The sequence below is a fragment of the Homo sapiens genome, chromosome 5 (genome assembly GCF_000001405.40).
Source record: "Homo sapiens chromosome 5, GRCh38.p14 Primary Assembly".
Classification (NCBI taxonomy): Eukaryota; Metazoa; Chordata; class Mammalia; order Primates; family Hominidae; genus Homo; species Homo sapiens.
In genome coordinates, this window is record NC_000005.10 from 104,182,579 (window position 1) to 104,254,667 (window position 72,089).

At 35.3% G+C, this 72,089-nt stretch overlaps 1 annotated feature.

Moving 5' to 3' along the window:
• Positions 7,370-7,664: an enhancer, noted in NCBI's record as "tiled region #14586; HepG2 Activating non-DNase unmatched - State 24:Quies, and K562 Activating DNase unmatched - State 8:EnhW". NCBI's record gives its function as "activates a minimal TATA promoter and a strong SV40 promoter by Sharpr-MPRA in HepG2 and K562 cells {active_cell/tissue: HepG2 | K562}" and the evidence as "EXISTENCE:reporter gene assay evidence [ECO:0000049][PMID:27701403]".

The following is a 72,089-nucleotide window of genomic DNA, read 5'->3' on the forward strand; positions in this document are numbered from 1 at the left end:
AAACTTGTGTGTGTCTATGTCCTAAATTTTCCTGGCATGAGATGATGAACACTGCATATATACCCCAGACAACATAGCCGTTTCAATACCTGTACTTTTGTGTCTGATTTTTTTTTTTTTTTACTTAGTCTAACCATTTCAAGTGTTTATATTGAAACACTTTCAGTAGTTCATTACTATTTGTGACCAAATAATATTACATGTATGGATATACCACATTATTTAATCCATTCATCAGTTGATACACACTGGTATTGTTTCCACTTTTTGGTAATTGGGAATAAGGTTACTATGAAGATTCTTGTACAAATTTTTATGTAGATGTGTATTTTCATTTCTCTTGGGAATATACCTAGGTATATAATTGCTGGGTGAGATAGTAACACTATGTTCAACATTGTAGGAACTGCAAAACCCTTTTCCACAGTGACAGTACCATTTTACATTTTCACCAGCAGTGTATGAGGGTTACAGCCTCTCCACATTATGGCTATATTAGCTCACTAGGGTTGTCATAACAAAGAATCACAAATTGTGTGGCTTAAAAAATTTATTTTCTCACAGTAATGCCCACTAGAAGTCCATGATCAAGATGTTTGCAAGGTTTGTTCCATCCAAGGGCTCTAAGAGAATCTGTTTTATGCCACTCTCATAACTTCTGGTGTTTTTTGTCTTGTAAATAATATCATTTGTATCTCTGTCTTCATCATTACATGGAATTCTTGTTGTGTTCTTGTCTATTTCTGTGTTCAAATTTCCCTTCTTAATAAAGAAAACAGTTATACTGGATTAAGTCCCCCAGTGGTGACCTCATCTTAACTTGACTGCATCTACAAAAACCTGGTTTGCAGATAAGGTCACATTCTGAGGTACTGAGGTTTAGGACTTCAATATATCTTTTTTGGGGAGACAAAATCCAATCTGTAACACTCATCCACATTGTTATTGTCTTTTTGGTAGTAATCATCCTAATGGCTATGAAGTGGTATTTCATTGCGGTTTTCATTTGCATGTTGTTAATGACTAATTATGTTAACCTTCTTTTTATGAGCTACTAGACATTTTATCTTTTTGGAGATATTTATATTCAGATGCTTTTCCCATTTTCAATTTACTTATTTGTTCATTATGCGTGGTAAAAGTTATTTATTTATATATTCTGAATACAGAATATATAAATGTGAGAAGTACACACCCAATTTCTGAGGTTACTATGAAAATATATGATTTGAAAATATCTTCTTTCATTTTGTGTTTTGTTTTTTCTTTCCTGACAATGTCCTTAGAAGCACCAAAACTTAATTTTGATAAAATCTGCCTTATATATTGTTGCTTATGCTATTTGTTTTAGATCTCTAAGAAATCATCCCCTTTTCCAAGTTCATTAGGTTTACCTTTATGTTTTTTTCTAAGTGTTTTATTATTTTAGTACTTCAAGTGTTTGATCCATTTTTAGTTCATTTTTGGATATGATATGAAGCAGGGGTACAACTGCCTTGTTTATGTATAGATATCTTGTTTTCCCAGAGCCATTTGTTGAAAACTCTTTTTTTCTCCACTGGAGAAATTCACATAAAATTTAAAGAAAGTTTGTGACAGTAAAACAAATAATAATATGTGAATTATATGATGTAAAAGAAGGGACATATTAAGAGACTACATTGAGACACTACTAAAAAAGTTTTTCCCACCATGTCTGTCAATCATTTCCACCACTGGAGTAATGACTACTTCCATATATAAACCAAGTGTTTCTGAACCCACATTTTATCAACTGTTCTACATGTTTGCCTCATTCTTGATTTTTAGGTACTATACTAATTTTACTTCGAGTCCTCTCTAACACTGGAATGCACTGGAGGTCTTGGCACATACATTTTTTGCATGTTGACTCAGTAAACATACCATATATATGACTCTAATACTGATTACACGTAGTAATCAGCATGATTATAAAATACCTATAATAAAATTCGGAGAAAAGGAAAGTAAAATTTATCAAAATATTTGTCCTCCCTGGAGGTGTATTTTCTCTTTATAATGTTTCTCTCTATTTTATAGAACTATAGACTAAGATACAGAATATGGTAGCAGAGACTTTAATATATAAAGTTTGTATCATGTATTCTAATTTTCTGTAATAGTCTATATTGTTTACCAACCAGTAGAAATGTTAGAATTTCATTCAAGATGCTGAGGAATGAGCATAAGAATCTGTATATGGACAATATGAATCAGAAGATGAATATTTTGTACCTGAGAAAAGAATGTATTAGTATAATGAGAACTAACTAAATAAATATATTAAAGGAAAGTGTAGGCCAGTAGGAAAGAGCAAAAGAAAAAGAGAATAATGCAGAAACTTTATCAATAAATGGAATCAGTACTACAGTGGACTGAGACAATTGCAGTCAAAGTGTTGGGAAGCAATAACTTGAGCAAATGTCACTTTTTCTTTCCAAGAAATTGTTGTATCTTACCTTGTGCACATGGAGTCATAATAATAAGTGTCAAAACTGTAAAGGTCTGACATTTTATCCTATCTACAAGTTTACAAGTTAGCCTAAAGAAGTTCTGTAGATATTGGCAGAAGACATGATGCTTCTGAGATGAAGACCTTTACTACTCATGACACATCAAGAAGTATAATCTTCAAAATCATATCATTTCCACAGTGATGATGAGCCCAGGAAGATTCCATGAATGCAATGAGCTTCTATCACAGATGAGGAACCCCATATATAAAGAACTCCCGATTTAATAAGGAAATATAAGAAAACCTGCCCAATCTTTGTCCCAGAGGAAGACATTATCTTTATTATCCTGGACAGCAAATAATTCTACCTTCTGCCCTAGTGGGAGAGAGTATCATTCAAGGTTGCTCATGAAACAAGTATTATTGAAAAGAAGATAGAGAACTAGTCTGTCACAAGACTTGTTTAAATGTGAGAAATCCATGTAGAGTGGTTTCCAAAAATCGGTCACAGAGAAAGAAAGCAACAAAGCATTTAGGTTTCTCAAAGCATCATCTTAAGCAATGATTTGGATGGAACTTGTTGCAGACCACTAAGTGACATTGTTACAGTGCATAGCTAGTTCAGTATGAGCAGTGCATAAGAGGGTTTTCCACCCCCCAACACACACCAAGAGTAATGGTCAGGCGATTAACTGTCTCTCTAAAGTAATAATTGGTCACAGCAGTGCCAGGAAAGGCAGTCTCCTAATAGAAAAAAAAAAAAACACCTAAAACTGGTGATCAGCAGCTTCCCAGTAAGATCTCAGGAGTTGGGAGAGTGGCAAGCAGTAACACAAGACCCTAGAAATATGCCAACATATAAAACCCCAAGTCAAAAGTTCAAGCCGTGCACTTGTCTTTCAAGTCACCTACTTGGCCCTCTTCCAAGTGTACTTTCCTTTCTTTCATTTCTGTTCTAAAGCTTTTTAGTAAATTTTCACTCCTGCTCTGATACTTGCCTCAGTCTCTCCATTAGCCTTTTGCCCTTCTGTCATATTCTTTCTTCTGAGGAGGCAAGAATTGAGGTCACTGCAGTCCTCTATGGATACAAATTTGCCAGCACTAATATTAGTAAATGAGGAGTGTAAGGAAAATAGATGTGCTGTAGTCAAAAATAGGCGGAGGCAGACATCTGGTGCAGCATGACTCAGCGGGTTTGGAGTGCAGGTGCACAACTCTACACATTATGCAACCACGCCACGTGAGGCGCATTAGGTAATCACCCATGTGAGCTTGTGCTTGGCTCGGAACCACTGTTGTCTGTAAAAGTTATAAATACCCCGCTGACACTGTACATATGGCTTGTGCCCAGGCTCACTTGTGCCCAGAGAGAGAGTAAAGCCATGTTGAAATTGTCTACTATTCCTTAAGTATTTTTCTAGCTACCCAGCACTCACCCACTGACTCCCCTCAGACCTTAGTTAGAACCTGACAATTAGCATCACAAACAGGATCCTGAGCTGTGCTGCTTGGATGGGATCCAGTAGAAACCTGGGCAGTGGTAGATGGATCCTCTGCAAGCGTGGAGAAGCTGCTGAAGCAGCTGGAAGTGCAGAGCACCAAGAAGGAGCTAGCTTTTGCCAGCAGAGTTGGACGGGCATTTTTCACTGTGCTATGAGAAGTACACACCCAGTTTCTGAGGGATGTAGTGCAGGTAAGGGCTCTCCAGGTGCAGGCAGGGCACCTGGAGGCCTGGCTGCACAGCTCAGAAAAAGAGTTAGAAGCTGCTATGAATGGGGACCTTCAGGCACAGGTTGGGTGCCTGGAGGCCTGGCTACAGAGCTTGGAATCGCTGCTATGGTGGCTCGGTCCCACAGATGGGATCAAGGGTTCTATGCTGTAAAGAAGGGAAAGATTTCCCACCCACAGAGGGCCCCCCATGGGAGAAAAGGGGTTCCCAATGAGTGACATGTTCGCAGATGTGGATAGATTTGATTTTCGCCAGCGTTGACTGAGAGGAAATTGGTAAGCAGCCCAATGAACTACTCTTAACTTTGTTGAAACAGTTGTCTCCAGAGCAGCAATTCCAGAAAATGCCCAAGGGGAAGAAGGACATTGCTGAGTGACCCAGTCCCACCTGGGTGCTCCAGCCCAAAGACTATGTGCTGCAGCCAGGTGGGGGTGTAAAGTTTTTTCTGTTTGATTAGAAAACTGGCCTAGGTGCCCACCTTGTGGAGACACCGGATGACTGGAGACCACATGTAGACTTGTCAATTGAAGTCCCTGCACCTGGATAATTTCTGGGCATGGCTGCATAGACAGTTATGAAGACCAGTTAGTGAAAGTTAAACCTGTATCTTTGCCCCTTGGCATCGGCCGCTTGGCTCCTTGCTTATGTACTGTGTATGTCTCTCCCATACCTGAATACATTTTGAGGGTGGATGTTTTACACAGCTTGGCAGCTATGCCATCTGTCATGGACTTGATGGACCACTTCACGACAGAATTGGGACAGTACCACTATGTGGTGGATTTGACCAATGCATTCTCAATTAACATTGCCCTAGAGAGCCAAGAAAAGTTTGCCTTCATGGGAAGGTGACCATGGACTTTCACAGTGTTGCTGCAGGGCTATATGCATGGCCCCACCATATGCCATGGTCTTGTTGATAATATTATGTTAACCTCTAATTCTCTTGCAGATTTAGAAGCAGCAGCACTCCTCTTGCCTGAGATTGGGATAGTGTGGCTGAGACCGCCTTCCTGGCAGCCAAGCAGGCTATTCAGTAGGCACAAGCTTTGTGGGTATTAGACCAGGGGCACCTGTTTGAGCTGGGTGTGCATGTGACCACAAATGGTTTCAGTGGGGCCTGTGGTAGCATACGGAGCACTTGAGAATGCCAGTAGGCTTTTGATCCCAACTATGGAAGGGAGGTGAGCTCCAATATTCCTTGATAGAGAAACAGCTAACATCTGTATATGCCACCCTTCAGGCTTGTGAGAGTGTGACAGGATGGGCTACAGCCATTGTACAGATGACTTACCTGATAGTGGGATGGGTACATTCACGGGTAATGACACCCCTGACTAGGACAGCACAGACATTCATTTTAGCAAAGTAGGATGCCTACTGAGAACAGTGGAGTACATTAAGAATGAGTCTTTTAGCAGGAGAGTTTCAAGAGGTCTTGGGACCTGTAGCCCTAATTCAAGATAAAGCCATGGGGCCTGAGGCACCCCTAGACCTTGAGCCATCACCATTTAGGGAAGTGCATCCCCTCATTCACAATGAGGCATGGCACACAGATGGGTCTAGTCAAGGTGCTACTGCTGCTTGGACTGCTCTTGCTGTCCAACCTAATACTGACACCATATGGTTTGAAACTAGGCGTGGACAAAGTAGCCAGTGGGCTGAACCCAGAGCAATGTGCATGGTGATCACCAAGGAGGCGATACCCATAGTAATCTGCACCAATAGCTGGGCAATTTATTGAGGTTTAATCTTGTGGTTAACTACCTGGAAGTTACAGAAGTGGCTAGTCACCAGCCCATGTGGGGCCAAGTCATGTGGCAAGACCTATAAGAGGGAGGATGACCTTCTCTGACCAGGTATGGGGATGAATGGTAACCTGCTGTTGCCTGCCCCCATGCCTCTAAAGGTAGAGAAATAAAAACCGGCTTAATGTATAAAGCAACATTGGGGTAACATCACCATGGGGTGGTTGTCTGCCATAACTTGGAGTTGTTGCTCCCTGTACTACTGCTGTGGCCTCTGGGTCCAGGGTTCTTCCCTGTGGGCCTGTCTCTCCACTAGAAGAACTCCCTCAGCCAAGGGGATGGAATGTAAAGCCTGTGTATCTGGCCTGTGTGCCCAGAGCTAATGTGTCAAGCCTGTGTATCTGGAGTCTGTGCCCAGAGCTTATGTGTCAAGCCTGTGTATCTGGCCTGTGTGCCCAGAGCTTATGTGTCAGGCTTATGTATCAAGCCTATGTGTGTCAGGCCTGTGTGCCCAAAGCATATGTGCAAGGCTTATGTGTCAAGCCTGTGTGCACAAAACCTATGTATAAGGCTTATATGTCAGACCCATGTGTCTAAGGCCTATGTCTCTCTTGGCCTAGGGGGTGGAGTATAAGGAAAATGGATGGCCTGTGGTCAAGAATAGGCCAAGGCAGACATCCAGTATAGCATGACTCAGTGGGTTTGGAGTGCAGGCACACAACTCCGCACATTATGTAACCATGCCACATGAGCTTGTGCTTGGCTCAGAGCCACTGTTGTCTGTAAAAGGTATAACTACCCTGCTGATGCTGTACATACGGCTTGCACCCAGGCTCGCTCATGCCCAGAGAGAGAGTAAAGCCACGTTGAAACTGTCTATGATTCCTTGAGTGTTTTTCCAGCTACCTGCCACTCACCCACTAACTGCCCTTGGTGCTCAGTTAGAACCTGATAAGAAGCAACATAGGGATTATGAATAAAGAATATTAAAGTTTTCTTCTATGCTAGGGAGTTCTTGAATTTTTCACAGCTGTTTAATCTCCCACTGGCATCAATTATACATGTTGTAAATAATAAATATAAGCTTTGGACATCCATATTCCTTTTCCTGCCCTGTTGGATATCATTGTTACACGGCAGTAGATTGGAGATGGAGCAGGATGGAAAGTCATCCATATGATAGTCATATCTAAAACTAACATTGCATTTACTCTGTACCTGAAACAGTTCTAAATGATTTCTGTCAATTATGACATTTAATTTTCTCAACAACCCTGACTGATTACTGTTATTGCCATTTTACAGAAGAGAAACCTGAGGCACAGAAGACCTAATTAATTTTCCTAAGGTCACAGAGCTAGTCAAGGGCAGTACAGGATTTCATCCTAGACAAGTTTTTATCATTGTGCTACAAAGCAAGAGCTGTCCTTTGAAGTTGTTTATGTATTTTTCCCCACATAACTTTTATCTGAAACTTTTGAACTATGATTTCAAGCTAAACCTATTTAGGTTGTGGCAAAAATACACGTGCTGGTCTGAAACTGAGCTCAGTTGAACATTATAGCAACAACTGGCTGAAAGGAAGGCTGTACATTTGGGACAGGATATGAGTCACTGATGGTTATCGGTATCCAAATTACTTGGGTTTCAAAATTTTTCTAAGTAGATTTAATTTGGTTTCTACATTTTTATGCTTTTCTTCTTAAACTATCCTTTACATTTTTTAAATTTACATTATCCCCCAAAAGCTTTAGTAAAACTTAACTTATAAAACTCTATTTATAATATTTAAAGCTAATTTAGTCTAATTTCATGATCCAAACAGTAAAAAATGGCTCATGCAAAGTACTTTTTGGATGTCTCACATTCTTTCAAAATGTATCTTTCATATAACTTTGCTTTTCTCTTCACAGCCAGGTTGTATATTACATCAAATTGTTGTTTTAATTACCAGGTTTTTACTAGTTGAAAATTGACTGTTATTAAAAAACCATAGTATATTACATGTAAGGTTGATATTTTGGGGAGACTAGGAAATGATAATAAAAACAAAGTAAATTTAGTATTCAGATTTGGAATAAGGTGCACATGCAAATATATTTACACATTTTGGAAATAATTTAGAATAATCTTGTGGAGAATTACCCCAGACTATTTGAAATATGATTAAATGTGGCATAGGTCCACAGTTATCTGAACAGTTATTGTGCAGGATCATTAACAGTTGGTGACTTGATTTTAAACTGTTAATTTGAAAATGACCTTCAAGCTAGGTATGATTGATATGGGTGACATTAATCCATTAATGTTCGCAGTGTGACATTTATCCAAGTTACTGTAATCAAAAGACAGCCAACTATTAGAAAGTAAAAGGGAGTGTTTTTGTAAGTACACGGAAATGTCTTTCTCTGTGTAGAAATTTCTTGTTGAAGTATTTTGACTAGAACCAATTCAATAAATACAAGTTGTCTGATATTACAAAGATTGATTTTAAATAAACATGTTGACACCTCTATGCAAATAAACTAGAAAATCTAGAAGAAATGGATAAATTCCTCGACACATACGCTCTCCCAAGACTAAACCAGGAAAAAGTTGAATCTCTGAATAGACCAATAACAGGCTCTGAAATTGAGGCAATAATTAATAGCTTACCAACCAAAAAAAGTCCAAGACCAGATGGATTCACAGCCGAATTCTACCAGAGGTACAAGGAGGAGCTGGTACCATTCCTTCTGAAACTATTCCAATCAATAGAAAAAGAGGGAATCCTCCCTAACTCATTTTATGAGGCCAGCATCATCCTGATACCAAAGCCTGGCAGAGACACAACAAAAAAAGAGAATTTTAGACCAATATCCCTGATGAACATCGATGCAAAAATCCTCAATAAAATACTGGCAAACTGAATCCAGCAGCACATCAAAAAGCTTATCCATCATGATCAAGTGGGCTTCATTCCTGGGATGCAAGACTGGTTCAACATATGCAAATCAATAAACGTAATCTAGCATATAAACAGAACCAACGACAAAAACCACATGATTATCTCAATAGATGCAGAAAAGGCCTTTGACAAAATTCAACAACGCTTCAGGCTAAAAACTCAATAAATTAGGTGTTGATGGGATGTATCTCAAAACAATAAGAACTATCTATGACAAACCCACAGCCAATATCATACTGAATGGGCAAAAACTGGAAGCATTCCCTTTGAAAACTGGCATAAGACAGGGATGCCCTCTTTCACCACTCCTATTCAACATAGTGTTAGAAGTTCTGGCCAGGGCAATCAGGCAGGAGAAGGAAATAAAGAGTATTCAATTAGGAAAAGAGGAAGTCAAATTGTCCCTGTGTGCAGATGACATGATTGTATATCTAGAAAACCCCATTGTCTCAGCCCAAAATCTCCTTAAACTGATAAGCAACTTCAGCAAAGTCTCAGGATACAAGATCAATGTGCAAAAATCAAAAGCGTTCTTATACACCAATAACAGACAAACAGGGAGCCAAATCAAGAGTGAACTCCCATTCACAACTGCTTCAAAGAGAATAAAATACTTAGGAATCCAACTTACAAGGGATGTGAAGGACCTCTTCAAGGAGAACTACAAACCACTGCTCAATGAAATAAAAGAGGATACAAATAAATGGAAGAACATTCCATGCTCATGGGTAGGAAGAATCAATATCGTGAAAATGGCCGTACTGCCCAAGGTAATTTATAGATTCAATGCCATCCCCATCAAGCTACCAATGACTTTCTTCACAGAATTGGAAAAAACTACTTTAAAGTTCATATGGAACCAAAAAAGAGCCTGCATTGCCAAGTCAATCCTAAGCCAAAAGAACAAAGCTGGAGGCATCACACTACCTGACTTCAAACTATACTACAAGGCTACAGTAACCAAAACAGCATGGTACTGGTACCAAAACAGAGATATAGACCAATGGAACAGAACAGAGCCCTCAGAAATAATGCCGCATATCTATAACTATCTGATCTTTGACAAACCTGACAAAAACAAGAAATGGGGAAAGGATTCCCTATTTAATAAATAGTGTTGGGAAAACTGGCTAGCCATATGTAGAAAGCTGAAACTGGATCCCTTCCTTATCCCTTATACAAAAATTAATTCAAGATGGATTAAAGACTTAAACGTTAGACCTAAAACCATAAAAACCCTAGAAGAAAACCTAGGCAATACCATTCAGGACATAGGCATGGGCAAGAACTTCATGTCTAAAACAGCAAAAGCAATGGCAACAAAAGACAAAATTGACAAATGGGATCTAATTAAACTAAAGAGCTTCTGTACAGCAAAAGAAACTACCATCAGAGTGAACAGGCAACCTATAGAACAGGAGAAAATTTTTGCAATCTTCTCATCTGACAAAGGGCTAATATCCAGAATCTACAATGAACTCCAACAAATTTACAAGAAAAAAACAAACCCATCAAAAAGTGGGTGAAGGATATGAACAGACACTTCTCAAAAGAAGACATTTATGCAGCCAAAAGACACATGAAAAAATGCTCATCATCACTGGCCGTCAGAGAAATGCAAATCAAAACCACAATGATAATCCATCTCACACCAGTTGGAATGGCAATCATTAAAAAGTCAGGAAACAGCAGGTGCTGGAGAGGATGTGGAGAAATAGGAACACTTTTACACTGTTGGTGGGACTGTAAACTAGTTCAACCACTGTGGAAGTCAGTGTGGCGATTCCTCAGGGATCTAGAACTAGAAATACCATTTGACCCAGCCATCCCATTACTGGGTATATACCCAAAGGATTATAAATCATGCTGCTATAAAGACACATGCACACGTGTGTTTATTGCGGCACTATTCACAATAGCAAAGACTTGGAACCAACCCAAATGTCCAACAATGATAGACTGGATTAAGAAAATGTGTCACATATACACCATGGAATACTATGCAGCCATAAAAAATGATGAGTTAATGTCCTTTGTAGGGACATGGATGAAGCTGGAAACCATCATTCTCAGCAAACTATTGCAAGGACAAAAAACCAAACACCATATGTTCTCACTCATAGGGGGGAATTGAACAATGAGAACACATGGACACAGGAAGGGGAACATCACACACTGGGGCCTGTTGTGGGGTGGGGGGAGAGGGGAGGGATAGCATTAGGAGCTATACCTAATGCTAAATGACGAGTTACTGGGTGCAGCACACCAACATGGCACATGCATACATATGTAACAAACCTGCACGTTGTGCACATGTACCCTAAAACTTAAAGTATAGTAAAAAAAAAAATCATGAATAAATAAACATGTTGGCTAGCTCCCCCAAATTGCACTCTCTTGTATTCCTAATGAAATATTCATGAAATTATTAAAAAGATATTTTCAAACTCTAATTCTACTAAAAATTAGCAATGATACTTGACAATCTTTCAGTCACTAGGAACAATTTAGTGATTTTTACAATGCAAGCACAGGTAGCACTCTATAATTGAACATCATTATAGAGAAATGTTTAAACATATGGTTATAAAATAAAATTTAAATAATTTGTAAAGGAAAGTAAATTAACATATTTTGGTTATTAAAACAATAAGTGCAAAATTCCAAAATATGTATTCTAGAGAGTGAGTAAAAGCAAGAGAAATTTCATCCTATACAAAAGGGCATAGTAGTTCTGAAATTTATTGAGAATATTTTTAGTAAAATCTAATAAGATAACTTTATACACAATCTTTTTAGAATTAAATACAAGTTGTATACTTTCTTAATAAAGCAAATAAAAATTTAGATTATGCACTTGAGCCAGAAAATAGGGAATCTATAAGGATTCATTAGAAAAAATGTAAAACAATAGATCTAAGGTAAAATTAAACTTATTGCTTATGGTAATTGAAAATGAAGGAAGCTTTCCAATTAAAAAAACTTTTTAAAATAATTAAAGATTATCAAATTTTATGCTATTTACAACATGCACAAATAAAATACAAGTGACACAGAAATGTAAAAATAAAAATGTACCAACAAATATCAAAATATGTCAAGAAAATGTAACAAAACAAAAGGGGAAGTGATATTAAAGTACTGTCAGAGAATAATATAAAGAAACAACAGTATTGATTATTGGAAAATTACACACATATACATATATGTCTTTGTGTGCATGTTGAATTAATAAAGCTTGTTTTCAAAATTGATTTAAGAAATTAAAGTCAAAACTAATACAATACGAAGTAAAAAATTATAATATATATTTTCTGATCAAAGGACAATAACACCAGGAATTCACAAGTTTGGATATGAAAACCAAACACTTAAAGTTGTATAGAAATTAAAAAGCAAAGTCAAGAAAAGTAATTAGTATTGTATTAAGTAAAAAGTAAAAATTATTTAGAAATTAATGACAAAAGAACAATAAACATCACAGTTAATTGGTTGCATTTTCTAAAAACAAGAAAAAAATCACAAAGAAGAACACACACAAACACACATGCATGTTTACTTAATTTACATATGTGCATATTTACTTATTGGCTAGGCCTATGAAAAAAGGTAAACTCATGGAATGTGATTGGCTTACATGAGTCAAAAACAAAAGAAAACCTCTAAAACCCTCAAAGAAAATAGACAAAAATAATGAACTCACAATTCATTACAATTTTTAAGTTTTAGATAATATTTATGAAATATTCTTCATACTCTGTTGTGTTTGAAGAAATGTGAAGTTAAAGTAAGAATATCACATCATTTTCTGCATATTTAAATGTTATAAAAATAAATTTATTTTTAAGACAGGTCTTGCTCTGTCGCTTAGGCTGGACTGCAGTGATGAAATCTTGGCTCATTGTAGCAGCTTGAACACCTGGACTCAAGGGATCCTCCCACCTCAGCCCCGCTCCCCTACTGATTCCAGATTAGCTGGGTTTACAGGCGCATGCCAGTGTGCCAGACTAATGTAATTTTTTTTCCTTTATAGAGATGGGGTCTCACTATGTTTCTCAGGCTTGTCTCAAAATTCTGGCCTCAAGCAATCTTCCCACCTTGGCCTCCCAAAGTGCTGAGATTGCAGGCATGAGTCACCATGCTTGCCCTAAAAACAACGTATTCGATATATGCATTATAATGCTAAGAGTGGAACTTCACATTCAGGAAAATAGTTTGGCTATATTTATTAAGCTTTAAAATATGTACATGAGGATATATATTATATATCATAAATGCAATATTATGATAGAGTGATCAATTCTCAAAAAAGGGAGAAACAGAGGTAAAGACTATGTAAATATGTTTCTTTCATATGAGTTATAATTATGAAATATTAAAACTATGCTTAAAGATAAGGCAAATGAATAAATACATCATGCCACATCTAAATGATAGAATCTTATGCAGTCATCAAAATGGTAATTTTGGAGAGTAAGTGGGGCTAATGTAGTAAGAAACTTAGTATGTACAATATAAATGCCATTTTCCCACATTTTTAACAAATATATGAGCATAGAAATAAACAGTAGAAAAAGACATAACAGAATATTGGTGGTCATTTTAATTTAATGTGTGATTTTATGTCCTATGTATCTTTTATAACTGTATAACTATTATATATATTTTCATAATTTCATGTACATAATTTTATGTTCGATAAACATAAAACATAGGGTGAATGTCACATTTCAATGTAATCTGTTGTGAATGTAATGTCAAGTTGTTCCTATATCTCTGTCCATCAGTTTGATAAAGAATATTTTGTGCATAAATATAAATATTTCTCTCCACAGGGTACTTTATGTTGCCTTTGGAAATATATGCTCTTTCTTGATACTGTTTCCTGCTTGTTTTTATATAATCTGCTTTGTCAGAGTGCTACTACTTCTAAATGCTGAGAAAAACAGTAAAACAATATCTTAATTTTCCTAATATATAGGAATAGGGAGTCAAAATAAACAGCTGTGGCTTGTCTTACACCTAAAATTTACAAATTAATTTGACATGTGGAAACTAAAAGCTAAAAAACTTGCCACCCGATTTTTAAAAGTCTACTTATAGAATAATTTTCCCCAAACTATTTATATTATAAAATGAAAAATCAAACAAATTAAGGGGAATATATAACTCTTTCCTGAATGTGAGTAGCATATTAGTGCATAGTTTAATTATGTTTAATATACAGTTTCTATCATTTCCCCAGCATACAATAGGTAAAGGATATTTTTTACTCTGCTGCTTTGAAAAACTACTGTTGAAAGATTTATTCTGCACATAACAAAGCAAAAGGACAAGAGTACTTGAAGGACTTCCTAATTCTCTCTGTTGAGGTATGGCTGGGCAAGGTGATGTCACATGCCCATAAACAATCATAATCAACAATGTTTACAAAATAAATTAAGAAAAGAAAAGCTGCCACAATTTTTATTATAACTGATATGCCTTACCTTATTCTTTTTGAGAAACTAATGGGCTTATTTACTCCATGGAACAACATAATCGAAATTTTCAGAGAAGAATAAATCTCATGACATGAACTGTACTCTTTAGCATATGGTTCAAAAGACTGAAGGTGAGGATTTTGCTTTTTTCATTTTAAGTTATTAGGCCGAAAGTGAGAGGAGATACACAGGGGCAGGTTGGGGATGGTGATCATTTTTAAAATAAGAGTTTTAATGTCATTGTTTCGTGCTAGTTTTAGGCTTTGCTCTATTTTAGAAACTAGAAATCAGGGTTAATGAGAGGGTTATACTGTGTGACAAATGGAGGGATTGCAGGTGTTAAAGTTTATTGCAGAATTATTGCAATGTCCTATATAAAAAAGAGCTCTCAGTTTTACTTAAAAGATCAAGCTTATAATCACCCACGTTTGACATCTGATTGTTCCTGGTCTCCTGCCATGTGAAATTTGGTGAGATAACAGACTGCCATTCTGAGATTTTAGGAGCTTTAATCTTCTTATCTACAAATACAAAGGTTATATGCTTCACAGTTATTACCATATATAAAATAGGGACAAGATGCAAATTAATTTTCTTTCTTCTATCTCTCCTTCATTCCTCCTTTCTTCTATTCCTGTACATCATTTTGGTGGCCAGTCAAGTGACTACTAGACCTGAGATATATAGATAATAAAGTAAAGCCCACCTGGAAGAGATTTATAATAGAATGAAAAGTCCCTACTATGTATTTAAGCTGTACTAAAATGCATACATATATGTGGATGGCAACCCTGAGGAATCATCCCCTTATGCATTAGTGGCATTCTCCAACCTTTGGAACTGAGTCAAGCATGGTTTTCAGAGGATCTAAGAACTCCTAACAGTGTTTTAGATATGGTTGACTGGTTCACAGGCTTACAAAATAATTTGTAAACAATTAGAACTTTGTGAAACTTGCACTTTGAAACATTCTTTTAGAAAAATATAGTCTCACACAAAGATAGGGAGTTTAGATTTCTGAAAATAAAGGGGGAAAATAAACTGGTTTCTGCTCATTGTTGTTGTCACCAGGCCTTTGGAAGTTTGAATGTTAATTCAGAAGATGAAACAAAGTTTCCAGGTCAGGATTATTGAACCTGGTATCCAACAACAAGAATTTGTAATTATTAGAAAGTCTTTGAGAGAAGTACTAGAGATTAAATAGAAAAAAAAAAAACAGTGATAGAAAACTTTTGTTAAGTATCTGATGGCCAAGCGCTTTATATCTGCATGCTTAGATTTGGACTCCAAGGCTCAGATGAGTGTGTGTGTGTGTGTGTGTGTGTGTGTGTACACAGTCATGAATCACTTAATGGGGATACTTCTGAGAAATGCATTGTTTGGCAATTTTGTCACTGTGCAAATATCATAGGGTGTACTTACACAAACCTACATGGGATAGCCTGCTACACACCTAGGCTATATGGATTGCACCTATGCTACAAACCTGTACAGCATGTTACTACACTTAATACTGTAGGCCACTGTGTATCTAAACATACAAAAGGTACACTAAAAATACAGTAGAATATATAAAAAATGATATACCTGTATAGGCACTTACCATGAGTAGAACTTCCAGGACTGAAAGTTGCTCTGGGTGACACAGTGAGTGAGTGGTGAGTGAATGTGAAGGCCTAGGACATTACTGTCCACTGTTATAAACTGTACAATTAGGCTGCACTAAATTTATAAAAAATATTTTTCTTGCTGGGCGCAGTGGCTCACGCCTGTAATCCCAGCACTTTGGGATGCCAAGGTGGGTGGATTTCCTGAGGTCAGGAGTTCAAGACCAGCCTGGCCAACATGATGAAACCCCCTCTTTACTAAAAATACAAAAATTTGCTGGACGTGGTGGCGGGCACCCGTAATCCAAGCTACTTGGGAGGCTGAGGCAGGAGAATCACTTGAACCCAGGAGGCGGAGGTTGCAGTGAGCTGAGATCACGCCATTGCACTCCAGCTTGGGCAACAGAGTGAGGCTCCATCTCAAAAACAAAAACAAAAAAATTATTTTTCTTTCTTCAATAATAAATTAACCGTAGCTTACTATAACTTACTATGTAATTATTTTACTTTGTAACCTTTTAATTTTTTTAACTTTTTGACTTTTTTTGTAAAAACATTTAGCTTAAAATACACATTGCACAGCCGTACAACAATATTTGTTCTTTATTTCTTATTCCATAATTTTTTTTCTATTTAAGAAATTTTATTTATTATTTTTACTTATTACACTTCTTTGTTAAACTCAAAGACACAAACATACACATTAGCCTAGGCCTACGCAGGTTTGGGATCATGAATATTACTGTCTTCCCTCTCCACATCTTGTCCCAAAGGAACAAAGGACAATAACAGGCATGGAGTTGTAATCTCCTCTGGTAGCAGTTCTTTCTTCTGGCATACCTCATGAAGGTCCTGCCTGAGTCTCCTCTTGAGGAGGTGTCATTGTTTTCAGAAATGTGTCAACAGGGATTTGTTTGGCTTGTACTTTTGTTATTATTTTTTCCACTATAGATTTCTTGTAAGCAAATAATACAGCATTAACATTTTACTCTATTAATAAACCTTTCAGTGTTGGGGGTCCACGTTTTCAAACTGTTTAAGGAGCGCATTGATGTCTGCAACAGCTTCTGCTAAGCCATTCACTGTGAATTTTCTTAGGGGTTCTTTTCCTTCTCTTGCGGTTCCTTTTCTCTCATCTCTTCTTCAGCTGTGTATTCCTGTTCCAGTTCCAACTACCCACTTGTCAATTCCTAAGGAACAACCTCTAGGAGGTCCTCAGTGTCATTCTCATCCACACCCCGGTTAAAGTTGCTTGCCTCTCAACCACAGTTGTGTTGATTTTTGCAACCTCCTAATCTTTGACAAACCTTTGAATTCACAGGGGAGCCTCTTAAGTATCCTTTTACGGATGCCACTCATTCACTCCTTGGTGACATCACCCCAAGTCCAAACAGGGTTCTTGATGTAATCATAGATGTTGTAATCCTTTTAAAATTGTGTCAGTTTATTTTCATCATCTCCCTCAGCTGCAGTAATAAACTGGGCAAAGTTTCTCCTCAGGTCGTAGCTCATGAATGCTGCTATAACTCCTTTACTATTGTTTGGATTAAAGAGGTGGTGTTAGGGACTGGGCTGGGTGTGGTGGCTCATGCCTGTAATCCCAGCCGAGAGGTGTGGATCACCTGATGTCAGGAGTTTGAGACCAGGCTGGGCAACATGGCGAAACCCCATCTCTACTAAAAATACAAAAAAATTAGCCTGGCTTGGTGGCGGGCCCCTGTGATCCCAGCTACGTGGGAGGCAGAGGCTGAAGAGTCGCTTGAACCAGGGAAGTGAAGGTTGCAGTGAGCCAAGATCGTGCCATTGCACTCCAGCCTGGGTGAGAAGAGCAAAACTCTGTCTCTAAACAAAGCAAAACAAACAAACAAAAAACCCACCACCAGCAACAAAAAACAAAGAGGTGGTGTTAGGAAGGAGAGAAAACACATCGATTTTGAGGTGAAGATCATCAGTAAAAGAAGAATGTGCAGTAATGTTACCAATAATAAACAAACTCTTCAAAGGAAAATTATTCCCTTAATAGCACTTCTCCATTTCACTGACACAACAATTCAGCAATATCAGTAGAATGTTTAATAATATTGGAAGAGCGGTTGGGTCATTCATGACTCCTTATTGCTCCTGTCATACACAGGACGACTGTGCTTACTAATACTTGAAGGCTCTGGGTTCTCACTGTGCCAGGTCATAAAGGGTTTCAATTCACAGCCTGCAATATGGCCCCAAAGCAAGACTGTTACCCTGTCCTTAATAGTCTTGAAACTTGGCTTTGACTTAGTCTTCTGATGCATGAAAGTACATTAAGAACCTGTTCCCAGAATAGGGAGTTTCATCCATATCGAAGATTCACTCTGGCAAGTAATTTTTTTCCGCAATCAGCTTATCTGGAGTTTCCAAAATTCATCTGCTGCCCTCTCACATCAGCTCTCGCAGACTCACCACTCATTTTTACTTTGTATAATGGATAAGATTCTTGAATCATTTAACCACCCAGAGCTAGTAGGAAATTTATCACTGTAGTTGGGTCCAGTTTTTCCTTTCAACATTGCAAACAAACATTTTTCTTTGGCTCTGATTATCATGGTACTAAGAGAGATATGCTTCTTTGTCTGGCCTTCAATCCAGGTTATTAGAAGTTTTCACTGGAAGTTTATCCATATCTGATAGGCCCTGCTTGAATTTTTGTTAGTCACGTTCTCTTCAATGACGCATGTCCTTTGACAGCTTCAGTCACTTTTTGTTCCTCAAGGTGGTAGCTATGGTGGAATGACACATGTTCAGAATGACACATTAGCCATCACTGATTTTCTACCTTTGTAATTTTTAATCACTTCCAATTTTGTTTTCAGGTTCAGCACTTAATGCAACCTCTTACTGGCAACATTGGCAATGGATTTTGTATACTTATGGGCCATGATGAACAAAATAACACAAGATTATCAAGCACAGGAGAAAATGGTGCACTCAGGAGACAAGTTAGACATGAGATGCATGAGTCTGCTGCCCGTGTAATACAGTATAATATTTTACAGTTAATATTTTTTAAATCAGTAGAAGGAATACATTCTAAAGTGATGAGAAAAAGTATAGCATAATATACAAACCAGTAACATAGTCATTTATTATCAAGTATTATGTACTGTATGTGATTGTACATGCTATACTTTTATATGATTGTCAGCACAGTATGATTGTTTACACCGGCATCAACACAAACATGAGAATAATGTTTTGAGCTATGATGTTACAATGGCTATAATGTCACTAGGCAATAGGAATTGTTAGCTCCATTATAATCTCATGGGTCTACCATCACATATTGGATCCATCTTTGACTGAAATGTCATTACATGGTACATAACTATATATATTTACAAAGCTACTCATTCAAGAGGTAGCAAAAAAAAAATATGAGAACATGCTGTTATTCCTTCCCTTCATCAATACTTTTCTTACCAGTGGTCTTATATTTTTCTAATATCAATTTGTTTATAAGTCAGGAAAGAGAGAGAGGGTAAAAAATGGAAAATAAGAAATAACAGAGGTAAATTCTCTGTGATCTTGTAATCAGAATGACAATGATGTTTAAGTCTAGGGGTAAAGAGCAATGTACAAGAAATCCCTTCATCCCCTCAACATGGCCGTATTGCCAAACTGAAGCTGTTAAATAATTTTGAAGTGAAAACTTTTATCTATTGCCAGGGGAAACGACAAAAAAGGAAAATGATGAAAAATGTGTTGATGTGTTTTTTTTGTTTTGATTTGTTTTTGGTACTCTCTCTTTATGAGTAAGGCTATTCTAGGAAAGGAGATATATTTCATATATATCTTAAATTCAGTTTCATACAGAAGTTCAAATATTTGAAAATCAGTGACCTAGGGCAGAAAAATAATTCTCAATTTTCTACGACCATTGTCAACCAAATTTTTCATTGCAAAGAGTAGATATAAGTTTTTCTGATATATATATTTCTGATATATATATTTTTAAAAATATCAGAAAAATGTATATCTTTATACAATTTGTATGTATATTTTATAACAGTTATAAAATATATAGTTTTACATTGTTTTATATAAAACTATTGTATAAAAGGAATATAAAATATTGTATATTTATAAAAATATATAAATATATATAGTTTCATTACAAATAAAATGCACAATATGAATTTTCAAATATCTATGACAATCTCTAAAGTAAGCAATTATCTGGCTTTTCCAGAAAATTTATTCTTCTGTAAGTTTTCCAGAGGCTAGTGTACTATAGATACTACTCTGAGAATTTTGGGTTAGTACTCAAAAAATTATATATGTAAATATATTTAAATATGATATATATTTAATTATCTGATAAAAAAATTCATTCCCAATTAATATCAATGTTTCCACTTCAATTTAGTTATCAATTACTTAGTAAAATACTTGAATATGGCTGGGCGCGGTGGCTCATGCCTGTAATCCGAGCACTTTGGGGGGCCAAGGAGGGCGGATCACAAGGTCAGGAGATCGAGACCATCCTGTCTAACAAGGTGAAACCCCGTCTCTACTAAAAATACAAAAAATTAGCTGGGTGTGGTGGCGGGCGCCTGTAGTCCCAGCTACTCGGGAGGCTGAGGCAGGAAAATGGCGTGAACCCAGGAGGTGGAGCTTGCAGTGAGCCGAGATCGCGCCACTGCACTCCAGCCTGGATGACAGAGCGAGACTCCATCTCAAAAAAAAAAATAATAAATAAAAATAATAAATAAATACAATTTAAAAAACTATATTGACAAACTTTCAAATTAAATCATTTAATTATATTACTTGGAAAATTTTAATTTTCTCTGGTAGAGAGTTGGGAATCAAGAGAAGATTATTGTTTACAGAATTTCTTTTATGTAAAATCCAAGTATGGAGCACATATTCAATTGAATGGTTTTATGTATCAGTAGAATATTTAATAATATAAGGTTCTGTGGGAGAAGCGTCATCTCTTCTACTAGATGGAAACTCTAGTGTAATATGCATGGAGAGAACAATATTTTTCAAAGTAAAGATAGCTACAATAATGGAGGATTAAATGGATACATGATAGAAAGATAAATTGAAAGATAAATATAAAGGTTTATACATATATATGGGTCATAACTATTCATAAAGTACTACATATCTTATAATGCTATATTACTGTTGCAAAGATTCTTAGGTCTAGTCAGTGAAACAGAACAAGTCAGGCAAAGCAGATTAATTACTTACAGATAGATAGGCAGCAAGAATAAGCAGAATCAGATGGAACGTGACAAGCCAGCCTCCAAGGCTCAGGAAAGTTGCCCTGGGTGGATGGAGTTTCATCACTGTGCCCCATGTCACACCTCAGCTGAGGAACCCTGAAGGCATTCTTCCCTGGGTTTTATAATCTGGTTGTCACTTATGCTGTTGAGTTCAAGCATTGCAGAACTACTTCTTCTAGGAGAAAACAGGATATAGCCTGGGCTGTTCTGGATGGTTCTTCCTTACCTCAGGACATTGCATTCTTGGTACCTTGTACAGTTATTCTGAGAACTACAAATGGGAAAAGGGAGGGCTGGATCAGCCAAGACTACCTGGGACCTGTCCTTCTACAGTCCATCACCCAATCCAACTATCTCCCCCTTAGCAGAACTATACTATTTCATATGCCCACTGAGGTTTGTCTCCCCAGATTTCGAGGCAGAGGTTTGTCTCCTCACAGCAATGTCATACCTTGCCTGACATATCTCAGTGTACCATCCTTGATCCATAGCTAAATTCATTTCATGAGACCCAGGAGGACTACTGCCATAAGCAGGATGACCAGGCTTGCCTGGAGCAGTGACCTAGCTTAGGATCCCAGTGATCTAGGTATAAAATTGCTAACGAGCTCAAAGAAGGATCCTTTAGGTCCGCTGGGTGGAACAAATGGGCCTGCTTCTGGATCTCTTCCACTTGTTTCTCTGTAATACTTGAGATGTTTATCTAGGTACATCAGGTGTTGTTGGCAATAACACAAATGCCAGCCCATTCTGCTAGATAATTGAGGGCCCTTGGTTACCAATGACCATCTTGGCTAGTGAGTTCAGTAAATCTTGTTGGTACTGAATAGCTAGATGTAGCATAAGCTATCATCATCATGGTCAAGGTACAATTTGCATCCCATTTTTTTCCAGGGCATGCACACCTATGCCAGGTATGAGGACACTGACAGCAGAATTGAATCAGCTGTCAGTTTGTCTTGCTGACAAGGTGTTTTGGGCAACCCTCTGGTGTATTATAAACGTGGAATCCTTTCAGTTTAGAGTGCTGTTTTTCACAAATAACTGCGCACCCACAATTCCCAAAGAGCATGCCCCATCTGAGAGTGAGAGGTACTCCATAGCTCAGTATGCCCTACAATAGAACGACATATGATCTGGAGTAATACATGTCATTCCAGTCAGAGAGAAGTCGCTATAAGACTTACTAGTTGAATTGTACAAAGCTTGTGTCTGTTTTAGCCATGAGTTAGATGGCAGGGTAAATTTGCAGGTGTATGGACCTTCTCATTTCATCAATGATGTTTAAAGTTTGTCTCGTGATTTTATGTCAATGTTCTTCATGCATGGGTTATTAGAGACTCTGTTGAGCTGAACCTGCACTGAGCATATTACTCTAGTCAGAACTGTTGATGGCCTTCCGGACTCCTGTTTGATTAGCAATAGGCCATGAACTATTTGCACCTGAGAGTAATGCTCTGCATACGTGGGTAGCAGATTGAGCAATTCGTCACATTGTCACCTGCTGCTACTGACCTGCTGATCTTCACCAGTATGTTGTCAATCCAGGTATAAATGAGTATTCTGAAGGCATAAGGGTGGAGAAGATTAGTTTCCCAAACCCTGCCAAATTCCCATATTTACTGTGGTCAAGGGTGTTCCTCCTTATTAGTTGGGGTGCCAACTGTCCATGTATTACAACCCAGGCTGTCTGTCCCAGTCCTGAGGCTACTACCTCTATAGGTACCCATTGCCCTTGTTGCTTGACTCAGGCCTTTTAGCCTTGATGTCCAGTCCAGGAAGGGAGGTCACATTCTACAAAAACCTGCCACTTCTGATAACATTGCCCATCCAACTAGAGGGATCAGATGTCCCTGGTGCTACTGGAGGGACTCTAGCATTTTTATACTCCTTAGTCCCACTCCCAACCTCTGAGGGATTTCACGGAAAGGAGGAACAGTCATCACCATTGCATGTAGTTTGGTCCATTGGGTGGAATGTCTGTACTCAGTCTCAGTCCAAAGATAGCCATCCACTGGCTAGATGGTGACTGTTGTCCAGTGGAGTTCTTCTTTTAGTTTTGTGGAGCCACAAGTAACCAGGTCTAAGTGTCAGTAGGCATGTCTCTGAATCATGAATCCCAGACAGTCACAGCAGGGGCCAAAGCATCCTCCAAGAGTCACTTGGTCACTTCTGATAAAGTAGCCATTTGTTCATGGAATCTGTTAGTCCCTTGGGGTCCCAGCTAGGGACCATTTCTGTTTGATAATTGAGCTCTGGTGAGCATACCCAGTTTTACTGGTAGGATTTGTAAGCACCCAAATAAGACTGAACAGTTTAGCTTTCAATATCACACATGGCACTTTGGGTGTAAGGTGGTCAGTCTCTGCCAGTGCCCACTAGCAAGCAAGTTGTCATTCAAAAGGGGGATATCTAGCAGCTGCCTCAGGAAACTTATTTGTCCAAAATCTGAGAATCCAGTACAACCCAGTGGAAATTTCCTGTTCCTGGAGACTCCATTCAGCAAGCAGGGAGGTTATGGACACTTGGAAATTCCATCAGCCTAGCAGGCTCTAAAATATTCCAAAGGCAGTGCCTGGGACACTGCTTGCTGAACAGCTTCCAAGGCCTGAAACTGTGAAGGGCCTCATTCAAAGTTGGAATCTTGTGGGTCATTTTGACTAAGGAGGGCAAAAGCACACCCTGGTGGGGTATTTGCTGTCTCCAGTACCCAAAGAGGCCTACCAATTGTTGGACATTCTTTTTATTAGTGGATGCCTTTCAGGCCAACAGTTTTTACTTGACTGTATCCCAAGGGACCCATAGGAATTATTCCTATAGTGCTAGACCCTGGGCTTTAATTCGAATTGATAACCCAACCAGCACTAGTCAGGGTGTCAATAACTAAGCCCAGTACATCCTCCACTTATTTTTCAGTGGGCCCTACTATCAAGATGTCATCAATATAATAAATCACTAAAATTTTTGTGAGGATTTGGGCTTGTACCCACTGGTGGCATATTTCAGGGGAATTGAAGTATCCCTGAGGAAACACAGTGAAGGTAACTGTAGGCCACTCCATGTGAAAACAAATTGGTCTTGATCTTCATTCCCCAACGGGATTGAGAATAAGGCACTAGCCAAGTCACTTAGAACATACCAATCTCCTCCACAGGTTGCAAATGTCTCAATGAAGGTAATAATATCTGGCACCTCAGGGGTCAAAGGTGGAACCTTAGCATTCACAGTGTGGTAATCCATTGTCAGACTCAATGGGCAGAGACCTTTTTGACCAACCAAACTGGGCTGTTACATGGTGACAGGGTGGTTTGTAACATTTCTATATGTAGTAAGTTCTGAATTAGCAAAGTAATTCATTTTCTCAATTTAGTATGCAGTATTGCTTTTGTTGAATAACCCACTGGGGCTTGAGTAGTTTAATTGGCAGGCAGAAGTTGATAAGCCCCACTCTTACGACTGTCTCTTTTTTTTTTTTTTTTTTTGCTGTGAGAAGGCATACCCTCTGAGGCAGTGGTAATATTCTGTGCCACAAACAGCCAAAATGTCAATGCCTATAATTCTCTTAGCAGTGGGAACCACAGTCCCTGTTTAGTGCATGTATTTGGGTCGTAGGGATTCACTGTTCATTACAGCAAGCCATTAAACATCAGATACAACAGAGCCATCTGTCTCACTGGATCTCTTCTTACCAGAAAATTGGATGGTATAAATAATATACTTACAAAAAAAACTACAGTTACTAGGGAATATTAAGTTCATAAGATGGAAACACACAAATCCAAGACATTTATTAATTCATTCCACATACATGTATCACAGGCTACCGCCATGTGCTGGGAGTTCAGTTATAAACAAAATAAACAAATGCCCCTACCCTCAAGGGGCATCTGGAGGAGGGAGACTACAAATAGGATAAATTCATAAAATATATTGTTTTAAAAATAGTTTTTAAGAGAAGTTTAAGTCTACGGCAAATTGAACAGATGGTATGAAGAGTTCTTATATATCCCTGTCCCCACATATGCATAGCCTCCTTCCAGTTTGTTGTTGTTGTTGATTCTAGAAGTGTTCTTTATAGTTGAAATTAAATAGTTATCTTACTTCAAAAGAATAGATCCTAAAATATTGTGCATATGTGGCAATATATTTCTAAAACCGCATTCACAAAATACTTACATACCAGTCAGAATTCTATTGCCTTCTGTTTCCCAAAATGAGTCAATGTCAATAACAGTCTTTTTATGTTACCAATTTGTTAAAATATTCACAGACTCATAATAGAATACACATTAAGTACAAATGTCTAACTCACTGTGTTAGTTTGTAGTTACTACGTTTAGAAGGTTGTTTTTTTTTTTTGTCATGCTAGGTTGCCTCTGTGCATCAATCTAAATTGATGATTTTGTTTTCCTTGGAAAACTTTCTTCCTTTATCCGTGAAACACTACTCTTGTGTGCTTTTTCTCAGTTTAGTCTTACAAATTCTTTTAATTATTTTTCGCCATTTCCTTTCCTACAAACAGTTAAATACAGGTCTGTATTTCTTTCTTTCCCAGGCAACTTGTTCTGATGAATATTTTCCTTCCTTTGCCTGTTTTTTTTTTAATCTATCCATCATCCATACATCCATCTATCCACTATTATTAACATCCATCTATCCATTAGCAAAGATTCATTCAGAAGCTATGTGCCAGGCACTAAGTTAGGTATCAAGGATATTGACAGAAGACAGATGTAGTTCCTTCCTAATTCTAGATAAGCGAAACACATGAACAAAAATGAAGTCTATAAAATATTTATGATAGCCTGTGGCAGAAAATAGTGTATGGAGGGTGGAGGACACTAAGAAGGAGATGATTCTCCCAGAAAGGTAAAGCATAAGATACATAAAGAAAATGTTATGATTCTTAACACAGGGCTTAACGTAGTACACATTTGTTGAATGAATAAATAAGTAAATTTACCAAGTTTGAGGTTCAAAACTGACATTTTCTTATTTAAAATTGGGAAGGAATAATGTTAAGGTAAAAAACATTAGGGTAAGATTGACATCACCAAAAGTATGTACTTACTAAATGAAAAAACGTTTTGCTCTAGTTAAAATTCTTGGCATATATTTTATAGAGTGACCTAAATTTTTGTAAAATCTGAAATGTGTTAACTATATAGGAAATAAAAATAATATGCATTTCACAGGGAAACTTTATTCAAGGGAAAATTAGAAATTATTTATTACTTAATGGTATCTCTTATAAGGAACTCAGAATAACATAAACTGACAAAAAATTGTGTGGGAAAATGTTATTGGACTAAAAAGAAACCCCTAGTTTTTTTTTACTTTTTGTGAACTAGCCTCACATAAACCAACCTTGAATTTTAAATAGGGTATTAAGCATTTAAGCTTGCCCAAGATCTACTATCCTGTACACAAATGTACAACTATTTTTGTCACTCTTCTATAGAGCTAGCATTCTGGACAAATTTAACAGGAATGTTTTTGAAAAAAAAGTGGATAAATGTCATTCAAAGTGCAAGAAAGCTGAGGAAAATTTTACTAATTCAAAAAAGAGTGTAAACTTGTTACTTTTAACACAAAATTTTAAAATATTTTTGGTGATTAAGAAAATCATTGATCAATATAAATAGGGGCAAATATGAAGTAGAAAGAGTTTTAAAATATCACTCTTTATACTCAATTTCCTTCTTTCAAATGCTTATCTATTATTCTTGATCTGTTATAATAGTCTCTTGACCAGCAGCTACTTAAGCCCAGTGTTTGATTTTCCCCATTAACCCTAAAATATTTATTGATTGTCTAGCTAACAATGGTTTTCCAGGGCATACATGCTATAAACACAAGTTTAGGAACCAAAACTCTTTCTGATATGCTAGCAATTAACATTTTAACATTTCCATAATACACAGTGTATCAGTTAGGGCTAGGTTTTATGAAAGAAAAGAGGCCCAAAATAACAGTGGCTGAAAGAAGACAAATGCATCTGTCTTTCATTTACAATTCTTAAGGCAAGTAATCAGGTGCTGGCCTAGCAGCTTTGCTACATAAAGCCCATGGAGACCTGACCCCTTTCCACTTCTATGCTTTGCCATCACTATACATGGACTCCAATTGTCATAGGCCAAAATGAAGCTCAAGTGTTGACAGTTATGTTCCAAGTAAATTTTATGGGGGAAGAAGGAAAGAAGAAGAAAAGAAAACATGCTGCCACACAACATTTCTGCTTCTGTCTCTTTAGCTAGGTCTCAGGCATAAGCACATACCTAATTTAAATGGAATTTAAGAATTCAGTCTCCATCCAAGTGTACATGGGCCAAGCTAAATGCAATGACTGTTACAGAAAGAGAATGATACTGTGGTGAGATACACAAAACTCCTCCATGCTATATCGTATCTACAATGTTCTCTTGATTCCATGTCTACATATCTTAATTCCTTTAGGTATAGACAGTTTTCCTGGAGGGCAGCAAAGATAATGCCAAGTATGACAGCACCAAGTTACCAATCTTGCTGTAATCCAAAGATATTCTTAAAAATTAACTTTCTTCCGGTCCAGAGTTCCTTCCAACTATCGAAATTGCCTGGTAGAATAGATAAGACCAAGTGATTTTGAAAACATTTGGTTAAATTGCACTGTTTTCAAGCATATCTGCAAGAAATAGAAGATATTTGCAGTACCTAGAATGTTCTCGAGAGTTCAATATTTGTCCACGCTTTTATCCACGCTGCAAAGATTCCCCACGTGATTTCACTGATGTTCTCCATTTAAGTCTCTCAGAAACTCCACCTGAGAACTCTCACTCAGGTGGAGTTAGCTGAAATGAATATTGCTCTAGTCTCTTCCTAATTAGTAGTTTCTTCATTTCATGTGGCTTTTATTAACATGAAATGAAGCTCTTGAATTCCAACTGAGATCTTACCTCACTTTGGATTACAAGAATAAAAACAGTTGGCAACCTATTTCTCCCTACTGTGTTCAGATCTCCTAATATCCTTCTGAATGCTGTAGAATGCTCTGATTTGGCACACTGTGTTCCTACCAACATAACAAATAGCATATAAACCCATTATATTGTTATTCGTTAATAAACTTTGTAAAAAATGTATCTTAGGTACTCGTTGCTTATTAATGTACTACAATAATGTAATCTATCATTACTTATTTCCCTTCTGGTTATTTTTACCAAATAGAGTACAGTCATTTTGTTCTTGCTCAATCTAAATATGTTCTGTATTTTCTTTTCTTATTTTCATTGCACTAGTGAGGTAGTAAAGCTGGTAGTTAAGTAAGGCAACGTAGCAAGAGTTCCTACATTCCCTCATACTCTGAGGACTTTACATAAGTTACCAAAACCTTTTTGTGTTGTGGTTTCCTCATCTGTAAAACAGAGTTTAGTAGTAGCTGTATCATAGTGTCGTTATGAAGCTTAAATAAGTCGTTAAAACAGAAATACTTGATAAATCTTAGCTATTATGCACTTCACCTAGAATTAGCTTGCCCTAATTGACTGACCATATACATCTCCATTTAGTTTTAATTTCTCTCCTCCCTAGTCTCACATAATGTTTTGACAAAGCTTTGTTAAGGGACTTAGAGTGTACTTTTTATTGGGGTGGCTGTGTATGTATCTGTTGTCTTGATGAACTTGTGAGCTCTTACAGAGTAGGCTTTATCATATCTTCTTCATCTATGATTTACCAGTAATGTCTTACATTCATAATAGTTATTTAATATGTTTGTTTAATTATATTTAACATTTTAGGAAAAAGGTATAAAAGTGTAACACCTACAATATTGTTTAGCTTTTCAATTTTTTTCCTGGAATCAGTAATTTGATATGTAATATAAGAAATGATGTTTTAAGAGCAAAAGCAATTACTGATATTCTTTATTGGTAGTTTTTGCCTTCTTTGCAATCACAAATTTTTAGATATCTGTTGATTGATCAGTTTATGAATATTTCATTTTAAATTATCCCAAATGTTCTGCAGCCTTTGGAGAATACTTATTATTGTATAGACAGCTTGAATGTGTCTTCTCTGGAGCCTTTCCTCACTAGCTCTCAGTTAATATATTGCTTTATTCTTAGCTTTTTCAGAATGTTTTTGTCATATTTCTATCAGGATTTGTGGCACAATATTGTAGTGACATATTTACACATTTGTCTTTTCAAAATGTGTATTTTCAAAATAAGTGTCTACATTTTTATTATTTCATGTTCTATCATCCTATATATCTGAAAGTTTATTGATTATATAAGTGTGTGTTTAATATCCTATATTTTATTTTCCACATTTATTCAATTGTATGATGATAATTCATTGTTGGCATGATGATCTCAAAATACTTCATGATTATCATGGTAGTTAAATAGAATTAAACAGTTTGTTGACTTAGTATAGCAGCAAATAAACAAATACTTGAGAGAGATGTTTAGTGAGACTTGGAGGCAGTGGAATTCATGTGTTTAGGAAGTCAATCTCTAGAATCAGATTGTCTTTATTCACTTTCTGCCCCTTGCTTTAACTGACCTTGGACAGCTTACTAACTTCTCTGTGTCTTGTTAGAGATAATTGTCCATAACTCATAGAGTTGTTGATAGGATCAAATGAGTTAATAAAGGAAAAGCCCTGAGAGTTTTATGTCTGACATATAATAAACACTGTTCATAGGATACCAACAAGACCATTCAATAAATCATGGCACCCCATTTTCTGAGCATTTGAGTCCATGAATATTTAACCATACAGAGTTGTTTCCCTGCATTTTCTGTATTGGTTAGAATGTGTCATTGGCACTAAAGAGAGAATTTTAATAAATATTGAAGTCATTGGAAAGAAAGGATGAGGAGAGTGAGCCCTAGGATAAAAATGTGGGTCAGCAGAAGAGTTGGATCTGCAGGACAAAAACTGTCTTATACACAACTACCCAGATCTGGGAGGGAATCAAAGCCAGGTGGCAGCTAATGCGGTGTTTGGAATGTGATAGCAGAACTCAGTTGCAGTTGACTAGTCTCTTCCTCTTAAATAACATCATGCATTTTAATGGTTTTATACTGAATGTTTAATGGCACATTTTATAAGTTGAAACTGCCATCTTCTCAATTTCATTTGTCATTTGGATGCCAGAAGCCCAAAACTTCCTTTCATATAATTCTCCTGAGAAGTCAACCTCATTGAAAAATACTTGTTTTTATCTGTTCACATGAATATATACATTAACATTCAAAGGAATAGTTTTCTTTACCTTCATATTAACAAGTTCCACACCTATGTTTTCAACAACTGGATTTCATGTTAGATTTGATATTTTACTATTTCCAGATCATAAATTTGAAAGCCTTCTTACCAATCCCTTTTTGATCACTAAGAATTTCTACTACATTAAAATTAAAATTAAAATAAAGAATTAATTGCATATTTGTTACCCAATCACATGTATTTATAGTGCTCCATAACATAAATGTTTCAGGAGATGATTGCTCTTCTTTTACCTCTTGGTTTTCCATGCCTCAGAGAAAAGTCCTCTGCCACTTGACAGTTTTGTAGTTCTTGTCAATACTTGACATGTGTCTAACTCCCCTGTGGCCTACTCTACTAGCTAAACTAGAAGATATCAGCGGCTCAACATAAAATGAGAAACATGTGGAAAGTCAGTTTATCTTTATTACTCTAAAAAAAATATAGACCCTCTGTTTTCTATTGCGAAAAATAGAGTACAAATAGTCTAGATTATTGTGAGGATTTTATGAGCGTCTTCTGTAAAAGTGCCTCATATAGAGTAAGTTTATAAAAATAAAATTTAGCTAGTCTACTTCAGCCTGAACTTGATGAGAGAATGAATGATAAATATTAACCTCTTATTTAATTCGTACTGCTGTGCCCTCCCTAAAGGAAATTCCTTGGGTTCAGGCATTCAGAGGTAACCTCTACTTTGGAGGACATGTTTAGTAGTTTGAAAGTCCTCAGGCACATTCTGCAGGAGTCCCAAAGTCTGTTTGCCTGGGGTCTTCTTGCCAGCTGAGTAGTCCTCTTGGCCACATACTGTCAAGCTGGCCTTAGCCATCGTCTACAGTATCCGCTTGGCTCACAGGAAATCACGCAGCCTTGCTGAGCCAAAGGAGGGGAAAACTGGCTGCCTCACCATAGACTGTTCTCTCAGTCTAAATATCTCTTTTACTTCTCTTTTATTCCATTTCTTCCTGCTTAAATACAACAGAGGGTAAAACAGCAATGTCTAACTATAAAATGAGTTAAACAGTGCTAGCCTTTCATTATAGCAGGTAGTCCCAATTTCTAAAAGAGCTTCCTGTGGATTCTCTTTCCTTCAGGTTTCTCACCATCTGGTGTTTAGCTCATCTCCTTTTGCTGTGTCTTCTCCATCATATTGGTATTTCCAAGATCTCAAAAGAAAGAAAGTGAAGTTCTTAGTCAGGACTCACTGTCCTTCAATTTTCCTAGGTGACTACTCACATAGGCTTTGGGGGTGAGTGTGTTGGTGTCTGCACAGTGAATTGGGTCACCTCTTAACAAACCCTGCAAGGGGTGTCTTTCTTTCCTTCCTCTTTCAAATGTGAGAATATACTTAGCAGCTATTGTTTTCAACTTAGAAGACCAGAGCTGAATTTCTGAGATGTCAGAAAATGTCCCTTCAGTATTTTGTTGCTATTTCTGAAGGAATTTCAGGCAAGAACATACATTAGAACAGAGAAATGTGTGCTAATACCTCATGAAGTCTTCTGGAACAAGTGACAACTCTGCCAATGGGTGAGGGTGACCCTGGCTGTGACTTACACATGCAAATAATTATTATATTACTAACAATAAAGAAGAAGATGATAATGCCTCACATTTACAGGTCTCATTATTTTTCAATAACTTTTTTAAGAGCTTTGAAGCTGCTAACACATTTAATCCCCACAGTAACTCTCTAAGAAAGTACTATTTAACTTATTTGACAGTTGAAGGAACTGAAACACAGAGAAGTTAAATAACTTCCTTAAAATATCACAGATGAGAAGCAGTAGAACCAGTCTTTGAACCTGGGAAATCTTGTTTCAAAGCCTCCCATATTAGCTAATACCTCTTACTAAATAAAATAATGATATATTATATCAACTAATATGATCACCTTTAAATGAAATAATAACTATTATTAATCATGGATAAAAGTATATTTTTTCCAGGTATTTATTTTGGCTAAAATATTTAGATAACATTTGTTAGTTTTCTTTAAAACTCTATATATCATGACCTCACAAAATTAAATCTTAATAATGTAAGATGGTCAATGAAATATTGCAGCATTTTAGGCAAACTTCAATGATGGTTATTAAAAATATTAATTTCAGTATGAATATTTTAAAATTATAAGATTAAATGTACAGATTTCATCCTCTTTTGACATTTGGCATCTATATTTATTTAACTGTCTTACTAATGTTGGTCCTGTACCCTGCTAATACAATTTTTTTTTATTTCCGTTCAATCATTTTAAGTCTCATATTATTTTCAGTGTATTTTCAGATGACAAATCCTTAACACAAAAACACTTGTTAATATATTCCACAGTTTACTTTTTCACTCTAATATTCTTATCCAGAAATATAGTGTATGCACAATCAGTCACTGTGGTAGCAAACAGAAGTTTAATCACTGGGAAATTCTTCGAAATAAATATTTCATTGAATACAAATATTCTAAATTAATAAAGCCAATCATATCCACTATACCCAAAATGTTCTTAAGGAAATACATATCTATATTGAAATACAGTTAATCCTTTGTAAAATATATTTTCTTTAGGTATTCAATTTTATTTAAAATCATAATTTATTATAAAATACTAAGAAACATTGTCTAAAAAGGAGAAATTGTATTAAAATGTTTCCTGAGATGGAAACAATTTTTTTTAGCTTTTTTTTTTTTTTTTTAAAGACTTCAGCAGGTAAATACAAAGTAATTTTCCTAGCTGGTAAAATTCATCCCCTAGGAAGATTAACTAGTGTAAATGTCAATATTGCATGGTTCATTTATTGAAAGCCAAACTATTTGAGTGACTTTGGATGTGTTATTACAGTTAATGATTCTTATTAAAAACAACAAAAGAATGCATCAATCAGGAGGTATAAGGAAAGGAAAAATAACTTTGAAACATTGGTTTTCTTCATAAATTCAGATTTGTTGAAATCTGAGGAGTCTTATGCTAACATCATCTTGGTTATCTATTTCTTTGTAACACACTACCCTAAAAGCACCTGGTTTAACCATTTCATTTCACTAATAACGTTATGTGTCATAAACTTGCAATGAACTTGGTTCTTAGGCTGGATGCTTAGCCTCTGATGAAAGTAGCTTCAGTTGGGGTGTCTAACAGAGGATCTACTGGCCAGTCTGTCTCCTCCATGGTCTTGGTCTTTGTATTTCATTTTCTGCAAAGCAAATCATCCAATCATCCGCTTAGGCTCTTCTTGTGGTTTAGGCTTCTCAGAGTTTGGCAACCTCAGGATATTTGAACTTCTTACAAGGTGGATCATGGTCCCCAGACATCCAGGTGAAATCTGCCAATCCTTTGAATTCCTAAATGCAGAGATGGCATCATGTCCCTTCTATCACATTCTATTTGTCAAAGCAGTCCCAATTTAGCACAGATTCAAGGGGAGGAGAAAAAAAATAGACCCCTACCTCTTTGTGACAATAAAATCAAGTGATTTGTGGCTATCTTTAATTTTAATATGTATTTGTTAAAAGGACACTCTTGAAATATTCTTTTACTTCCTAGTTTTGCTTGCTCTATTTCAAACCAGTGCTGCATTAGTTAACATGTGGCTCACCATACACTTTCTAATGAGAAAGCTTCAAAAAGCTCAATCCCCAAATGCCAGTACAAACACTAGCCTGGCAAAAAGTCACCTGAATTCCTCCCTCTAATATACAGAACCCAAGCTGCATGGACTTGTTCTCCGAACACAGAAAACATTATAGTAAACAAGGGATTTGAGTTTAGATATTTACCCAGCTTCTCTGCACCCTGAGCTCTTTTTTTTTTTTTTTTTTTTTTTTTTTGCCTCAATCCTCTGCCAGGAGATCCGGCTGCTTTTCTCACACTTTGGCTCCTCACCTCCCCTAAGCTAATATGCACTCCCTAGCAAATTATAAGCATTCAGAACTGGAGCAGAGACTGTGGCTTGAGGGTAAAATTAACTCTACCAGCTGAATAGTTTCCCCTCTTCATCAAAATGTGCAGTTGGAGGCTTTAAAAAATGTCTATGTGCATAAACTTTGTTATTAGTTGAAAGCGGAAATAAATGCTAGATAAAAAGTTTTCACATATGAGAGGCCTGAAACATTCTATACTTTTATGCACCACTTAGTGTGTAGTCATTTCCTGCTTTGTTCTTTTGTTGCACTATTTAAAATGCTTTATCTCTCATTTTTTAGTTCATACATGTTGGAAATACTTACTGAAGGTTATTATGAACTATGATGTTCTTTTATTGTTGAAGTATTCCCTACTTTAGAGTTAATGGGTTTCATTCAAGGTCCATGATCCACCTAAGATTAATAGTAAGATGATAGAGTGTACAAATGAATATCATAACATATCGTCCTTCAGCTGGTTCTTGAAAGCTACAAGAGACAGAATATGGTTATAAATATATACAAATATGTAATCTCCATTGTTTTTATATATAATGCTACTGTACATTACAATATCCTGAAGAAAATGGCATTCTTCACGATTTTATTCACTTGACCAGTGAATGCTTTTCTATCCTTTGGCATTGGAGTGCTGTGCCTTTTAAGGATGTTGTCAGCCTATGCTAATTGAAATGTTTATAAAATGCTGATTCTGAAATATTGCAGCTTAACAGTTCAATAGTTCTTTAATGGGCCCTCTGTTTTATTAATGAAATGATTTATAGAAATATTTAATCTCACTGATTTACCATTAGCATTAATGAGTCTAGTTATTAAGCACTCTATTTCCAAAGGCTATGAAAACAGCCCTGGCAAGTGTGTAGTATTTTGCGATGAGTTATTTGTGCTGAGATAGAATCAATGCTGTGGGAAGCTTATTCCTCAAGTGGAACAGCATTATTTATAAACATGTAACTTGATGACTCTTTTTGTAATTTTCATACCATTGCTTTTTTTACAAGAAATTTAATATCAATTATGAAAACCATCCCACAGCATTTTAAAGACATTTAGATGATATATAAATATATTTTTCATATTAATTAAACTATGCTATGACAGTAAACCATTTAAAAATACTTAAACTGATCCTTGAGGAATACAAAGGTTTATTCTTTAGAGAAACCACATTTGTATTTCCTATTGTCTCTGGTAAATATTTAAGATAACTATTACTATTTACCCAGAGAACCTTCTTTAAATAACAGACTGAACCCCACAAAATATTTGTGTCTACTTATGACAATATTTCCTTTCTGTATATTTAAAGATTTCACATTTTATGGACAGAATTTAGTTACATATCTTAAGTATATTTATGTGACAACTCTTCAACATGTGACGTCACACTTTAGGGTTCCTCCTCTCCCCTCCCCTTCTTTCCCCTCTCTTCCTCTCCTTTTTTGTCTTTCAAAGGAAATAAACATAGTGGTTCAGAGGATGGATTTTAGAGGCAAACTAACTTGAATTTAGATACTTACACTTTGCTAGCTACGTGACTTTAGGCAAGTCCTTTTGACTTTCTGAATCTCTGCTTCTTCCCCAGAAAAAAAAAATAGGGATAAAAGCAAAATTGTGTACCTTTTAGGTTTTATATAAAAGCAATAAAATATTGCATGAAGAGAATTTAGAGCACAGCCAAGTTTATAAATACATTTAATAAACATTAGCTATCATCATAATAAATATGGTCTAAAATCAAAACAGGAGGAGAGAACTAAGAAAAAGATCATTTTAATTGTATCAAGAATGAATAGAATTGTAATGCTGGATAACCTCTAAAAGTTTTTTCTAAAGTAGATATTTATATGATTGCATTCTGAAACAAAGTTCTAACCTCTCTTCTACATTTTAACCTGTGGTAATCATGCTTAAAACTTTAAATATGTCTTAAATTAGCTCATTTTAGGAGGCATAAAGATGATGACCTATAAACTATTGAGTAGGATTGAAAGTTGTAGAGCATTCAAAACACTGTAATGGTTTCCAGTACACCCATTCCAAAGGTCACAAATTCCCCAATCTCTGGCTGTCTTTAAACTAACTTGTACTGAAAGCAACTGATTCTTATAATGACTTGTCACAACTCTCAGTGAGAAACCATCAAGTGAGAATTAAAAGAAACAAATTTCTTGCTGACTAATTTATTCATAGATATTTCGAACTTAGAAGGACCATATAGAATTAGATAATGTAATACAACCACCACTTTATAAAAGGGGGAGTAAAAACCTAAGAAGCTAATTTGTTTGCCGAATATGACAAAGGAAATACGTAGCAGAAATAGCTTTAATACTAGTTTTCTAAGCTAGTTTTCTACCCTTTCCATAGTAAAACTTACAGTGTATTATTTTTATAAAATTGACTGTTCCATATGAACAGGAAGACAATGTGGCATTACAAGAATAAAATAAGTGCTATTATCTGCTATTTTGGACAGTTCTTTATTGTAGCTCTTATGATAGTATGCACCTTTGCATGTAAACATACTTCAGCAGCTGGAACCCAGAAGCAATGCTTCACATGGAAGCACTTTACATTTGGTCTCCTTGCTTTATGTCTCAGTCTGCTTTTATCAATCAAAAGACAAAAATAATTTATAAGAGAAAAGACACTGCATTAACATCAAAATGCCGATTCTTTGGGAATGAAATGGAGAATATGTAAATTTTAAAAATATTGAACTAATAAAAAGAGCTAGGCTAAGACACTCAGTATCAGGATGAAAAATGTCAAATTCATAATTTTTTTGTTGGAGAAGATATATTTATTTGTGGTTATTTCATAATTTCATTATTTGTGGTAACTTTGCATATAAATATCACTTTAAAAATAGATATATATATATACTTTTGTTGCTTAGTGAATTTCAAGGAAGATATAATGTATATGCACACAACACAATTGTAAAGATAATTCTAGACTTGAATTTATTTTTTTCTATGACATTAAGGTTGACTTGAGATTCTTACTGCATTTGAGCTTTTAAAACATTTTTTGATTGCCTTGTTAGTGGTTCAGAACACTCCAGAGAAACACAAGAATCAGACTCTTTAGAATTATATCTGTTATTCTAATTTCTTGCTGTGAGACCTTGAGCAAGTTAACTAATTCACCTAAACTTCAGTCTTCTCATTTCTAAAATGGGAATTATATGGAATCTACCCTTAGAATTGTGGAGATCAAATATGACAGGGTATGAAAATGTAAGTTCTTAATATATATTACATATTATTGCTGTCATTATTAACTTAAATGTGTAAACACTCAATTTCAACTAGACTTTTAAAATGAATTGGTTGTTTTCATTGGTGAGATTGTGAATTCAAAATTTTTGGTGTATAATTTGAAAAACATCAAGTGCTTCAAATATTTTTACATCATTTGACTTCTAGTAATTCACCACGTTTATGTTTATTTATATTAAATTGAATAGGTGCATTAAAAAATGTTGTAACATGCTATCCTGAAAACATTGTTTATAAAAGGTAGTTAATATACGGAATGTGCTATGCTGAAGCTACTAAAAATTTCTTAGAGTGATTAATGAAAGAACAAACAAAATATTCATATTGGCTGAATCTTAGTTCTAAACATAGGAATTTGCTTCAAATATTTAACCAAAGATGTTTACCAATACTTATTTAAAAGAATGTTCACTGGAAAACTTTTATAATTACTTAAAAAGGGAGGATATCAGTATATTCAAAATAAGGAATTGTTCATTATATTAATACCATTATGAGGTCACTGAGAAACTTTAAACAAGAATATTTAAAGACAGGGAATTTTAACATATTGTTAATTGGGAGAAAAGCAAATTATAAATAATTACAATTCTGCTCATTATATATATATATATGTATATATATACACACACACACATAAAAATGCTTATAAATTATATAACTGTTTCTAGTTCCTGGAAATATTGAGAACCAATGCTAATTTTACCCCTTGACTGCCTCCCCTACAATCATCCCTGGAGAAACTAGTACTAAAAAACATTGATTTGAAGTACTAACACAAACCAACCCGAACCAGAATGTGAGAAACCTCTAGCAAATCTGAATGCTGTCTTGAACTTGTATACATGTGTGTATGTAGGGAATGGGGTGGTGTCTGAAGCCCGATAGGGGAGGTTGGCCAGAGGTTCTTCATGAAAGAATGATTTCAGGTCTTATATTTCTTGGTGACAATGATTGCCTTTTCCTTCCCAAAGAAGTTAGTCCAGCATAGGCACCTGTTGCAATAAAACCTAGCAGACTGATTGGCTACCCTTCTATCATTCACCTCAGCCCTTCTAAAACCTTAGATTGGTGGACTGCAATCTAGGAAAGCTGTTTCCTCCAATGAAGCTGTTTTTTGAAGATTTGAAGATCATAAATCATGGTTCCGTGTATTCACCTGATGGAGTTGTTCCAGAAAGGAAACATAAACAGTGATTTTTGCCTCCTTAGGGTTCTCCATCCTAGAACTCATCACCACCCCAGTCCTCACATTGGTTGGCATTTCTCTTGCATACTACCAAATACAATAGCTGATACTTCAGACAGAAAATGAGCTTACAGGCTAAAATAAAGTTCATAAAATGGGGGAGGGAAAAAAGAGCACTGACACTGTATTGAAACAGTGCTTTTATCTGACTGTTGTATTATGGGTAATTATTGTTTTCATTATAATTTTCTGGCATTTTCTAAGTTTTTGGCCAAAAGCACAATAGGGCTTCTTAATTTGTATTATCAGAATAAGTGAGGTAACATCTTTTTAAAATAAGATTTAATTTCATCATCTCAAGGATTCATAGAATTCCATATTTGCAAGTAAGTTTTTATCAAAGCTTTATAATCCCCTTTAAAATTTATTTTGTTTTGCATGTTTGAATATCATTTTTTAAAAGTCAAATAGATGTCATGATATGTTCAGTAGTCCCCCAAACCACTCTCAGGTTCAATGATCTATTAGAAGAACTCACAGAACTCAGGTTTATTTCAGTGAAAGTGTACAGATTAAACACATAGAGTCCAGGAGAGAAGAGGCGCATGCTTTCAGTTCTCCTCTCCCGGTGGAGTCACAGGGACAATGCTTAATTAATTCAGTAAGTGTGTGACAATATGCAAAAATATTGACAACCAGGGAAGCTCAATCTGATAACTTGGAACTTTGGGGTCTAGATTTATTATTGGTCATTGCTCAATAGACCAATAATATATACTTATACTGATACATACTTACGTCATTTGAAAAAGCCATATACCTAATATCATTGGGGTGTCTATGTGTGTGTGTGTGTGTGTATACACACATGCACTGGTGTATAACTGGTATATGCATATATATAAATGCATTGGTGTATATATGTGTGTGTGTGTGTGTGTGTGTGTGTGTGTATATATATATATATATATACATTTTTTTTTTTTTTTTTTTTTTTTTTTTTTTTTTTTTTTCAGTCAGAGTCTCACTCTGCCACCCAGCCTGGAGTGCAGTACCTGTATCTCAGCTCACCACAACCTCTGCCTCCCGGGTTTAAGTGATTCTCCTGCATCAGCCTGCCGAGTAGCTGAGATTACAGGCATGCGCCACCATGCCCAGCTAATTTTTTTTTTCTGTATTTTTAGTAGAGACGGGGTTTCATCATGTTGAGGAGGCTGTTGTCGAGCTCCTGACCTCAAGCAATCCACCCGCCTCAGCCTCCCAAAGTGCTGAGATTATAGGTGTGAGCCACTGCGCCCAGCCTATGTTGTTTTTTTACTTCTCATCTTATTTGGTTGACAGAGAATTTTATATGGATGAATATAGGGATTTCTATAATTCTGAGAAATTTTTAATCTCTAAGAAAATCAGACACTAACAGGAAAGCATTTGGAGAAATCATCACTATTCTAGCCCAATGAAAAGAACTGATATGTAGTTATATACCACTAGCATCCATTTAAGTTCTGATTTTCCATTTTAAGTCAGATAGGCATAATTTTATTATCAAATGTAGATTAAAAAGAGTTATCATATTGTTATGAGATCGCTGGGGGGGTGTCGATTTTTCTGGCCAGAAACCTCTGTGGCTGCAGCACCTTTGCCTGAGTTCTTGTCCTGCAGCTAGGAATAATGAGGTAGGCAGACAAGTGAAGGGTGAAGAAGAAGAGTTTTTTTTTGAAACGGAGTCTTGCTCTGTCACCCAGGCTGCAGTGCAGTGGCGTGATAGCAGCTTACTGCAACCTGCGCCTCCCAAGTTCAACCAATTTTCCTGACTCAGCCTCCCAAGTGGCTGGGATTGCAGCTGTATATATATATATATATATATATATATATATATATATATACACAAACACACACACACACATGTATATAATACATGTGGCCTGTGCCACCACGCCCAGATAATTTTTGTGTTTTTAGTAGAGACCGGGTTTCATCATGTTGGTCAGGCTGGTCTTGAACTCCTGACCTCAGGTGATCCACCCACCTCAGCTTCCCAAAGTCCTGGGATTACAGGCGTGAGCCCTCGCAACCGGCCACAAGAAGAGTTTTATTTAGTGTTACAACAGCTCAGAGAGCTGGGTAGCTCCTCTCTGTAGGCAGGTCGTCCAGTTGAGTGTTCGGCTCTTAGCAGAGGAGGCCGGAGAGGGTGGCTCTTCTCTGCAGGCAAGTCATTTTTACGTCTCTGCAGGTCTCTGAAGTTCTCATCAGAGAGGGTAGCTCCTCTCTGCTGGCAGATCGTCTCTGCAGTTCTCAGCAGAGTGGGTACTCCTCGAATACTCCTCTCTGCAGCTGGTCATCCCAGCTATCAGCAGAGAAGGTACTGCTCTCTGCAGCTGGTCGTCCCTGCCAAAGACATCTCTCTCTGCCTCCCTTAACTTCTGGTGGTCCTCTGCCTTTGTCTGACTAAGCCCAGGACTTTTACAGGCCTCAGAAGGGAGGAAGTGCCTGTGGATTGGCCCATGGGCAGGAAGGGGCAGGCCCGGAAGAGGCAGAAGTATTCCCCACTCTGGTCCGGGACTGGCAGCCCGGCCCTCAGTCTTCAGGCCCTCCATGCCTCCTGCTGCCATTCATGGCCCCAGGGCTTGGCCGTTCCTCCCCTCCATCTGATTGGAGCAGGTGCCAGGAGCAGAAAGTGGCCAGGCAGTGGGAGCAGACACCCCTAAACCTTTAGGGGCTGGGAATGGGGAGGTTGGTCCTTCCTGGGGACCCGAGGGTGCAGGCTGCAGAGACGCCCGGCTCCTGCGCCTGGGAGGGCGGCAGCAGCAGCTGCACCCAGCAACTTGGAAGGGGAAGAGCTCCCACTTTTCTCCAGCTCCTGCCTGTTTCATGGAGCGGGAGGCCCAGGTGGGTAGCCTCAGGTTGGGAGGCTGCAGCTGCACCCTGGAGGGCTGATCCTGCCTGTTCCTGGCTCCCCCAGGAGCACAGAGAGGCTTGGATCCATAGCTGCAGTTTGGACAACTGTAGTCCCTCCCAGGGTCTCCTGCTTGCGTCGTTGAGCCAGAGGCCTGGATCTGCAGGGGCAGTTTGCGCCGCTGTAGCGGCACGGGGAGCTTTCTTCAGAAGGGGCAGGGCTCCCGCTGGCTCCATGGAGTGTGGTGCCCCAGCCACGCTTCCCTGCCGTAGCCGGCATGATGGCAGCAGCCACTGACATCAATATGTGTCAGAGCAAATCCATCAAATGAATGAGCTACTGGGTAAGCTCTTCAGGCCATTACCTTCTGAATGAATCAGCTGCAGCCATCTTCAGGCTTTGTTTTTTCTGCTCAGGACTTACAGTTGCAAGGGAGAGGAAGTCTGATCGTTCAGTAGTGCTCTTGTGCCCGTTCTTTAGCCAGGAGAGGGCGAAAGAATTTGAAGGTAGCACCACTAATTCTATATCTATTGTGTTAGAGTTAGCTCATTGAAAGAAAATTGAGGCATATTTAGCACAGATGGAGAGAGAATGTAATGCCATACATATAGTGTACTTCACTGTAGGAAATGACATTATTTTAGACCAAAATTATTAACAGAAAAATGGGGTGTTCGGCTGCTCAAGTAACCAATGGACTGCTTTAAACTGTAGTTAGATTTTAGAGTATTAGGGTAGATGATTTCAAGCTTTTTTGATATTACACCTCTTTCAGTAACAACGTAATGCCTAAGGTTGGGCCCTCATCTCAACTTTATGTATATTAAAGTTGAGATATTTTTATGCAAACATCACTCTACTAATTATTTTGTACATTATAAATCATGCACGAAAACATAAATAGGATGAGGTAGAAAAATGAAAATAGAAATTCTAATGTTTTTTTCCTGTACTATCGTGGATGATTGTCCTGTATTGGAGACTAGTATAAAGGAGAGAATGTACAGTACATCAGGTGATCCTATATAAATACTATTTCTTCTTTCCATAAAAGATGGATAGGCGGGGCACAGAGGCTCACGCCTGTAATCCCAGCACTTTGGGAGGCCGAGGCGGGTGGATCACCTGAGGTCAGGAGTTTGAGACCAGTCTGGCCAACGTGGTGTAGCCCGGTTTCTACTAAAAATACAAAAATTAGCCAGGCGTGGTGGTGCGCGTCTGTAGTCCCAGCTACTCGGGAGTCTGAGATAGGAGAATCGCTTGAACCTGGGAGGCAGAGGTTGCAGTGAGCCGAGATCACGCCACTGCACTCCAACCTGGGTGACAGAGCGAGATCCTGTCTCACAAAAAAAAAAAAAAGAAAGAAAGAAAAGAAAAAAAAAAAAGGTGGATAGCAGCAAGCAGTCACAAACTGGAGATCTGCCTGAAGAACAAATATTTTTCATTGCAGTTTTATGATAGATACATGTGCTATGATGATGGAATGCCCATTAAGCTACTGTATCTTTGTTATATGAAAAAGTTGCTACTAGAGCACTTTGTCCTCAGACCTGGGAGCTTTTCAGCACATTTATTATGATTCTCCTAACAATTCCCCAAAACATTACTTAAGTAAGAATTTTTCCTTTCCCAGAATGCAGAATCATTTGGTGTAGCTTCTGCCTCCTCTAACTAACCTTCTTCTTTTGGGTTATTAACATTTCTGCAAGTCACCACCATTAAAATAAGTAATGTGCTCTTTCTTCTAGATGAAGGAATTGAGCAGTACCTGTGTATCATATAATCACTCCAGCTTAGCATTTCTTTGATATTTTTGTTGTCAATTAGCGTGAGGATCTTCCTTTTGAAAATGAAGTAGAAAATTCAAACAGCTTCATGTTTTGGAAATTCTCAGTACTCTGACTGCTGAATAACTTTTTTCACATAAAAAGTGAAATGCTTTCCTTGCTACTGGTGATTAGTGAGCAGTTAAGTGAACAATCTTAGATTTTGCAGGTTTTGAACTGTTGGTAATAGCTGTTTAGCTTTGATGTAGTAATTCAGAAAAGAGTCAAAATGCATTTTGGTAAATCTACTTTTAATATGTCCAGAGAGATATGATTTTGTAATATAATAGCCAATAAATAACTATCCAGATATGAATGTTAAAAAAACAAACAAATTCTATAAATTCCAAATGTTAAATACTTGTTTTTTTTAAAAAAAGTCAGTAGAATATTCAGATATTATAATATTTTAAATTATGTAAAAGATACATGAAAAGACCAAGAAAGCATATGTTTTTCTTTATTAAATATATATACAGTAAATGGACATATGCTTTTGAGCACTTACTGCAAATAACCAAGTTTCATGAATGCATTAGAAGACTAATATATTTACTATTTTTTGACCTATACAAATAGTACTTTCTCATGGTTCAGTAATATATATTAACAAAGCTTTGTCAGTAAAGACTTTCTTGCAGTACTTCTAAGTTGACTTATTACATTGTATATCACATACTATGAAATTTTTCCATAAAGTAAGTTTTGAGAGAAAAAAACAAAATTCAAAATTTTTTTTGCTTAAAAATAACTATTTAACATGTAGTAAAATAATACAAACCTACTATCCTGCTTCAGCAAGACCGTGTAATACGCTCTTCAGACTGCTTTGTCACATCACTGACAATCCAAAGCAACAGTGATACGATCAAATAAAATCGATGTACACGTTGCTATTCTTCTATTTTTTTGTGTGCATTTTATAGTTGCTACCACTCTTTCTTTATAATCTTCAGACAAGGGATTGAGCTGTTATTAAAAGGATTTTTGCAACTTTCCTGAGATGAAATAGGTGGTCTACAGATGCATGACAATTATAGCAGCATGAGCATGAGGGGACTTCACAATGTTGAGTGTATTCCAATGACAATCTTTTAAGGAATTCCCTGTGACTTGTTTCTGGAAAAAAAATACAATAAGAAAAGTGGACTAGAGTTTTATAGCTTTTATGTATGACCTTTAAAGAGTAAATAGTAAAGATTTTTAAACTGAATTAATAATACAAAATAATCTGTGACAATTTAAAACTATTTTCCCAGAAGTTTTCCTTAAACTAATTAAATGCCTGATTTTATCATATAATTTATCTCAATGGTCAATAGTCTCTGATTTAATGTCTTTTTTCCCTGCTAGAATATTAGCTTACACAGGGCAGATTTTATCTCTAATACAACATCACATATACCCAATACCAAACTGCCCGGGGATCATTACATATATAGAGATTGAGTAAATTAATGTATTAGAGTTATACGTAAATAAGAGTATTTGCATATAAATTTGAGTGTATGAGCACCTGTTTTTGTTGTTGTTGTTTTTGTTTTTCACTAGACCAATTCTTTTGGAAAATTATACTTTGGTTTTTTGGGTATGATTTGCTGCTTTCTTTTTGCTTAAAAACATGAAAAGCATGTTTGAAACTGGCAGCAGTAAAAGCTGTTCTTACTTTGCATGATCAATGGAAAAGAAGGGTTTTCCACTGTTTTCTTTTCCATTATTTTCTTGTGATGACACCGTGGCTCCTTATTCCAAACAGTTGTGTTTGTAGTAAACCAGAAAAACAAAAACCAACAACAAACAAAGACACCTAGTACCATTAAAAAACTTTGATAAATACTATTATCCTAATTGCACAGAAAAGGCTTTCCATAATATATTTAGAAAACTTCTGGCCTCTTGTGAACTGTGGCTTAAACATTAAATACAAATTTTCTTACTTTGGTTTAAAATTATACTATTAAATGAATAAATGTTTAAGGGATGAGAGGAGTTGTAAATTAGGTAGCACTATTAGAGTGCATTGAAAAATTCTTTCTGATTACCTTGAATAAAATGATTTCATAGCATTTTCTACAATATTTTAAGGATCTTTAAGGATTTTTTAATTTTTAAGTGTTTGCACTAATTTTCAGTGATTCTCTATTCCAGGCTAACCTTATTGTAAAATATGACACAAAGTAAGTGCACCCTAAAATTAATTAAATTCATCATTTTGAGAATAAATGACAAGATGAATTTAAAAATGTATAATCAAATAAAGTGTTTTTAAATTAGTATTCTACTTAGATTATCTAATTCTTATTATTATAGTATATTAAAGAGACTGTCATAATCTCAAGTGATTTGTTCTCCATTTGTATTATTGAGCTTTCGTATCTATCAGTAATATAATTTCCTTTATAATTAGAACAAGTTATATGAAACAAGGAAAAAACTCTTCCCCATAGTAATGAGATGAGGCACAAATTTATATTTTATTTTCGGTATGTTTGGTTTAGTTTGTTGGCCTAATAGTTTCTTTGAAAGTAGTTTTATTCTTTAGCCTTCTGGTGACCTATAACAGATAAAGTAATGTGAGTGAAGTAGTTCCCAAAATTTAACATGTCACAAACTTTCCATTTAAAATACTGAAATTCAAAAGTAATTTATTTCAAAGCTTGTTTTTACCATCTCTTTTTCTTAATTTAGGTTAATGTTGATGCCTCTACAGGCTTTGGTTCAACAGAAATAATTTGAACAGAATGCTGTAATCCTATTAACAAATAGATTGATTTTTTATTTGATCCCCAAACAATAATTTCATAGACATAATTGCAATGAACCACACCTATGCTATTACAATATTAAAGTGAATTTTATGGCATTAGCTCAAGTAAAATAGTTCACTGGGTTAAAAAAACAGCTTAGAGATTTCTATAAAACACAGAAGATTGTTCATACATGGCCATAGAGGTTTTTTTTTTTTTTTTTTTTTTTTTTTGAGACAGAGTCTCACTCTGTCGCCCAGGCTGGAGTGCATGGAGTGCAGTGGTGCAATCTCGGCTCACTGCAACCTCCACCTCCCGGGTTCAAGCAATTCTCCTGCCTCAGTCTCCCGAGTAGCTGGGACTACAGGCGCCCGCCACCACACCCAGCTAATTTTTTGTAGTTTTAGTAGAGACGGGGGTTTCACCGTGTTAGCGAGGATGGTCTCATCTCCTGACCTCATGATCCGCCTGCCTCGGCCTCCCAAAGTGCTGGGATTACAGGCGTGAGCCACCGTGCCTGGCCCATAGAGTTTTAAAGCTGAACGAGATCTCAGAGATTGTATAGTATATACTTTTTTTTTATTTCTGAACTTGCATATAATTTACTGGACAAGGTTGAAATAGATAAACTAACATGTTGACTTCAAGCAACAGCTAGTAATGAGGTATGATGTAGTAACTGAAATTTGTCTTATAGAAAGTGCTAACATTAGGCCAATGCTAAAATAACACTAGAAGGTTAATGCTTTGTCAATATTGGACTTCAACTTACTGTTGAAGACTCCATTTGGAAAGTTATTTGAGGTCAATTTGGGTATATGCAAACACTTCCATCAAGGCATAATCTCATTGATTGTAAGAACAATATAATAATTACTGTACATCCCTAAATTTCTTCCATAATATGTATCCCATAGATACTCAATAGATGTAATTTTGAGAGATTTATAATACAAATAACTAACATTACAACACTATTATGTAAATGATTCAAAAAGATGGTCTCTGTGTATTGACATCTAATTTGCTTATTTATTTACTATAGGCTAAAATCAGTTATCTCAAAAGCCCAACAACACTAAATTCAAATTTTTACTTATTCAATTATTTTCAAAATAGCCCCTTTTAGCCGTTAGAGCCTGCCTGCTTTGCATGCTTCTAAAACCAACATTTGCCAGCCATACCTCAAATAAGCCTTGTAGAGGACACCAAGACACTGCTGCTGCTGCCCTTTGTGGTTCTCTAACACAGTCTCCACAGTGCTACTGAGAGACAGCATCTAGACAGGTAAAGCGCCTCTCCAGCATCCTTTTCCCTTGGACTTTCCCTGCTTGCCTTCCTCCCCTTATGAGTAGCAACTCTGCTCTGTAGACCCTAGACAGCCTCCTGCTGTGAGGGATTCCTCCATTGCCCTACATATAAACTTGTTCACGCCTCCCTCACTCAATAAAGTTTGTGTGTGCTACTGCCACTTCTTGACCTCTTGGTCATAGCTTTTTTTTCTCATCAGTTCCTGAATCTTTCCAACCCTTTATACACTTTTATATATATTATTTTGTTCCCTGAAAAATTTATTATACTATGTTACATTATCTTAAAACAATTCTAATATTGTACCTTTTAAGGTTTGAAAATTGAATGACTTTATGAAGGTAAAATGTTCAGAAGATTTTCTTATGCATGTGTGTGCTTTATAAAGGCCACCTGTATTATTAATATTAAGCAAATCCCCAAATAACCTACTGTGATACTACCCCAATTCCAGGTTTTCTCAGACCCTGCCCACAACAGGAGACGTAAAGAGAGTTAACATGGGTAGAAATGGGGAAGTAAGTCTCCCCAGGGGCAATATCTACCATGGAGACTAGCTTGGGCAAAGGACAAGTTTAATAACTAAAAAGCCCAAGTGATTCACTCAAGGAAGTGATATTATAGTAATTTTTACACCACCATGTGTTCTATGTTGTAGCTACATTATGGGTTAATTGGATATCATCAATAATCTTGATACTTCTAAGTGAGTTGCAAATCACATTTGGATCTATTTCTGATTTGAAATTTTTCCATATTTGAAGTATTAATAATATCAACACAAATTTTATATATAAAATTGAGCCCACTCTCAATGAATTCCTGAAATTATAAACATCAGAAAACTAGATGCTTTGCATCTATTACAGCAATTCCTGATTACCGATGTAAAACGTATCTGATTTTTCAAATTGTTTCTCTTCAAACAAATCAATTGTTTTTACACGTATTTAGATTGAAAATTAATAAATGTGTGACTATGATTTTATTGCATAGGTGGTAATCAACACATTTTCAATATAGGTGGTCTTACAAATATAGTTGTGTATAGATTTTGAAAATCGAATGGGTCTATTTTGTCTACTAACTATAAGTAATCATTTAATATTTATTTTATTTTATATCTTTTAAAATTGTTATAATCAAATACAAATAATATTATTTCCCTTTTTAACTGAAACATTAAATAAGAATATCTGCCAAGCCTCTCTCATTATGTTCAATTTCAACATACAATCACCATCGTAAGTGTTTAGTTATTTATTTTTTCTCTTCCACTGAAAATGTTGTTATATATATTTTATACCTATTGTCCTTCCTTGGATGACTTCCATTTCTTCATTCAGGCATCACCATTTTCAGGTAAAACGCACATAGCAATAATGCCAACTCATCTAGGACCTGGATACCTGAGTTTCAAAAATCAAAGACCCTGTCATTTGCCTTGACGGAGACTCAGTAATAGCTGTCACTCACATTAAGACTTTTATCCTCCTATAGACGAACTCCTGAAGGTTCGAAAATCTAGAATAATGTAGTTTTACTTTTGCTGGCTTATTAATGTCTATATAGGAGTGGAACAAGGACGAAAATTTAGGTTATTTGAATTTTTAAGATATTTAAAACTCAAATATTTCTATTTCATTTTAGTGAACAATATTCCTGCTAAAAAGTATTGAAACTAACAACCTTGAAACTAAGGAAGATAGCTTTGAAATAAATGGAAACATGTCCCTGTAAACATGGAGACAAAACAATTGATATGGTAAAAAAATGAATTAGTAGCCTTTGGGTCTGTATTGCACTTTCATTATGACATATATTCATAAATTAGGTAAGGATATTGCTATAACATTTTATTGAATATTTGTATTAGTAAAGTCAAAATGTGATTTGCCTCAGTGTATTAGTTTTTTTGGGCTGCTGTGACAAAGTACCACGAAGTGGTTCAGGATTTTATCATTATTTTTTTCCTATTTTAGTTCAGGAAGTCAGAAGTCTGGAATCAAGATGTTAGCAAGTTGGCTCTGGAGGCTCTGAAAGAGAATCTGTTCCATGACTCTCTCCTAGCTTCTTATGGTTACAAGCAATCCTTGGCATTTGTTGATTTGTATCTGCATCACACCCATCTCTGCCTCCATTGTCACATGACCTTCTTTCTAACTGTCTCTATGTGTGTATCGTCTTCCTAAAAGGACACTAGTCCGTGGATTTATGGCCCATTCTTATCCAGTGTGGCTTCATTTTAACTGATTATGTTGCTGAAACACCAGGGGTTTGATCTAGGTTCTATTGCTCATCACCCTGAAAGCCAATCAATGACACAATGAGTATTGCCAGGGAGGAAGGCTTTAATAAGGTGCTGCAGTGGAAGAGATGGGAGATCTGTCTGAAACCAGTCTCCCTGATGGACTAAAATTAAGGGTTTGTATAGTAGGGAAGAAATGTACCCATGCGTTGGAAAACAAGAACGAGGGAAGAGGAGTTGGTCGTCAGGAGGCAGGTGTTCGGCTAGACAATCATAATGCGTGAGGGGTCTAGCATCTCCTCGACCAGATGTGGTGATCTGGTAAGTTTCAGTTCCTTGATACTGTCTGGAAGGCTTGATAGTTAGTTTCCTGAGAAAGGAACTTAGGTAAGATAATTGTAACTTTTTCAAGTTTTAAGACTGGGTTAATTTCTGTGTTTATTCAAAAGAAACCATGAACATCATTTCTATAGAACAATTGGGCCAGAATCAATTACATCTGCAAATACTGGATTTTATTTCCAAATAGGATCACATCCTGAGATCTTACCTGGACATGAAATTTTGAGGGACATTATTCAATTTATTACACTCATGATTTATATCAAAAAGCTTTGCAACTATTGATGGTATAATGCACGTGAAACTTGGTGCTCAATTAACTGTTATTTTGTATTCTGGGATGTACCAGTAATTCACTTAATTTTAGTGCATTGGTGTTTCTATTTACAAAACTTGGATGATAATTTCCATATATATTATAGGTTTTAATTAGAATCATGCAAACTAGGAATTCATAACCATTTTGGACTAAGGAGTTTGTAATGTATGTATACATTACATAACTATAATAATAACCATTATTAATAGTTTAATAATATCATCAGAATAAGAACTATTCTCACTCCTTCTAGTAAACTGTTATGTGACCTTGGGCAAGTCATCTGCCTATTTAAAATTTGTGTGACTCATACATTAAAGTCAAGGGGTTGAACTAGAATCAAAAATCAAAAATCTGTAGCCCTTGGATCCATTATTTGCATGCATATTTTATTTCACCAGAAAAATATTTAAAATAATAAATTTCATTGCTTTTAGGCAAGACTTGTACTTTCCAGTTAATCACAGTTCTTATCCCATCTTAAAATGTCAGATTGGCTATTTCATATTTAAAACTTCAGTGACTCCTGAAGGCATTTGAGTTTGTGGTCCTAGAGTTTTCTAACTATATAGTCTCTTGAGTCTCAAGTCATAGATTACTTTCAGAATGATAAAGTCACATTTTGTGACTAGTTTATCTCATTTGAAAATGGTATAAATTCCTTTGACTCCTTAAAGGATAGCTACTTAATGAGTATAAAATACTATTATGCTGCAATCTCTTTGTTACTGCTTGAAGTACCACTATGTATTAAGTGGACATCTGCATTTAGCTTTTCATTATGACTTCTAGATTATTTCTTTGAGAAGTTAAAACTAATTCAGCTCCTATCAGTGGATATGAGTAGTCACAGTTGCTTCTGCCCAAGGACACTCATGTAAATCAAATGTTAATTTCATCTCTGTGAGGTGCCATTAAAACAGCAATAAGCTGTCTGCCCACATTTTAGCTTTGTGAAGACAACATGCATTTAAATACTCTTTTTTATATCCTTGGCCTTCTGCTCACTAGAGAAATTTCTATTCAGGAGCATTTTTACTGCCAATGTCTGTCCATCTTCTCTCTCTTCAAGGTAATATCTAGTACTGGGAAGTCTTAACTGGTGCTGACATAAGGAGCAGTAGTTGGAGATATATATATAGTTAGATAGATACATAGATAGATAGATATAGATATATTCTAAATGCTAATATATTGAATATTCTACTTACACATAGGTTTTACAAGTAAAGTTAATCTAAGATGTAGAACTCTCTTTTAAGGAGAAAATGATTCTTGCATGTCACAAAAGATAAGAGTCTAGTGGAAAAAGATAAATGTTTATAAAACTTTATTTTTATTAAATTATAGTTGTGTTAAGTGTAACAATATAATTATTATTCATGAGAAGAACTTTTCCATGTACAGGCTTAATAAAATTCATTTAAAAAAGATACTAACTTTTTAAACATTAATTAAATAGAGTGCACAAGTCCAATACAGGGATGAAGAATACTAGGGAGTCATTATCAATATCCCAGACCTCTCAGTTTCACTGAGCCTCTTGGTTGACTGTATCCTTGAAAGTGTTGCTAAAGCTTGACAGTATAAGAAACTGGGTAATAAGAATCAAGTGGATCTGTCTGTGTTCTTCATTTTTCACTGAAGAAAATTAATTTATGTCTGTAACTTAATAACATAATCCAGAAACTTCAATATTTTGAATACAGTGTCCAGCATCCAAACACAATTACCACACAGGAGAGGAGGGAGATGAAAATACCTTTAAAATGGGAAAAAAGGCCAAATATTTAAAACAGATCCATAGAAAATATAGATATGTACATTATACAGTAGGAGAATTGAAACAAAAACATTGAATATATTCAATAAAATATAAAACAAGGTGAAATATTATATAAGAGAATTGGGAAAATAAAATACTGAATCTCATTGCTCTACATATTGGCTTTGTAACAAAATAGACAAAGGAAAAAAGATGTTTGGTGACTAGAACGTGTGTCTGTAAAAGTTACCCAACTCGATAAGGAAGAAAAAGATAGGAACTAAAGAACAGAAAAGCTATAGAATTTATGGACAAAAGTACACATACACATGCACACACATATAGACACAGACACATAAAACACTCTTGATAAGGCCAGGCACGGTGGCTCATGCCTGTAATCCCAGCACTTTGGGAGGCCGAGGAGGGCGGATCACCAGGTTGGGAGATCGAGACCATCCTGTCTAACACGATGAAACCCCGTCTCTACTGAAAATACAAAAAAATTAGCCAGGAGTGGTGGTGGGCACCTGTAGTCCCAGCTACTTGGGAGGCTGAGGCAGGAGAATGATGTGAACCCAGGAGGTGGAGCTTGCAGTGAGCAGAGATGGAGCCACTGCACTCCAGCCTGGGTGACAAAGTGAGACTGTTTCAAAAAAAAAAAAAAAGAAAAGAAAAATAATAGTCATTTAAATTCAACAATATAGAAAATGGAAGATGCCAGATGCCTCAAATGTAGTTAGATTTATCCCTGAAAAACAGTATTAGTGTATTATTTGAAAAATCAATCAATCTAATTCTTTGCATTCACAGAATTAAAGTGAAAAATTATGTGATTATCTTACTGAATACAGAAAATTCATTTCCTAATATTCAATACTCACTCATGATAAAACAAGCAAAAGCTTCTAGAAGCATAGATAGAATAACAAACATCCTGCTCTGTGATTTTTCACCTGAGATTGTGATAGAGACAAGAATGCCTATGGACCCTAATTTTATTTAATAATATTCTGGAGACCTTGGTAACGTAGCACGGAGGGATGACACTAAAGGTTGAGATATTAGTAGACTAGGAGGCTCTAAGAGAGATCTTTCTTAAAATCCTAAATGGATTAAATAATTCACTAGTTCAAAACCTTTCAGGTTGGATAAAAATTAGATTGCTGTACAAGGCCCTTCATTATCTGGTAATTATTTACCTTTCTTGACCAATTCCCTCCAATCAAACTTTCATCTTCTAAGATTTAGCCATGCTTTCTGAGGAGGAAGTTAAAGCAGCTGGAGTGTAATACACTTCTGTGATTATTTATTGCCAGTGGAAAGTAAAGAAGGCAGACAAAGCAGTCTAATAATCTTGTCAACATGATTACCGAACCTCCACATCAATGGTTAAATAATTTTTATAAAGAGGAGAAATCTATTAAATGTTCTTAACAAGATGTCCCTGTTTAAACATTGCTTGTAGTAACTAAAACCCCAAATCTGGGATATTCCCTCATAGCATGTTCCCTTGAAAAGTTTCTATAAACTCTACTATAAAATGAAGAGTTTTCTAAAACTAACTCCTCCTCATGATGTAAGTTAGTAATTTATGTAAAGTAGTGACTTTGTCCCCAGTAAGCCAGAGAGTACATGTCCACTGCAGGTATGGAGAATTCGTGGGGCTGCCCTCAATGTTTGCCTCTCTGATGGCTTATGTCCTTGAAAGTATTAAGCTTGATAATGGCCAAGGTCTCTGATTTATATGAAACTGATTTTACAAACCAATCCATTATGTTAGTTTACAGCCCTTCATTCGTTCATTTCAGGTGATGTTAATAACGCTTGAGAGATATTATTGGCACAGAAGACAGGAATTTTGCTATTATATCATGGATCTTTAAAAAAAGTGAAGATAACTGGTAAAGTAAAAAAAAAAGATTAAGATAACTTCAAGTAGTGTTAAATAGTAGGAGATAATTAAATAGAAAGCGTTCTATGGCAAGGAACATGTTAGCTAGAGAGGACAGTTAATGGACATTTTAAATGATAACTTCCCAGCATAGATTTCAATAATATGTGTGTGAGAAACTTAAAATCTGAATGAGGGATGGGAGAGGCAAGAATTACAGATAGAGGGAAAGCAGGACTAAAAGGCTTGGGATAAGAATGTTATTTTATAGAATAATAGTAAAACCACGAGGATTGGAGAACAGAAACCAAGAGTGAGAACAGAAGGAGGTGGGTCCAGGCACACAGGTAGCAGCCAAAGCATATAGGGGACAAGGAGTTTAAGTTTAATTGTAGATGCGATGCGAAGCTAATGGAAGGTTTTCATTTTATAATATATTTAATGATCTGGCTTTTGTACAAAGTATCAATTATAAGGCAACAAGATAAAATACTCTAGGTAAAAAAAACAGAAGATTTTTTAACCAAGAACATTTGGATGAAAATGGCACATTGTGTTCATAATAGAGATATGTTTTAAAGGAAAGTTGGCAGTTTTCTGGTGAATTGAATATAGACATGAAGAGAGAGAGAACTCAAGGGAAATTTCTAAATTTTGTACTGAGCAATTGAGTAAATGGTAAAACTATTAACTAAAATGAGTAGGTTGAAATAGAAACAAGTTCTAGAGATGAAATTAAAGGGAAAGCCATAACTTTTTGATTTACTATTAAATTTGAGTTGCCTAATTGACATACGAGATGAGACCTTGAGTAGGAATTGGGATATTTATGTCTGGAGCTCAGGGGAGACTTCCGACCTGAAATTTCTCATTTGGGAGTCACCAGCATATAGATACTATCTTAAACAACGAGGCCGGATGCAAATAACCAGAAAGAGTGTTTAGACAGACAAGAGAGGAGGACGAAAGACAGTCCTGCATCACTCAAATATTTAAAGTATGGAAGAAAGTAAAAGCTGAAAAGGCAACCTAGAAGGACTGATTGGTGTGATAAGAGAAAAACCAAGATTGTGGTATGCTGGAAGACAAGTAAGAGACATGCTTTAAGAAGAGAGATATGACAGATGTTGCTGAAAATTTAAGATGAAGACGAGGAATCTCTGAATTTGGCAAACTCAATATTGGTGACCTTGCAAAGAGTGATTTTAGAAGAATACTGGGAAAAATGCCTAATTGGAATGCAATCAAGAGAAAATGGGAGGTAAGACTGAGAAGGTAGTAAGTATTATATATTCCTTTAAGAAGTTTTGCAATGAAGAACTGCAGAGAAATGAGATAGTAGCTAGGGAGAGCACTTGCATTGTGTGTGTATATTAATGGAAATTATTCAGCACAGTGGAATATTAGCAGATTAAAGAAGGTGAACATTAGGTGAACGAAGAACTTCCTATTTCAACTAATAGGAGTCAGACTCAGGATATAAATAAAGTATACTTGGAAAGAGAAAAGACCATTGATTAATTTTCAAAGAGAAAAAAGTTGACATAAGAAAAGACATAAATATATACTCGTCAGTAAAAAGATAAAGATCTCTTCTAAGGACCTATTTTTGCTGAGATAATTTATTAAACATAATCATCTTTTGAGAGAAACAAGGAGACTGGGCTATTGAAAGCTTAATAACATAAGAAAATAGGCAAAACATGTTTTGTTTAGTCAGAGTATTTCTTAGATAATTCTACTAGTATTGCCACCCAGTACTGCAGAATAATTTGAGATTTATGAGGATAAAATAATAAAGTGGGAAAGGTCATTTTACTTGCACGTTCTCATATCTTACATCATATTTAAGAGCAAGAGTTTGGGAAGGGAATCAGAGAGAAATCTCGTTAAATCAAAATTGTCTTTTGCCTGCAGAGTGCATTGAGGAATAGAGGAGTAAGGAAATGCAGTGTACATGTAGGGGAAGGATTATGAGGTTGAAATGAAACATAATGAGGTCAAAGATCAGATGCATTAGGGACACTAAAATGATCTAAAAAAATAAGATGCTGTGATCAAAGAGTGGGATAATTGTAATACAAATTTTGGATATAGTGCTCCTATTAGAGATAACAAGGTCTAGAGCAATGATTCTCAAACAAGAAACTGCTAGCATTTTGGAGTGGAAAATTCTTCACTGTGTGTAATTCACCAGCACATTGTGGAATGTTTCGATTCTCTAGTCCTGACTTAATAAATGCCACAACTATCACTCCATTCCAATAACATATTTCCAGACTTCTCTTGAAGTAGTTTCCAAGTGAAAACCACTGACGTAGGGAAGCACAGTGGACCCTCATGGATATAGTAAAGAGTTTTTGGAACTACTTTAAGGATGCTATGTACTCTTTTACATCTGTGTTTATTAACTGTTAGCTTTAAAAAGTTATGAACCATTTCCTTCTGTTTGTCTAGCACAATGTCCAGCACAGAGAAATCACTCAAAATGTATTTGGAGTAAATACATATAGAATGATGGAATCTATTTGTTCTTTACCTTTAAGTTTGATTGCATGTTTCACAAATGCTTTTTTGTGAATGATTTTATTTCCTAATGAGAAATTTAATAACTTTATAATTTCCTCTTTGAATGTTAAAAAGAAGCTCTTTCATTTATACCTAGCTTAGGTTTTGAAGTATATTTGCCTTAATCCACACAGTATGTTTGAATGCCTTTAGATGAACATATTTTTTTTACACAAGTCTCTAACATGCTCTTTTTCTTTACATTAGTCCTGTTTCAATCATTTATGTTACTTGTATGACCTTTCTAGGTAGTTGAGTTTAGGATTCTTAATATAATCTCATAATTTTAGTTTAGATGATACTTGTATTAGGCTTAACCAAAAAGAATATCTGCACATAGTAAAAACAAGATAAATATTGATTGTGAATAACATCCATATGATTTCCCTCATTTTGTTACAAGTAAAGAAAGCTCTGATCGAAAGTACTTGAATTCCAGATGCATAGAGGTATGTGCCTTCAATTCAAGAAAATCTTGTGCTATGGTACCTGATGCTTAAATACTTAGCATATTTTATTTTTAAAGTAGAACTTTTAACTTATAGAATATAACCCTCAGTTAAAGACTTCAACAAATTAAATATGCATTAGATATGTTCTATTAACTCCTGTTTCTTTGAATAAAATCATATTTTTAAATATCTTAAGCATGCTAAAAATTCTATAATTTGGAATAACTTGCATTTTCAATGTCTATAGCATTTAGCTTTCTCCAGTGTGTTTAATAACCAGGTTCTATCTTGTTGATTTCCACTCTGTACAAAATATTACATATGTAAAATGATTAGAGTGAAAAGAAAACATTTGGTCTGCATAATTCAATATATACTGCTATATAGTCATGTCTCGCAGTCTAAACAACTAATAGGTTAATTTTTGCAACCCCATCCTAAAAATGCTTCATAAAATACAATTGACAAGGTAAAACAAGGTGAAAGGTGAAAAGAACAAATTGAAGAAGGCATTAGGCTTTAACTTGACTTCACAATTTTTTTTTTAACTCAGTGCTTTCAAAGACATGATTTTTAAGTTCTTTTGATATGGTTAAACAGTTATGTTTCCAACCTAGCTTTTTAGTATATGAGAAAGTTATTTTTAATGTCATAAATTATTCTCTAATTAATTGATGGAAAAAATGAATAGTGATTTAAACTAATATAAGCTTTTATAAAATTTTATTAATTATTGCAATAACTTTCAAGTAAAATAAAATTACCCATCCAGTAAGCAATGAATTTATACTTCGCATCACCATGAGTTCACAGGTATTAAATTAGCCACAAAGGAACTCTTGGGAAGAATCCAAACTTAATAAGAATGGAGAAGAATGCTGTTTTAAAAAGAACATGAAGCCAAAAGTATGGCATATAACTCTGATTCAGTCCACGATAATGTGTCACTATTTCTCTGCTATTTTTATAGATAGTTATATTTTTGCCTCTATTCTTAGTCCTCTTTCTTTCTCAAAGAAAGCTGAATTTCAGGAGAACTGAACTAGTTTTTTTTTTCTCTTTGTAAAAACCAAACTATTTTTAGACCTCAGATATTTCTATCATTAAACCCATGTGACAAAGCATATTTTGAAAAGGAGCATGGCTTATAAAATGGTTTTCACACTGTGAGTATGTGAGTATTTCTTTAATTCCAGAATAATAACAACAATCAGGTCTCAAAAATCTCTGTAAGTGGCTGCCTGCCAACTTTCAGCACATAGCCCCTTAAAGTCCCTTGATAGTTAGGGCTTGCTGCCTGCCATATAATGCTGAAGCTCTTGGCAAGACTCTCCCAATTTATGGGGCTTTGGGAGACACAGCCTTGAGCTCTGTTGCAGCAATAGTTGAGCATCTGCCATGCCAGAAAGCCCAGAGTTTCCGCTGGCAACAGCGTGTCCCTGCCCAGGCAAGCATTGCAGAGTGCAGGAGAGCCAGAAGACTCCCGTAAGGCTGGAGGCACAGTTTCCATTTGCCAGGCTGCCAACATCAAGCAGTTGATGTTTAGCCGTGACTGCAAATATATCATATGAAAATCTTTGACAATCTGCATTTGAAACACCTTTGTACCATCAAGTAAAATGTATGTATTAATTTTACATAAATATTAGCCAGAAATATTAACCTTACTAAGGATTAAGGTTGAAGATTAAGCAGTCCTACTCTAGACAATATCGGGACATTGATGTTACATTATTACTATTATATTAGTTACCATTACTGAATATGCGCCAGATCTCAGACACCATGTTAAATGATTTACATACATTACATTTTGTATGACAATACAAATCCAATTTAAAAGTTGTGAAATTCACACAAAGTCACTTTAAGACACTTGCTCAGTGTCAAGGCTTGTAGATGGGAGAGCTGGAACTTGAATGCAGGTTTTTCTGATACCAAAGGCTCCATGCTATTCTGTTTTTCTAGTGCCTTTGCAATTTTTTAAACTTTCATTTTAGGTTTGGGGGTACATGTGAAGGTTTGTTACCTAGGTAAATTTGCAATTTTCCTTCTCACTCTCAGGACTCATTAGAGTGGAAAGGAGTTAGACTTACAAGACTTTCTACACTTTTCTGAAATTCTGGGTCTGCGATTTTTAAGGAACCTGGACTAGAAACAAAGTGAGCTCTGAACAAATCTTTAGTAATTTTTTAAACACAAAATTTGAGGCTTGTATTACTCAAGATTATTTTCTTTAACACTTTCACTGAAGTTCTGCTTAAGTTTGGATAAGCTTCCCAATGCCTCCACGTCACAGTATGTGTTAAGATTAGACATTAGAAAAATCAGTTACTTAGAGAGATTTAGAAGGAAAAAGATGCAATTTAATATATCTGACCAGTGGCTTTAACAATTGACATAAAAAAGCATTTGGAATCAACATTATCTATGCATAATACTATTTACCCATGAAAAATATTTACCCACTCAAATATGTGCTATATTAACCATAGGTATAGCCCATGAATGTGGGTCATGGTATAGCCATGAATGTATATGGTTATATAATTTTTATTAATAGGCATGTCAATTGTCACATATGTTAAGACAGATACATAGCTGAGAAGCCCTGTTGTTACACAGACACATGTGCAGACTCATACCATTACCTAGAAATATTTCTTATTTTCTAATCCAGAATACAAAGAAAATATATTTTTAAGAAATTTCATTTTATTGTGGAATAACTTATTTATAAGGACACTATAGCTCATCATTTGATCACTTGTTTGGTTGTCTATTTTGTAGAATAATCTTTATTCATTTATTAAATTGTATGTAAAAAATGTAATAAAGAAAATACACAGGATACAAACTTAAATAAAAAGTACTATCACCTGTAAACACCCCAAAATAAATATACACCTTTTCAGACACAAATGACATTCACAGTATGTCGCTTATGGAGAAGAAAAAACAAAGCTGTAAGTAATATTTGCCTCTTTCAACCCCTGAAATAAATCAGAATTCTATATTCTACTATCCTCAATAATAAATTGTTAATGAAATAAAGACAGGAAATTACAAAATGAGGGCAAAAATGCTTTATGTGGAGGACGATTTGTCTAATCTCTTCATTTTTTGTTGACAAATTGAGAGATCATAAGATATACCACTGAAAAGAAAGAAAGAAAAAGAATAAGACATCAAACAGTGTAAGCCAGAAAATCTTCCTCTTCTTTACTCCTCCGTGCCATATCCAATCATTTCTAAGTCATGTGGTTTTTACCACATTTCCATATCTGCTTAAAATTCTCCCTCCCCTCTAGTTAACATGTCCTTGCCTGAAGCATCACTTCTCTGGGGGGAGCTGTGTCTACTGCCCCACTGTGCATCAGGCTGCCTCTTAGACATTCTCAGAGAGCTCTGATAATTTCCTTCAGAGCCCTTATCTGAGTCTGTTATTGGATGTTTACTGATATGATTATTTGATTATTTCTCTCATTTTTCTGAGAGAATAGGGACCATGTCTATTTACTTCTCTCCATTTTGTTCATATCTTCAACACGTCGTCTGGCACATAGTTGTCAATCTTCTTTGACTGATTGAATGAACAAAATTAATACATAATTTAAAATTTAAATTACTGTTAAAAGTTAAAGAAAATAATTTTTGGAATATGAGATAGTTCATATCCTTATAGATTTGAATATAATTGTTCTCTCCAAAATATTATCACTCTAATTCTTTTTTATTGTATACATTTACAGTATACAACATGATGTTTTTATGTATTGATACATGGTTAAATGACGATTACAGGTAAGCAACTTAACATAATCATCATCTCACATAGGTACTTTTTGTGTGCATGTGGTAACAACGCCTAAACTTGCTCTGTTAGAAAATATCCTGGACACAATACAATACGATTAACGATGGTTCTCGTGCTATATTTTAGATATCTAGATTTTTTTCCTCCTACATAAAACTGAGACTTTGTACACTTTAATCTACATCTCCCTATTCCACCTCCCTTTCCCACCTCTAGCAACTAGCATTTTATTCTCTGTTTCTATGTATTCTACTTTTGTTTTTCTTAAAAAAAATTCCACATATAAAAGTGAGCACAAAGTATTCTTTTTCTTTGGCTGGCTATTACACTTAACATAACACTTATCCTTTAAGATTCAGAATAAATATTATCAATATTACTACTTCATGAAACATTTTTCCAGGAACCAGTAAAAGACACATAGAGAAGACTTGAACCTAACATGTAGCTTGAGGCTAAGCCACCCAGAAAACACAACAGTTAGGAAAGTAACCACTTGCGGTCACAAAGTCAGTGAAATATTGGGGCTCTTTATTAAACAACATTGTTTGGGAAATTACTAATAGAGCTATTTCCTCTTTAATCCAACTACATCACCAAGGGGTCAAAGGAATCACATTTGGTTTTGTAGTAGTACTAGTACACGTGATTAACTGCCCATATTTCATGGAATCATAGAAATATTTTGCTGTATATAATGGGGTGTGTTCTAGTATTATTTTTAAATGACTAAAACAAATAGAAAAACTGGAAACTTTTTGAAAAGTGGATAAATGGCTTCGTTTTGTCACCACAATACATCTTCAAAACTAATTTTCCAACCCATCTTCCAAGTGTGAGAGTCAAAAAGAAATAACTGTATTTGCAAGATTTCAGAGTTTATTGTAAATAAGTGATTTAATGAGAGACATATTCAAAATTACTAATTACTATATTTGAAATCATTTCATGTCACACATTTCCCATGGTTCTTTAGAATTTAGGTTTTATATGATATAGATTTTGCATGACAGATAGACTTTTCCTTTAATTCAGCTGTTTCTCTACGTAAAAGGTAAATAGAACCTAAGACAAAAAGGTCCTGTATAAAAATAGTTTCAATGAAATATAACTAGGACAAAGATTCTGATTTCTGTTGATAGCAAAAATGTTTTTGCAAAGTAACATCTGGATTTTTTGTAGGTGTTGAGTTGCCATGATATTATGGAAAAGCAAAGGGCCACATTGGTGTGGGTGAAATGCCAGTGCAGGGAGAATGGAAGTGAGCACATATCATACACTCTGACTTAATTGGGATGGGGAGTTTTCTTCCACTTTTCCTTGGCTCATTAACTAGGAGTCTGCTCCCATCAGCACTTGAAAGAATATAAGCTTGTGCTAAGGATCTTTCACCCCAGACACTTATGACTTGTCTACACTGGCATAACTTTTTATTCTTCCATTTATTTCTCATAGGACTCTCATATCAGCAGTTTGATTACTGGCCACTGTATTGTGCCTTATATCAGTCATATTAATATTTATTATCAACAGTGGGCAGACCTGAAAAGAGATTAGCACTCTTTTAATCATAATGTGTTTGAGGGTATGATAGTCTGATTTTCCCATTATTATCATCAATCTGAGATAGAGGAAAGATTGAAGTAACACTAGCATGTCCTTGCATAATCAAAGCTCAGTTGCTAGAAAAAGGTTTTTAAGTTCAAATTGTGTCCCCTTAGCAGTTGAGGAATGAAAAAATCAAAATATCAAAAGAGGAAGACTGGAGTAATTGTGGCTGACATTTCTCATGCTCATCTTTCATTTCTTGAATGAAGTGGGTGTATATGGGAGATGAGTGATGGTGGTGGTGAGTGGGGGGAAGTGGGAGGGAGAAACAGAGAAACTGAAAAATGTGAGTCTTTCTGTATTTTCCCATAAAAAGGGCTGTGTTCACTAGAGTAAAATACTTTATTTATCTATCTAACTATCTTCCAAAGTGAATTTGCTGGTCAAATTTACTATGGCTTTTTTAATATAAAAATTTTGGTTTTCCTATGACTAGAGTTGTCCCTTGATACCAACATTAAGAAATAGGATATATTGTAATAGAATATAGCATATTGGAAACTAATAATATTTTAAATACCTGAAAAAAGTACTCTTAGGCAGCAAGGAAATTTTTTTAAAAATAGTGAAATTATGATATGAGATTCACTTTTGTAATGCAAGATTATCTAAAGTAGAAAAATATTTTTAAGAGCAAAAAAATCAATGCATGATTTGCCTAAATCAAAAATATTTATATACTGAACTTATGTTTGCCAATCTATAAGTTGAGTATTTGAGTTTTAAATTGAATCACATACATTGTGCAGTAACAATGGTGCCCTGCCTTGATGTTGTATTATTATCCAGGAATAAATTATTGTGTCCCTCTTTCCACTCTGTTTCTCCTGTGCTTTTCCAATTTGTTCTGGAAGAGCACAATCATATCAGGTTTTAGTGTGCTGCTGCATAGATTTAAGAGAGTATATATCACCTATATCACCAGGCCTCCCCCTTGTATTTCCAGAATGTATGATATAAATTATTGGGAAGTATATACTGAAAACATGACTTTAGTAAATCTGGTTTAATACCTAATACTCTGAATGGAGCCAAAACAGAGACAGATAACAGACAATGTGAAAATGAAAATTTACTTAAAATGAAAGGTACATATATAGAGAACCTCTTTGAATGAGTTTTTAAGACAGTTTTTTCTTTTCTCTCACCAAATCTATTCTCAAGTCAGTTTTCATAATAGAAATTGCATTTACCAAAACATGAACATTTCACATGTACATATAATTTTCTCAAAAATTTAATTTGTTTCCATTATTTGTTATATTCATTTCATAGTATATTTAAATCTATAAATACATTATTTATGAAGCCTAGATATGATTTTTATATTCTATGAATATGTGAAACATGTACATTTGTTTTTTAACTTGTCATTCTGCTTTAAAAAGAAACAAAAACTCATGCACAGAAAATTCCTTTACATTTTGTTAAGTTTTTGCTTCCATTTTGTTACTAACTTTACATAATACATTGTCACTGTTTTCGAGGACTGTTGGCAATGACAAGTGCTATGTCATGGGCAGATCACTTTTAAATGTATCTTGACATAATTTCTTCAACTGCATCCATATATCTTTTCATTTCACTTAAAAATGTTCTCCCCATGCTAACTATGTGCTAGAATATGCCAGATGTCATATATACAGTCATAAACAAGACAGTTTTGGTTTTCTACCCTTGCAAAGTTAGTTTCTAATTTGTATGGAAAACATGAAAAAATTATACATAAAATAGTAAAGGTTATGATAGAAAAAGTATACATTGTTATGAGAAAACATAATAATGGTAACTCATCTAGTCTTCAAGTAATTTGAAGTTTTAAACTGACACCTGAAATACATGCTAGTATAAATATATAACTTAAGAGATGTTTATTCACTTAGCATGTCCTAGCACTCAGTATAATATATAACTGATGTATAGTAGGCAGCCAAAAAGCCATAGAGAATAAATAATAGATGAGTGAAAGGGCTTGGCAACCAAAGAGATTTCATAGTGAGATGGGTGCAAGGTGTTAAATTATGCCCCTGGCTGACAGAGAGAATGGACTCCCCGTAGTTACCTAAGATGATTAAAGTTAAGGCAAACCAGGCAGCCATAGCTGGGTGAGGGAGGAGTCACATACTGTATGTTATCAGAAAGATGTTGTAAAAGTGTTACAAGACCTTCCTTTCTACAATCAAGCCAAACCAGTTCCTGTTGTGGGTGCTGAGATAAACTGTGGCCAACACCCGCCTACCCCACTGGTTATTTGAAAGAAACATCTGACAGAGACCTCTGGTTTGGGGCTTGTAAACCATCCAAACAGGGCTTGCCTATTTTGACCAATCAGAACCAAACAAGTTTGAATCTTTGATTTGCATAAACGGACTTGATTGAGAACCTGAGTAAGAACTTTCCCCTTTTAAGCCAGATCTTCACTTTTTTTTCTACAGAGAATGTACTTTCACCTTACTGAATTCTGTGCCTCCCCAATCAGCAGACTTTTTTCTTAGAAAATCGTTATATTTTTGCCCCCACTGAACTCATTAATCTTTGATTAACAAAGTTTGCAGAGAGAACAGAAAACATAAAGGCTTGAATGTGAGAGGATATAGAGAAAATAATCATGACTAGGTGAAGAATGAAGAGATGAAGTTGGAGTTTTAGATAGAGGCCAGGTTCTCAAATATTTTTGAGTCCCTGAAACCAACTGAAATTTAAAAAAAAAGATTTACATAATTAAATCATCAAATTGAATTTCAGAAAAATCACTCAGGCAACTCTGTAGAGAATAGCTTGTAGGGGCCAAATCTGGTAGAAGAGAGAATTTAAGACTGTAAAGGTCATCCAGCTGGGATAAATGAGCTCATCTAGCTGAGAGAAGATGATATCTCAGACTGTTAATACAGTTGGATTTTTGAGAAATGTGAACATGTCCCTAAAGAACTTAGGGACATGAAAAACTTAGTTATGAGTTTAATGTGTTGAATGTGGAAGAGGTTCGTGTCAAGGAAGATTCTCATGTGCTAAGGGAACTAAAATAACAGTAGTATTTTAAAGAAAAATAGACCTGTGCAAAAAGAATCTGAGATGTCTGTGTGGTATTCACATTAAAGTGTCTAGATGACAAATGGAAATTAGGGTACAAAGAGGTTATCAGTTTTCTCCACTAGAAAATATCATATATTTCCAAGATGTGAAGGGTAGAGTTTATCTAGGGATTTGAAAGTCCAGTTTGCAGGAAGGTAATTAACTATTTTAGCTGAGAAGTCGTTTCTGAGATTTTGATCTCACAGAGACTGTGGAGTTTAACCTGTTGGTACAGTAGTGGCTGAAGAGTCAAATAATGAAATCTAAAACACAAAGCTAAGGAAATGGAAGCTGGTGGAAGTGGGGGAAAAAAATGAACATAATGTGCTCCTGGTCAAAAACAGCATTTAGAAATAATTGACCCAATGGAGGCGGAGATTGCAGTGAGCCGAGACCACGCCACTGCACTCCACCCTGGGCGACGGAGAGAGACTCCGTCTCAAAAAAAAAAAAAAAAAAAAAAAAAAGAAAAACAAAAAAGAAATAATAGACCCAATAATATAGAGGAAGCATTGCTGTTGTTCTAGGTTAAATAAGAATTAGTGTATGGGTTTAAAATTTTTTACTTGAAAAATGGTGAGTAAATGCATAATTCTATAGAAGTATCTCTAGAGAACTCAGCTGGTGCAGTGCTTATCACTTAATTTCTTGGATGTAACCAGAATGCAAAATAAATCTTGTTGCCTTGTTTATCTTTTATGTCCAAATAGCAAAATAGGGAAGTGGATTCCTAAACATATTAAGCCAAAACTGTTAAAAACCACCAAAGGAGGTGAGAAATGAAAGATGCCTAGTATCTTTTCGTGGACTATTTGGACACCTAGGCCGATCATTTTGAGACCAAGTAGAGGGCTGCTTGAATGCAGAAATTGTTCTTTCAAGGCAGATAAAAAGTCATGCGTGTTCTCTTATCCATGATCCATAGTCGTCATAAATATTTCCTTTTTTGTTATAATTCTGGGCCAAAAAGAAAATTAAAAATTGTTTGACTTTCATAGCTTGATCAACCACAGACTTATTTTTATTTAGACAATAATAAATTCTAGTAGATTACCTGTTCAAGAGAAAAATCAATTTTGTGATTCATAAGTTTAAGAAAGTTACCATTGATATAATAAGGAATTAAAAATATATATCCTGCAATGAACTTAAATAAGGGATATTTCACCCTCTGACCAATCTTGCTTTTCATAAATGGGCATGATCAGTTTCAATTAATACTGTTGTCATCTCTATATGGTCATTGTTCTCTGCAAGAAACTACTTGCTAAGAAAGATAATTTTTATCTCCTTTAGAAAAGCAGGAGTTATAGGATAAATGCTTATGTTAAGAAGTTTCAGGCAACTGAGTATTTCATAGACATTTACTTGATTTTCTTCTAAAGTAGCAAAAGTTTAGGAATGTAAATGCCTATTTTGCTATGAAGATAATTTATTATTTTGATGAGAAATATATTCTAAAGGTTCATTACTATAAAATTGTATTACAGATTCCAAAATTAAAGTAGATACATTAAAGACCAACCTAGCATTGTCAAAAGCAGAATGAGTTGTACAAATTCACAGTTTATTGGAGAAGGAGGGAATAGTTTTATTACAATGTCCGTGGGGATCTGAGCTTACTGTGCTCAGATTATTCCTCATTATCACTTTCAGCATACCACAGGAGCTTTCCAAATCTTATATGGAATAGACTACAAAGAATAAAGTTAGAGATAGGCCCACATATACTACTTCGAGATACACTTAGTCAAGCAGCAGTCTATACTTTTTGGACATTTGTATGGATTCTTTTGAGAAATGACTATTCAGATCTTTTGCCCAATTTTTAGTAGATTATTTGAGTTTTTTGCTGGTGAGTTGTTTCGGTTTCTTGCATACTCTGTGTTTTACTGTAATGCCTCAAGCTTTGCTCTTTTTGTTTAGAATTGCTTTAGCTATTCAAGGTCTTTTGTGGTTCCATATAAATTTTAAGATTTTTTGTATTTCCATGAAAAATGTAATTGATATTTTGATAGGGATTGCACTAAATCTGTATATTGCTTTGGGTAGTGTTGCTATTTTAACAATATTAATTCTTCGAATTCATGAGCATGGAATATATTCCCATTTTTGTATCATCTTTAGTGTCTTTCATCAGTGTTCTATAGATTTTTTGGATAGATTTTTCATTTCTTTGGTTAAATTGATTCTTTGGTATTTTATATTCCTTGTAGTTATTGTAAGTGGGATTACTTTTTAATTTTTTTCATAATGCTTGGTATTGGCATATGTAAATGCTACTGATTTTTGTATGTTGATTGTGTATCCTGCAGCTTTACTGAATTTATTGATCAGTTCTAATAGTTTTCTGGTGGAATCTCTAGGATTTTCTAAGTATAAGATCATGTAACTGCAAACAAGTTTAATTTGACTTATTTTCCAACTTACATGCCTTTTATTTCTTTCTGCTGCCTAATTGCTCAGTAGGGACTTCCTGTATTATGTTAAATATGAGTGGAGAAAGTGAGTATCGTTGTTTTGTTCCAGATCTTAAAGGAAAGGCCTTCAAATTTTCCCCTGTTCAGTTTGATGTTAGTTGTGGGTTTGTCATATATGGCCTTTATTATTTTGAGGTATGTTCCTTCCATATCCAGTTTGATGAGGTTTTTTTAATCATAAAAGGATGTTGAATTTTATGAATGCATTTTAAGTATCTATTGAAATAATTATTTGTTTGTTTTGGTTCTGTAAATGCAATGTATTATGTTTATTGATTTGTGTATGTTGAACCATTCATGCAACCCTAGGATTAATCCCACTTGATCATGGTGAATGGTCTTTTTAATATTTTGTTGAATTTGGGCTGCTAGTATTTTCTTGAAGATATTTGCATCTATATTCATTAGGGATACTGGCCTGTAGTTTTTGTATCTTTGTTTGGTTTTTGGTTTCAAGGTATTGCTGGTCTCAGAATGAGTTGGGAAATATTCCCTCCTCTTCAATTTTATAAAATTTTGAGTATAATTGGTATTAGTTCTACTTTAAATGTTTGGTAGAATGCAGCAGTGAAGTCATTGGGTCCGGGGCTTTTTAAAATTATGGTTTGATCTTACTACTCATTTGGTTTGTTGAGATTTTCTACTTAGTGGTTCAATTTTGGTAGTTGTATGTGTACAGAAATTTACTCATTTTTTCCCTAAGTTTGCATAGAGTTGTTTGTAATATTCTTTCATGATTATTTGTATTTCTGTGGTCTCAGTTGTTATGCCTCCTTTTTGTTACTGATTTTATTTATTTAGGTCTTGTCTCTTTTTTCCTAGTCTAGCTAAATATTTGTTGATTTTGTTCATCTTTTCAATAAGACAACTTTTCATTTAATTGATCTGATGTGTTATTCTTTTGGCCTCAATTTTATTTATTTCTGCTCTGGCCTTTATTATTGATTCCTTCCAATTTTGGGTTTGGTTTGTTCTTACTTTTCTGGTTCTTTGAGGGGTATGACTAGGTTGTTATTTAAATCTTCCTGCTTATTTGATATAGGCATTTATTGCTATAAACCTCCCTCTCAGTATTGCTTTGCTATATCTCATAGATTTGGGTATTCTGTAGTTTTATTTGTATTTATTTCAAGAAATTCTTATATTTTGTTCTTAATTTCTTCATTGACCCATTTACCATCCATGAACATGTTGTTTAATTTCCATGTGTTTGTGTAGTTTCTGAGGTTCCTCTATTATTCACTTCTATTTTTTTTCCATTGTGGTTAGAAGATATTTTTGATATGATTTCTACATTTTTGAATTTGTATAGACTTGTTTTGGTGCCTCAGCTATTATCTGTTCTGGGGAATGTTTCATGTGCTGATGATAAAAAATGTTTATTCAGCAGCAGCTGAGTGAAATGTTCTTTAAATGCCAATTATGCCTATTAGATCTAGTGTGTAGTTTGTGTCTGAAGTTGATTTTTTGTCTGAATAATCTGTGTGTTACTTAGAGTGGGGGTGTTAAAGTCCCCTACTATTACTGTATTGCAGTCTGCCTTTGCCTTTAGGTCTATTAATGTTGCTGTTTATATGTAGAGTTCTAGTGTTGGGTGTGTAGATATTTATAATCATTATTGACTCCAGCTGAATTGACCTCTTTATGATGATATTGTGACTTCTTTGTCTCTTTTTTACAGTATTTGATATGTAGTCAATTTTATCTAATATAAGTATAAACTACTCCTGCTATTTTGTGGTGTATGTTTGCATAGACTGTATTTTTCTGCTCCCTCACTTTTAGTCTATGTGTGTCTTTACAGGTGAAATGGGGTTCTTGTAGGCAGTACATGGTTGGGTCTTGTTTCTTTATCCATTCGGCCACCCTAGGTTTTTAATTGAGTAATCACATCTATTTACATTCAGTTATTACTGATAACAAACTTACTATTGCCATTTTGTTGTTTGCTTTCTGGTTGTTTTGTAACTCTTCCCTTTCTTGTTCTTTCTTACTGTCCGTCTATGTGTTTTAATTCATTCATTGCTATGTTTTAATTCATTCATTGCTTTTTATTTTTAATGAATCTACTGTAGGTTTTTGTGTTACGGTTACCATGTGGCTTACAAAAATATTTTCTAAATATAGCAAGTTATTTTAAAGAGATGACAATTTATCATAGCTAAAGAATAGAGACAAATAGAAAAATGGAAATTAAATTCTATATATTAACTCCACCCCCGACACATATATTTTGACATTTACCTGTCTCAATTTATGAATTTTATATTACCTATCTCTTAATAAGCAGCTCTATATATTATTGTTTCTGATAGACTTGTTTGTTGGACTTCATACTAGAGGTATAAGAGATTTTCACACTCTATTAGAGAGTTCTTGTTTTATCCATGTACTTTGTTTTACCAATGGATATTATACCTTCAATTTTTTTTTGGACATTAGTGTTTTGTTTTTTTCCCTCTCAGACTGAAGAGCTCAATTTAGTATTTCTTGTAAGATAGGTCTGGTGGTGGTGAATTCTCTCACCTTTTCTTTGTCTTGGAAAAACATTATCTCTCCTTCATATTTGAAGGATAACTTTGCTAGATACATTGTTTTGGGTGACAAATTTATTTCTTTCAGTAGTTTGAAAATGTCATTCCACTGGCTTCTGGACTGTATGATTTCATTGAGAAGTCTGTTGCCCGATGATTTGGAGCCCCTTTACATGTTATTTTCTTATTTGCTTTTGCCTCTTTTAGGAGTATCTTTTTGTCCTTGAGGTTTGAGAGTTTGATAATTTTATGCCTTTAGATAGTCTTATTTGGGTCCAAACTGTTTGGTGTTCTCTGACCTTCCTTTGCTGGATATGTATATCTTTCTCATGTTTTGGAAAGTTTTCTGTTATTATTTCCTTGAAAAGATTTCTACCCCTTTCTTTCTCTAAACTACATCTTGCACACCAATCATTCTTTAATTTGGTCTTTTGAGGTAATTTTCTTTATCTTGTAGGCAATCTATTATAGATTTTTGTGTTGTGGTTTACCATGTTGCTTACAAAAAACATAGGCTCATTTTATTATTTTGCATGTGGATGTCCAATTTTCCCAACACCATGTATTGAAGAGACAATCTAGGGGCATATTTCTATTAAATATTGTACTAAAGCTATAGCTCACTCTGGGTAGTATAGACATTTTAACAATAGTAATTCTTCTAATCCATGAACATAAGATACCTTTCAAATCCATGAACCCAGAGTTTGTGTGTGTGTGTATGTGTGTATATACATATGTATACACGTATATATATATATATATATATATATATATATATACTCACACATATTTAAATATATTTAATCAGTGTTTTGTAGTTCTCAGTGTACAGAATTTTCACCATCTTGGTTAAATTTATTCGTAAGTATTTTATTTTTTGATGTTATTTTAAATTGGATTATTTTCTTCATATCTTTTAAATAGTTCCTGGTTTGTATATAGAAACCCAGCTAACTTTTATATTTTATTTTGTATTCTGCAGCTTTATTGGATTTATTTATTAGCTGATCTGATGACTATACATAGTATGCATCAAAATATCACTGTATACCCTATGGATATGTACAATTATTATTTGTCAGTTAAAAATGATCCTAAAATTATCATTGGAGTACTTATGGTTTTCTAGGTATAAAAACATGTCATCTGAAAACACAGACAATTTTACTTCTTCTTTATTGATTGGAATGCCTTTATTACCTTTTCTTACCTGTTTGATCTGGCTACAATACCAAGTACTATGTTGAGTGGAAGAGGTAAGAATTGGCATCCTTTTTTCTTCCTGTTCTTAG